This window comes from Lampetra planeri, chromosome 3, assembly GCF_965212315.1.
Source record: "Lampetra planeri chromosome 3, kcLamPlan1.2.h2, whole genome shotgun sequence".
Classification (NCBI taxonomy): Eukaryota; Metazoa; Chordata; class Hyperoartia; order Petromyzontiformes; family Petromyzontidae; genus Lampetra; species Lampetra planeri.
The window spans coordinates 29960189-30030201 of NC_136109.1; the positions used below are offsets into that span (position 1 = coordinate 29960189).

Sequence of the window (70013 nt, forward strand, 5' to 3'; positions counted from 1 at the left end):
CCCCTCACTCGCACCGACACACACATGCTACCGCACACACCAACACAACCATTCACACCCCTCACTCGCACCGACACACACATGCTACCGCACACACCACACAACCATTCGCACGCCTCACTCGCACCGACACACACATGCTACCGCACACACCACACAACCATTCACACCCCTCACTCGCACCGACACACACATGCTACCGCACACACCAACACAACCATTCACACCCCTCACTCGCACCGACACACACATGCTACCGCACACACCAACACAACCATTCACACCCCTCACTCGCACCGACACACACATGCTACCGCACACACCACACAACCATTCACACGCCTCACTCGCACCGACACACACATGCTACCGCACACACCACACAACCATTCACACCCCTCACTCGCACCGACACACACATGCTACCGCACACACCACACAACCATTCACACCCCTCACTCACACCGACACACACATGCTACCGCACACACCACACAACCATTCACACCCCTCACTCGCCCCCGAGACACGAGCGGCACGCTCGAGGCGAGCCGCGCCACGAGGCCGTCACGTGGGAGGGTGGAGGGATCCACTGCTGGCAGGAGGTCACCCACTCAGGCGCTATGGGTTGACTGACAAACCCGGCAGGGAGACTTTCACACAGATGCTCACAACCCGTCCACGGTGTGTTCTACTCCTACTGTGTTTGTCTCTGCGCCCCCATGACTTGGCATGTCTCTGCCACCATCTGTCTGTGTCTCTATGTCATTGTCCATCTGTGTTCCTGTCTCATTGACCCTTTTCCAGGCCCCGGTCGTCGTGTCTATGTTTCCATCTCCAGAAGCACGCCTTCATTGTCCATCTCTCTCTCTCCCTTTAGTTCCCTTGTCTGCATATGTTCGCCTCTGTGCTTCTGTCTCAACGTCCCTTCATGTGTATCTGCGTCTTCATGTCCACGTATCCACGTTCAAATATCTTCCATTGTTTGTGCCTCTGTCTCATTGTCTCCCGTGTCCATACCTCTCCGCTCCTGCCCACCTCTCCCCTGCCCCACGTCACCGCTACGATGGACACCTTTTGTTTGCGGCTACCTGGATCCTCCTCCACGTGTGTCTCTCGACATGTCTCCGTGTCGCAGCTCCTGCGTCACTGCCTCCCGTGTCTGTGTGCATGTCTCACGTGTCTGTGTGCATGTCTCATGTGTCTGTGTGCATGTCTCCGCGTGTCTGTGTGCATGTCTCACGTGTCTGTGTGCATGTCTCACGTGACTGTGTGCATGTCTCACGTGTCTGTGTGCATGTCTCACGTGTCTGTGTGCATGTCTCACGTGTCTGTGTGCATGTCTCACGTGTCTGTGTGCATGTCTCACGTGTCTGTGTGCATGTCTCACGTGTCTGTGTGCATGTCTCATGTGTCTGTGTGCATGTCTCCATGTCTCCGCGTGTCTGTGTGCATGTCTCACGTGTCTGTGTGCATGTCTCCATGTCTCCACGTCTCGCTCTCTCACTCTGCCTGCCTAAGCCGCTGTCCCAGCGTACGTCTGTCCCCTTGTCAGTGTCTGTCTCCCTGTCTCCTCCATGTCCCCCTGGCTACATAACCACGTCTCCCTGCCTGTGCCCATCATCCTTCGCTGTCCTCCTACAGCTCTGTCTGTCCTCCCGCACTCTCCGTCTCATCCGCCCTGTGTCTGTCCCTCTCTTGTCTGCCACTTGTCCTCTATCTTCCTGTCTCTCTGTCATCCTGTCTATCCCTCTGTGTGTGTCTCTTTTCTTGTTTATATCCCCCTGTCTCTCTGTCATCCTGTCTATCCCTCTGTGTGTGTCTCTGTTCTTGTCTCTGTCTCCCTGTCTCTCTGTCATCCTGTCTATCCCTCCGTGTGTGTGTCTCTGTTCTTGTCTCTATCCCCCTGTCTCTCTGTCATCCTGTCTATCCCTCTGTGTGTGTCTCTGTTCTTGTCTCTGTCTCCCTGTCTCTCTGTCATCCTGTCTATCCCTCTGTGTGTGTGTGTCTCTGTTCTTGTCTCTGTCTCCCTGTCTCTCTGTCATCCTGTCTATCCATCCCTCTGTGTGTGTCTCTGTTCTTGTCTCTGTCTCCCTGTCTCTCTGTCATCCTGTCTATCCATCTCTCTCTGTGTGTGTCTCTGTTCTTGTCTCTGTCCCCCTGTCTCTCTGTCATCCTGTCTATCCATCACTCTGTGTGTGTCTTTGTTCTTGTCTCTGTCTCCCTGTCTCGCTGTCATCCTGTCTATCCATCTCTCTCTGTGTGTCTCTGTTCTTGTCTCTGTCCCCCTGTCTCTCTGTCATCCTGTCTATCCATCTCTCTCTGTGTGTGTCTCTGTCTCCCTGTCTCTCTGTCATCCTGTCTATCCATCTCTCTCTGTGTGTCTCTCTGTTCTTGTCTCTGTCCCCCTGTCTCTGTCATCCTGTCTATCCATCCCTCTGTGCGTGTCTCTGTTCTTGTCTCTGTCTCCCTGTCTCTCTGTCATCCTGTCTATCCATCTCTCTCTGTGTGTGTCTCTGTTCTTGTCTCTGTCCCCCTGTCTCTCTGTCATCCTGTCTATCCATCCCTCTGTGTGTCTCTGTTCTTGTCTCTGTCTCTCTGTCATCCTGTCTATCCATCTCTCTCTGTGTGTGTCTCTGTTCTTGTCTCTGTCCCCCTGTCTCTCTGTCATCCTGTCTATCCATCCCTCTGTGTGTCTCTGTTCTTGTCTCTGTCTCCCTGTCTTTCTGTCATCCTGTCTATCCATCTCTCTCTGTGTGTGTCTCTGTTCTTGTCTCTGTCCCCCTGTCTCTCTGTCATCCTGTCTATCCATCCCTCTGTGTGTGTGTCTCTGTTCTTGTCTCTGTCTCCCTGTCTCTCTGTCATCCTGTCTATCCATCCCTCTGTGTGTGTCTCTGTTCTTGTCTCTGTCTCCCTGTCTCTCTGTCATCCTGTCTATCCATCTCTCTCTGTGTGTATCTCTGTTCTTGTCTCTGTCCCCCTGTCTCTCTGTCATCCTGTCTATCCATCCCTCTGTGTGTGTCTCTGTTCTTGTCTCTGTCTCCCTGTCTCTCTGCCATCATGTCTATCCATCCCTCTGTGTGTCTCTGTTTCTGTCTCTGTCTCCCTGTCTCTCTGTCATCCTGTCTATCCATCTCTCTCTGTGTGTGTCTCTGTTCTTGTCTCTGTCCCCCTGTCTCTCTGTCATCCTGTCTATCCATCCCTCTGTGTGTGTCTCTGTTCTTGTCTCTGTCTCCCTGTCTCTCTGTCATCCTGTCTATCCATCTCTCTCTGTGTGTGTCTCTGTTCTTGTCTCTGTCCCCCTGTCTCTCTGTCATCCTGTCTATCCATCCCTCTGTGCGTGTCTCTGTTCTTGTCTCTGTCTCCCTGTCTCTCTGTCATCCTGTCTATCCATCTCTCTCTGTGTGTGTCTCTGTTCTTGTCTCTGTCCCCCTGTCTCTCTGTCATCCTGTCTATCCATCCCTCTGTGTGTCTCTGTTCTTGTCTCAGTCTCCCTGTCTCTCTGTCATCCTGTCTATCCATCTCTCTCTGTGTGTCTCTGTTCTTGTCTCTGTCCCCCTGTCTCTCTGTCATCCTGTCTATCCATCCCTCTGTGTGTGTCTCTGTTCTTGTCTCTGTCTCCCTGTCTCTCTGTCATCCTGTCTATCCATCTCTCTCTGTGTGTCTCTGTTCTTGTCTCTGTCCCCCTGTCTCTCTGTCATCCTGTCTATCCATCCCTCTGTGTGTGTCTCTGTTCTTGTCTCTGTCTCCCTGTCTCTCTGTCATCCTGTCTATCCATCCCTCTGTGTGTGTCTCTGTTCTTGTCTCTGTCTCCCTGTCTCTCTGTCATCCTGTCTATCCATCTCTCTCTGTGTGTATCTCTGTTCTTGTCTCTGTCCCCCTGTCTCTCTGTCATCCTGTCTATCCATCCCTCTGTGTGTGTCTCTGTTCTTGTCTCTGTCTCCCTGTCTCTCTGTCATCCTGTCTATCCATCCCTCTGTGTGTCTCTGTTCTTGTCTCTGTCTCCCTGTCTCTCTGTCATCCTGTCTATCCATCTCTCTCTGTGTGTGTCTCTGTTCTTGTCTCTGTCCCCCTGTCTCTCTGTCATCCTGTCTATCCATCCCTCTGTGTGTGTCTCTGTTCTTGTCTCTGTCTCCCTGTCTCTCTGTCATCCTGTCTATCCATCTCTCTCTGTGTGTGTCTCTGTTCTTGTCTCTGTCCCCCTGTCTCTCTGTCATCCTGTCTATCCATCCCTCTGTGTGTGTCTCTGTTCTTGTCTCTGTCATCCTGTCTATCCATCCCTCTGTGTGTCTCTGTTCTTGTCTCTGTCTCCCTGTCTCTCTGTCATCCTGTCTATCCATCTCTCTCTGTGTGTGTCTCTGTTCTTGTCTCTGTCCCCCTGTCTCTGTCATCCTGTCTATCCATCCCTCTGTGTGTGTCTCTGTTCTTGTCTCTGTCTCCCTGTCTCTCTGTCATCCTGTCTATCCATCTCTCTCTGTGTGTCTCTGTTCTTGTCTCTGTCCCCCTGTCTCTCTGTCATCCTGTCTATCCATCCCTCTCTGTGTGTGTCTCTGTTCTTGTCTCTGTCCCCCTGTCTCTCTGTCATCCTGTCTATCCATCCCTCTGTGCGTGTCTCTGTTCTTGTCTCTGTCTCCCTGTCTCTCTGTCATCCTGTCTATCCATCTCTCTCTGTGTGTGTCTCTGTTCTTGTCTCTGTCCCCCTGTCTCTCTGTCATCCTGTCTATCCATCCCTCTGTGTGTCTCTGTTCTTGTCTCTGTCTCCCTGTCTCTCTGTCATCCTGTCTATCCATCTCTCTCTGTGTGTGTCTCTGTTCTTGTCTCTGTCCCCCTGTCTCTCTGTCATCCTGTCTATCCATCCCTCTGTGTGTGTCTCTGTTCTTGTCTCTGTCTCCCTGTCTCTCTGTCATCCTGTCTATCCATCTCTCTCTGTGTGTCTCTGTTCTTGTCTCTGTCCCCCTGTCTCTCTGTCATCCTGTCTATCCATCCCTCTGTGTGTGTCTCTGTTCTTGTCTCTGTCTCCCTGTCTCTCTGTCATCCTGTCTATCCATCCCTCTGTGTGTGTCTCTGTTCTTGTCTCTGTCTCCCTGTCTCTCTGTCATCCTGTCTATCCATCTCTCTCTGTGTGTATCTCTGTTCTTGTCTCTGTCCCCCTGTCTCTCTGTCATCCTGTCTATCCATCCCTCTGTGTGTGTCTCTGTTCTTGTCTCTGTCTCCCTGTCTCTCTGTCATCCTGTCTATCCATCCCTCTGTGTGTCTCTGTTCTTGTCTCTGTCTCCCTGTCTCTCTGTCATCCTGTCTATTCATCTCTCTCTGTGTGTGTCTCTGTTCTTGTCTCTGTCCCCCTGTCTCTCTGTCATCCTGTCTATCCATCCCTCTGTGTGTGTCTCTGTTCTTGTCTCTGTCTCCCTGTCTCTCTGTCATCCTGTCTATCCATCTCTCTCTGTGTGTGTCTCTGTTCTTGTCTCTGTCCCCCTGTCTCTCTGTCATCCTGTCTATCCATCCCTCTGTGTGTGTCTCTGTTCTTGTCTCTGTCTCCCTGTCTCTCTGTCATCCTGTCTATCCATCCCTCTGTGTGTCTCTGTTCTTGTCTCTGTCTCCCTGTCTCTCTGTCATCCTGTCTATCCATCTCTCTCTGTGTGTCTCTGTTCTTGTCTCTGTCCCCCTGTCTCTCTGTCATCCTGTCTATCCATCCCTCTGTGTGTGTCTCTGTTCTTGTCTCTGTCTCCCTGTCTCTCTGTCATCCTGTCTATCCATCTCTCTCTGTGTGTCTCTGTTCTTGTCTCTGTCCCCCTGTCTCTCTGTCATCCTGTCTATCCATCTCTCTATGTGTGTGTCTCTGTTCTTGTCTCTGTCCCCCTGTCTCTCTGTCATCCTGTCTATCCATCCCTCTGTGTGTGTCTCTGTTCTTGTCTCTGTCTCCCTGTCTCTCTGTCATCCTGTCTATCCATCCCTCTGTGTGTCTCTGTTCTTGTCTCTGTCTCCCTGTCTCTCTGTCATCCTGTCTATCCATCTCTCTCTGTGTGTGTCTCTGTTCTTGTCTCTGTCCCCCTGTCTCTCTGTCATCCTGTCTATCCATCCCTCTGTGTGTGTCTCTGTTCTTGTCTCTGTCTCCCTGTCTCTCTGTCATCCTGTCTATCCATCTCTCTCTGTGTGTGTCTCTGTCCTTGTCTCTGTCCCCCTGTCTCTCTGTCATCCTGTCTATCCATCCCTCTGTGTGTGTCTCTGTTCTTGTCTCTGTCTCCCTGTCTCTCTGTCATCCTGTCTATCCATCTCTCTATGTGTGTGTCTCTGTTCTTGTCTCTGTCCCCCTGTCTCTCTGTCATCCTGTCTATCCATCCCTCTGTGTGTGTCTCTGTTCTTGTCTCTGTCTCCCTGTCTCTCTGTCATCCTGTCTATCCATCCCTCTGTGTGTCTCTGTTCTTGTCTCTGTCTCCCTGTCTCTCTGTCATCCTGTCTATCCATCTCTCTCTGTGTGTGTCTCTCTTCTTGTCTCTGTCCCCCTGTCTCTCTGTCATCCTGTCTATCCATCCCTCTGTGTGTGTCTCTGTTCTTGTCTCTGTCTCCCTGTCTCTCTGTCATCCTGTCTATCCATCTCTCTCTGTGTGTGTCTCTGTTCTTGTCTCTGTCCCCCTGTCTCTCTGTCATCCTGTCTATCCATCCCTCTGTGTGTGTCTCTGTTCTTGTCTGTCTCCCTGTCTCTCTGTCATCCTGTCTATCCATCCCTCTGTGTGTCTCTGTTCTTGTCTCTGTCTCCCTGTCTCTCTGTCATCCTGTCTATCCATCTCTCTATGTGTGTGTCTCTGTTCTTGTCTCTGTCCCCCTGTCTCTCTGTCATCCTGTCTATCCATCCCTCTGTGTGTGTCTCTGTTCTTGTCTCTGTCTCCCTGTCTCTCTGTCATCCTGTCTATCCATCTCTCTCTGTGTGTGTCTCTGTTCTTGTCTCTGTCTCCCTGTCTCTCTGTCATCCTGTCTATCCATCTCTCTCTGTGTGTGTCTCTGTTCTTGTCTCTGTCCCCCTGTCTCTCTGTCATCCTGTCTATCCATCCCTCTGTGCGTGTCTCTGTTCTTGTCTCTGTCTCCCTGTCTCTCTGTCATCCTGTCTATCCATCTCTCTCTGTGTGTGTCTCTGTTCTTGTCTCTGTCCCCCTGTCTCTCTGTCATCCTGTCTATCCATCCCTCTGTGTGTCTCTGTTCTTGTCTCTGTCTCCCTGTCTCTCTGTCATCCTGTCTATCCATCTCTCTCTGTGTGTGTCTCTGTTCTTGTCTCTGTCCCCCTGTCTCTCTGTCATCCTGTCTATCCATCCCTCTGTGTGTGTCTCTGTTCTTGTCTCTGTCTCCCTGTCTCTCTGTCATCCTGTCTATCCATCTCTCTCTGTGTGTCTCTGTTCTTGTCTCTGTCCCCCTGTCTCTCTGTCATCCTGTCTATCCATCCCTCTGTGTGTGTGTCTCTGTTCTTGTCTCTGTCTCCCTGTCTCTCTGTCATCCTGTCTATCCATCCCTCTGTGTGTGTCTCTGTTCTTGTCTCTGTCTCCCTGTCTCTCTGTCATCCTGTCTATCCATCTCTCTCTGTGTGTATCTCTGTTCTTGTCTCTGTCCCCCTGTCTCTCTGTCATCCTGTCTATCCATCCCTCTGTGTGTGTCTCTGTTCTTGTCTCTGTCTCCCTGTCTCTCTGTCATCCTGTCTATCCATCCCTCTGTGTGTCTCTGTTCTTGTCTCTGTCTCCCTGTCTCTCTGTCATCCTGTCTATCCATCTCTCTCTGTGTGTGTCTCTGTTCTTGTCTCTGTCCCCCTGTCTCTCTGTCATCCTGTCTATCCATCCCTCTGTGTGTGTCTCTGTTCTTGTCTCTGTCTCCCTGTCTCTCTGTCATCCTGTCTATCCATCTCTCTCTGTGTGTGTCTCTGTTCTTGTCTCTGTCCCCCTGTCTCTCTGTCATCCTGTCTATCCATCCCTCTGTGTGTGTCTCTGTTCTTGTCTCTGTCATCCTGTCTATCCATCCCTCTGTGTGTCTCTGTTCTTGTCTCTGTCTCCCTGTCTCTCTGTCATCCTGTCTATCCATCTCTCTCTGTGTGTGTCTCTGTTCTTGTCTCTGTCCCCCTGTCTCTGTCATCCTGTCTATCCATCCCTCTGTGTGTCTCTGTTCTTGTCTCTGTCTCCCTGTCTCTCTGTCATCCTGTCTATCCATCTCTCTCTGTGTGTCTCTGTTCTTGTCTCTGTCCCCCTGTCTCTCTGTCATCCTGTCTATCCATCCCTCTCTGTGTGTGTCTCTGTTCTTGTCTCTGTCCCCCTGTCTCTCTGTCATCCTGTCTATCCATCCCTCTGTGCGTGTCTCTGTTCTTGTCTCTGTCTCCCTGTCTCTCTGTCATCCTGTCTATCCATCTCTCTCTGTGTGTGTCTCTGTTCTTGTCTCTGTCCCCCTGTCTCTCTGTCATCCTGTCTATCCATCCCTCTGTGTGTCTCTGTTCTTGTCTCTGTCTCCCTGTCTCTCTGTCATCCTGTCTATCCATCTCTCTCTGTGTGTGTCTCTGTTCTTGTCTCTGTCCCCCTGTCTCTCTGTCATACTGTCTATCCATCCCTCTGTGTGTGTCTCTGTTCTTGTCTCTGTCTCCCTGTCTCTCTGTCATCCTGTCTATCCATCTCTCTCTGTGTGTCTCTGTTCTTGTCTCTGTCCCCCTGTCTCTCTGTCATCCTGTCTATCCATCCCTCTGTGTGTGTGTCTCTGTTCTTGTCTCTGTCTCCCTGTCTCTCTGTCATCCTGTCTATCCATCCCTCTGTGTGTGTCTCTGTTCTTGTCTCTGTCTCCCTGTCTCTCTGTCATCCTGTCTATCCATCTCTCTCTGTGTGTATCTCTGTTCTTGTCTCTGTCCCCCTGTCTCTCTGTCATCCTGTCTATCCATCCCTCTGTGTGTGTCTCTGTTCTTGTCTCTGTCTCCCTGTCTCTCTGTCATCCTGTCTATCCATCCCTCTGTGTGTCTCTGTTCTTGTCTCTGTCTCCCTGTCTCTCTGTCATCCTGTCTATTCATCTCTCTCTGTGTGTGTCTCTGTTCTTGTCTCTGTCCCCCTGTCTCTCTGTCATCCTGTCTATCCATCCCTCTGTGTGTGTCTCTGTTCTTGTCTCTGTCTCCCTGTCTCTCTGTCATCCTGTCTATCCATCTCTCTCTGTGTGTGTCTCTGTTCTTGTCTCTGTCCCCCTGTCTCTCTGTCATCCTGTCTATCCATCCCTCTGTGTGTGTCTCTGTTCTTGTCTCTGTCTCCCTGTCTCTCTGTCATCCTGTCTATCCATCTCTCTCTGTGTGTCTCTGTTCTTGTCTCTGTCCCCCTGTCTCTCTGTCATCCTGTCTATCCATCCCTCTCTGTGTGTGTCTCTGTTCTTGTCTCTGTCCCCCTGTCTCTCTGTCATCCTGTCTATCCATCCCTCTGTGCGTGTCTCTGTTCTTGTCTCTGTCTCCCTGTCTCTCTGTCATCCTGTCTATCCATCTCTCTCTGTGTGTGTCTCTGTTCTTGTCTCTGTCCCCCTGTCTCTCTGTCATCCTGTCTATCCATCCCTCTGTGTGTCTCTGTTCTTGTCTCTGTCTCCCTGTCTCTCTGTCATCCTGTCTATCCATCTCTCTCTGTGTGTGTCTCTGTTCTTGTCTCTGTCCCCCTGTCTCTCTGTCATACTGTCTATCCATCCCTCTGTGTGTGTCTCTGTTCTTGTCTCTGTCTCCCTGTCTCTCTGTCATCCTGTCTATCCATCTCTCTCTGTGTGTCTCTGTTCTTGTCTCTGTCCCCCTGTCTCTCTGTCATCCTGTCTATCCATCCCTCTGTGTGTGTGTCTCTGTTCTTGTCTCTGTCTCCCTGTCTCTCTGTCATCCTGTCTATCCATCCCTCTGTGTGTGTCTCTGTTCTTGTCTCTGTCTCCCTGTCTCTCTGTCATCCTGTCTATCCATCTCTCTCTGTGTGTATCTCTGTTCTTGTCTCTGTCCCCCTGTCTCTCTGTCATCCTGTCTATCCATCCCTCTGTGTGTGTCTCTGTTCTTGTCTCTGTCTCCCTGTCTCTCTGTCATCCTGTCTATCCATCCCTCTGTGTGTCTCTGTTCTTGTCTCTGTCTCCCTGTCTCTCTGTCATCCTGTCTATTCATCTCTCTCTGTGTGTGTCTCTGTTCTTGTCTCTGTCCCCCTGTCTCTCTGTCATCCTGTCTATCCATCCCTCTGTGTGTGTCTCTGTTCTTGTCTCTGTCTCCCTGTCTCTCTGTCATCCTGTCTATCCATCTCTCTCTGTGTGTGTCTCTGTTCTTGTCTCTGTCCCCCTGTCTCTCTGTCATCCTGTCTATCCATCCCTCTGTGTGTGTCTCTGTTCTTGTCTCTGTCTCCCTGTCTCTCTGTCATCCTGTCTATCCATCCCTCTGTGTGTCTCTGTTCTTGTCTCTGTCTCCCTGTCTCTCTGTCATCCTGTCTATCCATCCCTCTGTGTGTCTCTGTTCTTGTCTCTGTCTCCCTGTCTCTCTGTCATCCTGTCTATCCATCTCTCTCTGTGTGTGTCTCTGTTCTTGTCTCTGTCCCCCTGTCTCTCTGTCATCCTGTCTATCCATCCCTCTGTGTGTGTCTCTGTTCTTGTCTCTGTCTCCCTGTCTCTCTGTCATCCTGTCTATCCATCTCTCTCTGTGTGTGTCTCTGTTCTTGTCTCTGTCCCCCTGTCTCTCTGTCATCCTGTCTATCCATCCCTCTGTGTGTGTCTCTGTTCTTGTCTCTGTCTCCCTGTCTCTCTGTCATCCTGTCTATCCATCCCTCTGTGTGTCTCTGTTCTTGTCTCTGTCTCCCTGTCTCTCTGTCATCCTGTCTATCCATCTCTCTATGTGTGTGTCTCTGTTCTTGTCTCTGTCCCCCTGTCTCTCTGTCATCCTGTCTATCCATCCCTCTGTGTGTCTCTGTTCTTGTCTCTGTCTCCCTGTCTCTCTGTCATCCTGTCTATCCATCTCTCTCTGTGTGTGTCTCTGTTCTTGTCTCTGTCCCCCTGTCTCTCTGTCATCCTGTCTATCCATCCCTCTGTGTGTGTCTCTGTTCTTGTCTCTGTCTCCCTGTCTCTCTGTCATCCTGTCTATCCATCTCTCTCTGTGTGTGTCTCTGTTCTTGTCTCTGTCCCCCTGTCTCTCTGTCATCCTGTCTATCCATCCCTCTGTGTGTGTCTCTGTTCTTGTCTCTGTCATCCTGTCTATCCATCCCTCTGTGTGTCTCTGTTCTTGTCTCTGTCTCCCTGTCTCTCTGTCATCCTGTCTATCCATCTCTCTCTGTGTGTGTCTCTGTTCTTGTCTCTGTCCCCCTGTCTCTGTCATCCTGTCTATCCATCCCTCTGTGTGTCTCTGTTCTTGTCTCTGTCTCCCTGTCTCTCTGTCATCCTGTCTATCCATCTCTCTTTGTGTGTCTCTGTTCTTGTCTCTGTCCCCCTGTCTCTCTGTCATCCTGTCTATCCATCCCTCTCTGTGTGTGTCTCTGTTCTTGTCTCTGTCCCCCTGTCTCTCTGTCATCCTGTCTATCCATCCCTCTGTGCGTGTCTCTGTTCTTGTCTCTGTCTCCCTGTCTCTCTGTCATCCTGTCTATCCATCTCTCTCTGTGTGTGTCTCTGTTCTTGTCTCTGTCCCCCTGTCTCTCTGTCATCCTGTCTATCCATCCCTCTGTGTGTCTCTGTTCTTGTCTCTGTCTCCCTGTCTCTCTGTCATCCTGTCTATCCATCTCTCTCTGTGTGTGTCTCTGTTCTTGTCTCTGTCCCCCTGTCTCTCTGTCATCCTGTCTATCCATCCCTCTGTGTGTGTCTCTGTTCTTGTCTCTGTCTCCCTGTCTCTCTGTCATCCTGTCTATCCATCTCTCTCTGTGTGTCTCTGTTCTTGTCTCTGTCCCCCTGTCTCTCTGTCATCCTGTCTATCCATCCCTCTGTGTGTGTGTCTCTGTTCTTGTCTCTGTCTCCCTGTCTCTCTGTCATCCTGTCTATCCATCCCTCTGTGTGTGTCTCTGTTCTTGTCTCTGTCTCCCTGTCTCTCTGTCATCCTGTCTATCCATCTCTCTCTGTGTGTATCTCTGTTCTTGTCTCTGTCCCCCTGTCTCTCTGTCATCCTGTCTATCCATCCCTCTGTGTGTGTCTCTGTTCTTGTCTCTGTCTCCCTGTCTCTCTGTCATCCTGTCTATCCATCCCTCTGTGTGTCTCTGTTCTTGTCTCTGTCTCCCTGTCTCTCTGTCATCCTGTCTATTCATCTCTCTCTGTGTGTGTCTCTGTTCTTGTCTCTGTCCCCCTGTCTCTCTGTCATCCTGTCTATCCATCCCTCTGTGTGTGTCTCTGTTCTTGTCTCTGTCTCCCTGTCTCTCTGTCATCCTGTCTATCCATCTCTCTCTGTGTGTGTCTCTGTTCTTGTCTCTGTCCCCCTGTCTCTCTGTCATCCTGTCTATCCATCCCTCTGTGTGTGTCTCTGTTCTTGTCTCTGTCTCCCTGTCTCTCTGTCATCCTGTCTATCCATCCCTCTGTGTGTCTCTGTTCTTGTCTCTGTCTCCCTGTCTCTCTGTCATCCTGTCTATCCATCCCTCTGTGTGTCTCTGTTCTTGTCTCTGTCTCCCTGTCTCTCTGTCATCCTGTCTATCCATCTCTCTCTCTGTGTGTCTCTGTTCTTGTCTCTGTCCCCCTGTCTCTCTGTCATCCTGTCTATCCATCCCTCTGTGTGTGTCTCTGTTCTTGTCTCTGTCTCCCTGTCTCTCTGTCATCCTGTCTATCCATCTCTCTCTGTGTGTGTCTCTGTTCTTGTCTCTGTCCCCCTGTCTCTCTGTCATCCTGTCTATCCATCCCTCTGTGTGTGTCTCTGTTCTTGTCTCTGTCTCCCTGTCTCTCTGTCATCCTGTCTATCCATCCCTCTGTGTGTCTCTGTTCTTGTCTCTGTCTCCCTGTCTCTCTGTCATCCTGTCTATCCATCTCTCTATGTGTGTGTCTCTGTTCTTGTCTCTGTCCCCCTGTCTCTCTGTCATCCTGTCTATCCATCCCTCTGTGTGTGTCTCTGTTCTTGTCTCTGTCTCCCTGTCTCTCTGTCATCCTGTCTATCCATCTCTCTCTGTGTGTGTCTCTGTTCTTGTCTCTGTCCCCCTGTCTCTCTGTCATCCTGTCTATCCATCCCTCTCTGTGTGTGTCTCTGTTCTTGTCTCTGTCCCCCTGTCTCTCTGTCATCCTGTCTATCCATCCCTCTCTGTGTGTCTCTGTTCTTGTCTCTGTCTCCCTGTCTCTCTGTCATCCTGTCTATCCATCCCTCTGTGTGTCTCTGTTCTTGTCTCTGTCTCCCTGTCTATCCATCCCTCTGTGTGTGTCTCTGTTCTTGTCTCTGTCTCCCTGTCTCTCTGTCATCCTGTCTATCCATCTCTCTCTGTGTGTGTCTCTGTTCTTGTCTCTGTCCCCCTGTCTCTCTGTCATCCTGTCTATCCATCCCTCTCTGTGTGTGTCTCTGTTCTTGTCTCTGTCCCCCTGTCTCTCTGTCATCCTGTCTATCCATCCCTCTCTGTGTGTCTCTGTTCTTGTCTCTGTCTCCCTGTCTCTCTGTCATCCTGTCTATCCATCCCTCTGTGTGTGTCTCTGTTCTTGTCTCTGTCTCCCTGTCTATCCATCTCTCTGTGTGTGTCTCTGTTCTTGTCTCCCCCTATCTCTCCACACCTCGGTATCTCCCCGTCTCTCTGTCACTCAGTCCCCTCTTCCTCCTCGTCCCTCATCATCTCGAGCCTCTCCTCCCTCTCCCCCTGTGTCCATTGTCCCCGTATTTGTGCCTCTGCCCCCATCTCCGCTGTCCTCCCGTCACCGCCTCTCTCCACCCCCATTCGGCTCCCTCGTCCATCGGCCTCCTCTTCCCCATCCCCGTCCTGTCCTCTCTCGCCCCTCCCCTCGCTTCATATTTCCCAGCTCAGACGCGCGCCGCCCAGCCCCCCCCCCTCCCGAGCATTCGGGCGCCCATTGGTCCCGCGCGCCCTCACGTGACCGCGGCGTTGCGCGCGGCCCCGCCCCCTCCCTCCAGCATAGAAATGAAGGCGTGGCCACACGCGTCACGCGGTCTCGCTTGAACCAATGGGCGCGCGCGCGGGGCCCCCCCGGGGGGTGGGCGCGCGTCCGCGCTAGGGAATCGAGCGCGCCGCCATATTGCCTCCCGCTCCGCCACCGCTGCCGCGACCAGGAGGAGGAGGGAGACGGAGGCACCACCCGCCGGGAGCGAGGAGCCGCGTCCCCCTCTCGCGTCCGTCTCCTCCTCGGCCTCGCGTCTCTGCCCGCCTCCCGGTCTCCCCGAGAGATCCGCGGCGGGAGTCCGCGAGCCCGCGGCGCGCCTCCGCCGCGCGGGTGATGCCCGTGCGGGGAGCGGCGGGGGCGATGATGGCGTGCTGCCTGAGCGAGGAGCAGAAGGAGGCCAAGCGAATCAACGCCGAGATCGAGCGGCAGCTGCGGCGGGACAAGAGGGATGCGCGCCGCGAGCTCAAGCTGCTGCTGCTCGGTGAGCGAGACGGGGGTGCGGGGAGGATGCGGGGGGGGGGTGTGGTGAGGCCGCCGCCGCCGCCCCGGGGCCCCGGGCCTCCGCGGCGGCGCTCGGATGGATTCGGCGCCCCCCCTCCCAACCCGCAGCCCCCGAGCGCAGCCTCTTGCCCCCGACGTAGCCAAAGTCCAGGGCCGGGGATTTGTTTGGCGTCGATGAGGATGTGGCCGCCATGGCCGCGCAGACCCCGGCGTGTAGCGCTTCTCAGGCGTCTGCCCCGCCCGGCCCGGGGGTTGCGGGGAGCGTCTGGGGGGGTGCCCTCTCCCCGCGTCTTGGGGCTTTCGGACCCCATTTACCATTGGCCTCCCTCTCTCTCTCTGGGTTCTCTCTCTTTGCCCGAGGTCCTGAGTTTGCCTGGATTGGTCCTCATCCCGTGTTCCGAGGCTGTCGTGCCTCGGTTCATGTCTCTGCATGGGACGTTACAGGGCAGTGTCGGGGCTTCCTCCCCGTGGGACCAGGTTTATCCTCATGAAGGACCCCGAAGCTGAGTGCGGGATTGGGGGTGTAGGGATGGGTTCGTGGCTGGGTAGCAGGCTGGTTTTGTTTGCATCTGGTTGGGTGGGTAGAGGTTGGGCTTGTTGTTTGGGTGACTGCGTGGCTCGCTTGCTTTGCGTATTGCTGTCATTGTTTAGCTGGCTGGATAATGAAACGTCTGAACGCGAATGGAAGCTAGGTGCCTGGCTAATATAATTCGTTAGATGTGTTGCTGTATGGTTGGTTGGCTCAGCAGGTAGGTGGTTGAGTGGGTTTCTGGGTGCTTCTTAGCTGGTTAGCCGGTTGGATCGTTGACTGGGTGAGTTGCGAGGTGGTTATCTGGATTGCCAGATGTGTATCAGAATATTTATACTGGAGGAATCCGATGAGTTATAAAGCTCTTTTTAATATATCCTTTAGTTGACTGGGTAGCTGGTGTGATCTATTTGGGTGACTGGTTGGGCCCCTGGCTGGCTGGGCAGGTAGGTGGCTGGATACCTGGCCTGGCTGAGCGACTGGTTGTATACCTGGCTGGGTGTCTGGATGGTTCGCTATGTAGGTGTGTGGGTGGATAGTTCGGTGTGTGGGTGGATGGTTCGGTGTGTAGGTGTGTGGGTGGATGGTTCGGTGTGTAGGTGTGTGGGTGATGGTTCGGTGTGTAGGTGTGTGGATGGATGGTTCGGTGTGTAGGTGGGTGGGTGGATGGTTCGGTGTGTAGGTGTGTGGGTGGATGGTTCTGTGTGTAGGTGCGTGGGTGGATGGTTCGGTGTGTAGGTGTGTGGGTGGATGGTTCGTTGTGTAGGTGTGTGGGTGGATGGTTCGCTGTGTAGGTGTGTGGGTGGATGGTTCGGTGTGTAGGTGGGTGGGTGGATGGTTTGGTGTGTAGGTGGGTGGGTGGGTGGATGGTTTGGTGTGTAGGTGGGTGGGTGGATGGTTCGGTGTGTAGGTGCGTGGGTGGATGGTTCGGTGTGTAGGTGCGTGGGTGGATGGTTCGGTGTGTGGGTGGATGGTTCGGTGTGTAGGTGTGTGGGTGGATGGTTCGGTGTGTAGGTGTGTGGGTGGATGGTTCGGTGTGTAGGTGCGTGGGTGGATGGTTCGGTGTGTAGGTGGGTGGGTGGATGGTTCGGTGTGTAGGTGGGTGGGTGAATGGTTCGGTGTGTAGGTGGGTGGATGGTTCTGTGTGTAGGTGTGTGGGTGGATGGTTCGGTGTGTAGGTGGGTGGGTGGATGGTTCGGTGTGTGGGTGGATGGTTCGGTGTGTAGGTGTGTGGGTGGATGGTTCGGTGTGTGGGTGGATGGTTCGGTGTGTGGGTGGATGGTTCGGTGTGTAGGTGTGTGGGTGGATAGTTCGGGGTGTGGGTGGGTGGTTGGATGGTTCGGTGTGTGGGTGGGTGGTTGGATGGTTCTGTGTGTAGGTGTGTGGGTTGATGGTTCGGTGTGTAGGTGGGTGGGTGGATGGTTTGGTGTGTGGGTGGATGGTTCGGTGTGTAGGTGTGTGGGTGGATGGTTCGGTGTGTGGGTGGATGGTTCGGTGTGTAGGTGTGTGGGTGGATTGTTCGGGGTGTGGGTGGGTGGTTGGATGGTTCGGTGTGTGGGTGGGTGGTTGGATGGTTCTGTGTGTAGGTGTGTGTGTGGATGGTTAGGTGTGTGGGTGGATGGTTCGGTGTGTAGGTGGGTGGGTGGATGGTTCGGTGTGTAGGTGGGTGGGTGGATGGTTCGGTGTGTAGGTGGGTGGGTGGATGGTTCGGTGTGTAGGTGTGTGGGTGGATGGTTCTGTGTGTAGGTGTGTGGGTGGATGGTTCTGTGTGTAGGTGTGTGGGTGGATGGTTCTGTGTGTAGGTGTGTGGGTGGATGGTTCGGTGTGTAGGTGGGTGGGTGGATGGTTCGGTGTGTAGGTGGGTGGGTGGATGGTTCGGTGTGTAGGTGGGTGGGTGGATGGTTCGGTGTGTAGGTGTGTGGGTGGATGGTTCGGTGTGTAGGTGTGTGGGTGGATGGTTCTGTGTGTAGGTGTGTGGGTGGATGGTTCGGTGTGTGGGTGGGTGGATGGTTCTGTGTGTAGGTGTGTGGGTGGATGGTTCGGTGTATAGGTGTGTGGGTGGATGGTTCGGTGTGTAGGTGTGTGGGTGGATGGTTCGGTGTGTAGGTGGGTGGGTGGATGGTTCGGTGTGTAGGTGCGTGGGTGGATGGTTCGGTGTGTAGGTGGGTGGGTGGATGGTTCGGTGTGTAGGTGCGTGGGTGGATGGTTCTGTGTGTGGGTGGATGGTTCGGTGTGTAGGTGTGTGGGTGGATGGTTCTGTGTGTAGGTGTATGGTTCGGTGTGTAGGTGCGTGGGTGGATGGTTCGCTGTGTATGAGTGGGTGGATGGTTCGGTGTGTAGGTGGGTGGGTGGATAGTTCAGTGTGTGGGTGGGTGGGGAGCTAACGTGCAGCACCTTCGCCCTCCTGCCCTCGACGGTACAAGGCACTTTGACCGTGGGCGGTACGCATCGCGTTTATTGCGAGAAGTTGTAAAGGGATGGTGGTGTCTGTGCTCCGCTTGCGCTCCAGTGCCGTGGCGTGGCTCGGTGGCGCTTTGCCCACGCCCTGTTATCGCGCTATGGCCTCGTAATCTACCCCGTGGCCCTCCACTTCGCAGAGGGTGGGTGGGGGGGGTCCTACCCTGCACCTCCATTCGACTTCGTCAAGAGTTAGTGTGGTGGGCAGTGCCCCCTCATGAACGCACGCAGGCCTGTAAATTCATTACTTCGCGTTGTGTTTGCAGCGGAGGAAGAATGCAATGGGAGGCAGCACCGTCTGCATCGTTGTATCTTTGTGTCTTTGTGGGACAGGAAAGCAGAGACACCGAAGGGAGTGGGCTGCCCGCCCGTATTTACACGCCAGCGCTCGCCGGTACAAATAGAAATCCACGCAGCTCCAACGGAAGCATTAGAATGCCAGGTCCTCCTTTTGACTGACACCACCTAGTGATTCTGGAAGCGGACACACCTGGGCGTGGTTTGTTAATATAAGGGCGATTGGTTTGCCTTTAAGAGAATTCTCACAGCCACAGTTCAAATGCTAAAGGAAAATATAGCTTGCAACGCCTGTGAAATGTGTGCAAAATTTGTGGTGGAAATGCATTGTATAAAATAGTAAGCCAAATGAGCACTTCTCAGAACACCAGACACATTTCCCGGTACTTTTCATAATGGTTCCTATTCCTATACCACAATGTTAGGCAGAGGGGAAACGGCAGTGAGAGTGATTGTCGAAGTGATGGTGAGTGTTTGTGTGAGGGTGCGATAGAGGCTGTGTTTGAGAGTGTGTGAAGTCAAGGTGAAAGAGTTTGTGTGAGTGTGTGGGTGAATGCCAGTTAACAAGGGCTGTCTGAATAGGTCTTGTACTGGGACTTGTGCATTTACATTTCCAGCACTTGCTGCTGGGAAAGATGTGGGGGGCGATCTGGGGGCAGCACCTGTGAGCGGGATGCCTTGAGCTGGACTGGCCAGTGTCCACAGGTTTTGCACAAGAAGCACTGCCGTTGCTGCTGCGTGGATTCACTCTGGGAAGGCGGGCCAAGTCTGGGTCTCTGGCCAAGGCCGTGGGGGAGGGGGGCCCCTTCCCATACAAGGCAGCCCTGTGCGCTGGATTCCTGTCGCCGGCTGTTTTTGGAGGGTTTCCCACGGCACGACGGGCCGGCGGGACGCCTCTCCTGGGTTCCTCACAATGAACTAAACTGTTCCACGGCACCACTCGCGCCCGCGTGGTCGAGGATGAGGCCCAGCACCGTAGCTCCCTCGGTTGGGGGGGGGGTATGGTACACCGTGGCCTCGCCGCACCCAGGGCCCACACCTGGACCCCACCGCGTCTCAAATTTAGCAGCAGCCACCAACTCCGCAGATTTCGTCCTACGCTGTGGTGTATCGTTGATTGCCTCTGCCTTAATTATTTGGCTGTTTTTTCTCAGTTCTATTTGCTTCGTTGCTATACTTTGTTTTCATGCTATTTTCTCTTTTTAATGACCCTGCTCACTTTTGCAAATCATGTGTCTTGAGTTCTAACCTGGTTAAACAAAATCAACTTGAATTGTGGGTGACCACTGCACCTCGTGACATGCGGGTGTGGTTTGTGTTGGTGCTGCTCTTGGTGGTATGTGCGCACATGTATGTATGTTGAAGTTCTTGGCATCGTACGTAGCCATCCATGCTAATTGCAGGTGCGGGGGAAGGTGTGTACGCCTGTATACCTGTATATGAGTACACCTGTGTGACCCGTGCAGTATTCAAGGCAGGGGTTTTGTGGCTGGTGAGATGTGCAGGGCTGAATGCTGCTCCTGCCCCTGTCTTTGTGGTTGAGCCAACCACAAGTGGTTTTGTCTTGATGTGGGGTGCCGAGGTTTCTACGGAGTGTGCTTGTATGTCTTATGGTCATGAATTTGTACAACTGTACACTTGTACATTTCGGTGTCTAAGTTATGTTCACCCATCCTGTAGTGGATTGGTTTTGGATGATGATATATGTCACTATACCTGTACGACTCTACGCTTGCTTGTACTCCAATATGAATGTACCCCTGCAAGCCTGTCACATCTGTACATGTCTGCCAAAAAGCCTGTAGACTTGTAAACCTGTGCTTGTACACCTATGCATCTCCTCCTGCAAACCTGGCCATCAGTCCGTCTGTAACCCTGTGTGGCTCTTCACCTGAATGTACACCTGTACGTACGCCCGTACACCTGTACGCGCTGACAGGAGCTTGTGCTTTCCTTACAGGCACCGGCGAGAGTGGCAAGAGCACCTTCATCAAGCAGATGCGCATCATCCACGGCTCGGGCTACACGGAGGAAGACCGGCGCGGCTTCATCAAGCTCGTCTACCAAAACATCTTCATCGCCATGCAGGCCATGTGCCGCGCCATGGAGACCCTCAAGATTCCCTACACCTACGAGTACAACAAGGTACGCCGCGCGAGGGGGCGGGGACACAAGCGTACCTGCCTTTGCATCTCTGGCGATGAGCGGCTCTGAACGTGACCTTTGCGTACGTGCTGTGTACGCACGGCACTGCTGACCCTGGTGCGCCGGTCACCTCTGAATGCCGTCGTATCGCGTGTCGGTCCGCCTTGTACCTGCGTGCGCGTTTGATGTGAAACGTCCCCGGGGCAGATAACCCCCTGCCAGCAAGGGTCATGCACTTGGGCACGCCCAGCACCTCCGGGTTAGATGTTCCTGCCGGTGTCTTCACTTGCTGCGCACGCGGCTTCACAACCCCCGCGTTTTGATGCGTCTCCCTGCGGTTCGTTTATTTTGTTGAGACGCCGGGCCCAAGCTGGCCTTCACACCCAGGGGACGCGGTGCACCGAGACGGGAAGGCTGCTTTCACCACAAGGGGCGGGGAGGGTGGGGAAGCGGTGGTGCTTATGTTGATCTTGAGCCGTTTACAGGCATCCGTGCACGCGGCTATCGATGTGTGTTTTAGCCGACGGAAGGGGGTGAGCACCGGGTCAATTGTGCCGATGGCTGCCATTGCGTAGACAGTCGGCATTCGGCCGTTGATGTATCATGCAGCTGACTGCTCACCTGATGCATGCAAACCTTTACACCTGGTAGTTTATACGTCTGTAACCTTGTATACTTGTACGTTTTCATACCTGTAAGCCTGTGTGGCTCTTCAGCTGCACGTACATATGTACATGTCGTTTGACTTTGTTGGCCCGTGCATCATCGCGCTTGAGGAGACGCTCACTGATGGCCATGCTCGCGTTTTACTGGGCACCGTAAAGGAGAGTGACTGTGCAAGGCTATCTGTGCTGCAAGGAGCCGTGTTTAGTTGGCAGAGGGATATGGTAATGGGAGCTTAATTTGCTATTTTAAGTGCAGACGGTGTTTTGTATTGAAATGCTTTTCTTTCCAAGCCCTGCCGTAGGCGGTGGGGGTTGGGGAACTCGGGTATGGCTTGCTACCTGAAAAAGATGGTAAGAATTTCATAAGAAGACCGGATAAGCAATGTACAAGTCCGGAAGAGAACATGGCAGGATTTTGTACAGCAAAAATACTTGCCCTGTATACTTACTTTTTACAGGATGGGGGAAGGCCGATTGTTGAGACGAACCCTGAAGTGGCGATGACTTCTTGAAGGCTTGGCAGCCATTGTCTCGGCAGCCATTGTCTCGGCCTGAACTCATGCTTACGTCCTCCTCCTCTGGCAGGAACATGCACAGCTGGTGAGGGAGGTGGACATCGAGAAGGTGTGCTCCTTCGATAAGCCGTATGTGGAGGCCGTGCGCTGCCTCTGGGACGACCCCGGCATCGAGGAGTGCTACGACCGCCGGCGCGAGTACCAGCTCTCCGACTCGACCAAATAGTGAGTGTCGCCGTATTTCGTTCCTGGCCGTGCCGCACCCACCGCCGCGGTTCAAAGGCCTTGGCGAGTACCACCCTGTCTTGTTTCCACAGTTACCTAAGCGCGATTGACCGCATCTCGGGGCCCAACTACTTGCCGACCCAGCAAGACGTGTTGCGTGTGCGCGTCCCCACCACCGGCATCATCGAGTATCCCTTCGACCTGGAGAATATAATCTTCAGGTAGCGAGCACTTGCTCACCACACGCTCCTCGCACACTCTCCATTCACTCACCACACGCTCCGCCCACAAGCTCACCATCATACTTACATCCACACTCGACCATGAAGGCCGACACAGCGCATGAGCACACCCACATGCTCACCCACAGACCCACGCGCACATGCCTACAGGATACTCTCCTAAAGAGATGCCTCGGCATGTATGACACTGCTGAGGCAGCTCGGCCCTACAGACCATTGTGCCGTCCACCTCCAGGAGGGATTTCCGGGAGTGGGGCTTGTGCTGGGGGCTTGTGCTGGGGGCTTGTGCTGGGGGCTTGTGCTGGGGGCTTGTGCTGGGGGCTTGTGCTGGGGGCTTGTGCTGGGGGCTTGTGCTGGGGGCTTGTGCTGGGGGCTTGTGCTGGGGGCTTGTGCTGGGGGCTTGTGCTGTGGGCTTGTGCTGGGGGGCTTGTGCTGGGGGGCTTGTGCTTGGGGTGAGCAGAGTGACGGAGCCCCCAATGTCGCATGCGTGCAGGATGGTGGATGTGGGGGGCCAGCGGTCGGAGCGCAGGAAGTGGATCCACTGCTTTGAGAACGTGACGTCCATCATGTTCCTGGTGGCACTGAGCGAGTACGACCAGGTGCTCGCCGAGTCTGACAATGAGGTGAGTAGCAGACAATGTATGTCTGTTGAACTTCGGAGGTGCTAATGGGAGGTGCGGGAAATAGTGCAGAGAGTGCGGAGGTTCGCGCTCGGCTCCGATACCTGCTCACGGCCAACATCAATGACATATCTTACCTGGTCCTGGGCCTCCCCTAGGTCGACTGAGCCTTACACGAGTACCTGGTGCAGGGTGTAAACAGCAGCAATGCGGAGACAAATGCGACCGGACGTGGTGCTTTCCACCCACCCCCTCATGCCATGCTGCTCGCTAACAGCACTTGCCCTTCTTGGATCAAACTGTCACCATCCTAGAATCTCTCCCAGATCAGGAAGAACGCTGCTGGCGAATGGATTGGAACAATGCGGATATTTATTCTGGACATCTCATCCGAGACCCAAACATCGCACCTCCTGGTTTTGACATTCCTCAAACACTGATGTAACCATAAAGTGCATCAGATGTGCACATGGAAAAATAAAGACGAGACCATGCAACCCAAACGGTGGATCATATACTGAACCACTCTAGTGTGTAGAGGAGGAATAGCAAAACGATACAAAAGCTCTCCTAAAGCCCTCGTCGTGGCCAGCAGACCTTGACATTGGATTCCAGCTTTGTATCCATGTGTGCATGTATCCATGTGTGCATGTATCCATGTGTGCATGTATCCATGTGTGCATGTATCCATGTGTGCATGTATCCATGTGTGCATGTATCCATGTGTGCATGTATCCATGTGTGCATGTATCATTTGCATGAGTGTTATTTGTGCTTCATGTGTGCTGGCGTGTAAGTGTGCATGCGTGAGCGTGCTCTTTGTGCACCTGCGTACGTGAGAGCGCGTAACCTATGCGAGAGCATCTACCTGTATGTGCACGTGTACCCATGCGTACTTGCATGTGTTCGAGCGCACACGTGGGAGGCGTGTATATTTTTGTTATTTTGGCACCGTACGTCGCTAACCATACGTAGCCAACCTTGCTTATCGGTGCGTGGGTGTCTCTCTGTGCCACAGAACCGCATGGAGGAGAGCAAGGCACTCTTCCGGACGATCATCACCTACCCGTGGTTTCACAGCTCCTCTGTCATCCTCTTCCTCAACAAGAAGGATCTGCTGGAGGAGAAGATCATGTATTCTCACCTCGTGGACTATTTCCCAGAGTTTGAAGGTGAGGCAACACACACGTGCCCGCACCCACACCAGCACACGACTGCGCTCCCGCCTGTGTGCACCACCGTGTCACGCCCCACCCCCACGTACAAAGACAAATATGCCTGGACGGCACGCACCCGCATGCATGTCCACACTCGCACGTGTTCTGGCACGCCGTGAGGGCCTACCTTCTCCCTCCCCCTGCCACCCCCCCCCCCCCCCAACTTACTTTGTCCGCAGGCCCACAGAGGGATGCGCAGGCTGCGCGCGAATTCATCCTTAAGATGTTCGTCGACCTGAACCCCGACAGTGACAAGATCATCTACTCGCACTTCACCTGCGCCACCGATACGGAGAACATCCGCTTCGTCTTCGCCGCCGTCAAGGACACCATCCTGCAGCTCAACCTCAAGGAGTACAACCTGGTGTGAGGAGGGCCCGTCGGGGGATCGGCCGGGGGAGCGGTCGGGGTGGCGCTGTGGGCGTAGCGGCAGTCGTGGGCGGGTGGGAGGGTGGGCGGGTGGGTGGGAGGGTGGGCGGGGCGCCGGTTCTGGTGGAGGTGTACCGGTCGAGCGAATGTCTGCATACGGCCATGCGTCTGCGTGGTTTTGATTCCTTCGATTTAAAATTTCGCGTTTCGCCTCCCCCCACCCGCCCATCCTCTCTGCCCCCCCCTACCCCCCTTGCATGCGTGCGTACTCGCTGCCCCCCTGCCCCCCTCCAGTGGCTGCACTCACTGGGGACCGAGCCCCGTCCCCCCACAGGTAGGCCGACCTGCGGCACGTACGGAGCCCTCCCCTTGTTGCTCGGGGGCCCCTGTGCACAGATAGAACCCCCAACACCAAGGCCTCCAGTGCCGGGGCCCCGGGAGGGACACGGCGTGCCCCACCGCCGCCTCAACGCGGCCCCGCGCGCGCGTGTGTCTGTGTGCGCGCGTGTGTGCTCGTTGTGTACGTGACATTGGGAGCATTTCCACTGCTTATGGGAGGGGCAGGGTTGTGGGGGTTGTTGGGGTATCAATCGTATACATTTGTTACAATTCTATTAAAACCGTGGCGCGCTACGTTATATTATACCGTGGTGACGTACAGTATTAACGATTTTTAGTGGGTAATTTCTACGGTGTATGTGGGTATGCACGTGTGTGCGCGCACACGTGGCTCGGCGTGAGTGCGTGCACCCGCGTCTGTTTTTCCGTGCTTGCGTATGTACCTGTGTCGGGGTGTGCGTGTGTCAACGTGAGCGTGTGTAAGCGTGGGTTGCAGGTGCGTGGCTGCTCAAGTGCGGCTGTTGGAGCTGGTGAATGTGGCTAACGTGCGGCTGTGAGAATGTGTGCACCGGTGCAAGTTCCCGTTACGGTTTGGATAATTTGTTCTGGTGACTGTGTGCGTTGCGTGTGTGTGCTCGTTGGGAGGAGAGTGCACTTGGCTTAGGGTGTGTATGCATAGCTGTGTTCATATTTGTGCACACATTGATGCGCGCACCTGCCGTGGTGCGCGCACTATTGCGTACGTGCGCGCATGTGCCGGAACGTAAGCTTCATGCGTGCTTTTGCTGGTACATAGACCATTGTGTGTGTGCGTGCACACGTGATGACATGCGTCCCAGTGCGGGCGCACACGTGTCGGAGCGTACGTACGCACGTACGCACCGACACGCATGCACCCACGTTGGGCAGACGCTGCTGCCGCCCCCAGTGTCACCTTGTCTCCATCTTGTACCCTCGCTGACAACATCGTTATTATTCTTTGTTGTTGTTGTTGATGATGAGGAGTCTTCTCTTTTTTAAAGTCATACATTTTTCGGTGTTATCCAAACACACGCAGAAAAAGAGAATGAAAAGAAATGTAAAGAAACTCATCGATGTATCCAAGCCATGCTATGTTTCCATTAATTTCAGTTATTGTTTTGGCAAGTGACGTGTACTGTTGTGAATAGCCATGCCTGGTGCGAAGGCGGTTTTTAAGTTATTTGATTGTGTTCCTCTTGACGACGAGTGGTACGAGCGGGTGAGGATTTCTCCCTCAAGGGCTAGCTGTTTGTCGAGTGGGCGCTGGGGTTGGGACGCGCGCCGCTCCACCTGCGAGGCGGTGCGGTTCAGGCCGCCGGGTGGCGAGGGGCGGCTGCGATGGCGCAGGGTGGGGGCGCAGGGTGGGGACGTGACCCGGTGTGGCGAGGGCAGCTGTGCTGCGCGGTGCTGGTGGACGCAAGCGTAGAAACTAAAGCCTCCACCGCCCCACATGCACGACCGCGCACAGCTTCACTCGAGGAAAACTAGCGTCCGATCCTTTCCATTTCTTATTTAATTGAGGTCTATTTGGGGCTCAGGATTGACGAGGATTTCATTCCCATTTTAGACATGTTTTACACTTTGTAGCGGAGGAATATCGACCTTCCTGACACCTATAAGATGTTGAGTATTTTAGAACGCCCTGCGGCGGTGTCTACGACTAACGGTTGCCACTTGTTTTTTGCGCTGAGCGGAGCGCCGCCCCCCCCCCCTCCCCGTGCCCCCCACTTTGTCCCCCGCCCTCCCCCCCCACCGCCACACGACTCGGTCCCTCTTACCCACTCCGTCCTAATCTGAGGCATCCGTAGAGAACTTGTTGTTGGTGAATAGTATCGTCTTGTTGTCAGATTGGATCGTGCCAGCTGCCGGCTCCACTGGGCGCGTGCGGAGCTGGGAGGCTCTCTCTGGTACTGCTGTAGCAGCGAGGTGGGGGGGTGGCGTCCCCCTCTCGTGCCAGCTGTCGCGTAGAGAAGGCACAGCGCCGGTCACGGTGGTAGTGGCGAAGAGAGCTGTAGTTAAACTGATTAGCAGTTCTGTAGTAAGTGGACTCGACGGTGGCTGCACGCTGTGGGGGTGCTCTCGTGAGGCGTAGTTGGGGGGAGGAGGGGGGGTTGAGCTGGGACGAAGTGGAGGCCGTAGGGAGCCCCTCTCGGAGTTTGCGCCCATCGCCGCTTACGTGTGAGTTGGCCGATTGTGACGTAATACCAGTCGGTGGTTTTGCATAATTGTTAGCAGAAGACTTTGACTTTCATTATATCAGAAAATGAGGAAGAGCCCTGAACACAGAACGTGTCGTCGTAACAATGAAGGCTTGGTCATTTGCCGAGCAGCCCGTCGTCGCCTTCACTGGCTCCCATCCAGCAGCGTGCGGAGAGGGATGTGGGCGCTGTGCGGGTCCGCCGGCTGGCCGTGGCAACCAGCCGGCGGTACCGGCGGCTTCTTTGACGGTGGTCGGTACCGGCAGTGGCGCTGTAGTTCGGTGCAGGAGGGAAAGCGGTACTGGCAGTGGTACTTACCAGCTGCAGTAATAACAGAGGTGCGGCGCCGGCCCTAGCCAAGTACCGGGGGCCAGCTGGGCCGCTTTAAGAGGCCGGGCCATTGGGAGTCATCGCAGGCCACGTGGTGTTCCGTGCGGCCAAGAGGCGCACGCGGCCCCTCTGTCTGCTGGCGGTGTCTGCGACGTGCGGTATTGTGCAGGAGTGGTTTTGTACATGGAGGTTGTGACGGCGTTCTGGCGGTTACCATCTACAGGCTCCTCGCTTTGCCGCGGCCCCACACGTGCAGCTGTTTCCGCATTTACACGTCCCCTGGTTCTAATGGGGTCACGGTTTCGGTGGGTTCCTCGTCCTCGTGGGTTGGAGGATCTGGTTCCCATGGGTTCCATATTGCGAGGGGGGCCTGGTTTTCATTTGGTCCCCGGTGTCCGATGGTTCCTGGTTTTCTCTCGTGGGTTCTCGGTCTCTCTTCGTTCACCGTCATCCCGGCGTTAGGAGGGTTGCCCGGGCGATGAGACTGGCGCGTGGCCGCTTAGATCCCACGTGAAGACGTGGCCGTCCACTGCCGACCTTTCGGAAACCGTGACCTCGTGGTGATGGTGGTGTAAATAGAGTACAATGGTAAATGCCGAGACATCACTGTATATATATCTATATATGGCAGCCATCCATATTTGCCTTGTTAATTACCAAAATTGCCAATTTTGAATGTGTTGTATTGTTAATCTGTATCTGTTATGGTAATATTGTATTGTTTCAGAAAAAAACTGATATGAAGAGCTTTTATGTTGGCGACTTTTTAGACTTGGGGTGTCCGCGGCGTCGGAGCCGAAGTGGAGGGCGGCTCCACTCGCCAGCCGCAGTCCCCCGCAGCTGTCGTCGTGGAATGCATTCCTTACTCCGAAACGTGCGCTACAGTTGGACAGACACCAGTGGTTTCACTTGTGCTTATTTTACGCTACAGGCTTAGCTTTGTTAGAGGAACAGGCCTGAGTGTGGCGATGGGTGTGGCGGTGGGGGTCGTTGGGTGGTCAGTAGTGGTGGTGGTGAGGGTGGCAGCTGGCCAGTGGCATCGTGAAAGGAAACCCACTTGGGGTGTGCTTGCGGTGACTGCAGTGGCTGCTGGTGCGTTGCCGTGCCCGACTGGGTCCTCGCAAAGTCTAATTGGAGCCACCCCAAAGCTCGGTTGACCGGCTCTGGGCGACGCGTCTCCACACGGCGAGTTCACTCGGCGTGGACGGTCTCTTGCTGTCAGAATGCGCAAGGCCGTGCGCGATGGGGGGACGACCCAGGCATGTAATCGGAAACTCTGCATCCGAAGGCACTGGGCTCCAGGACCAGAGGCCGATTGTCAAACCACCCCTAGGGGGCGCTACGTGGGGGGGTTTCCCACCTTCGGGAGGCAGGATGTAGGTGTTGCCGAGTAATCGCCCCCCTGAAAATCAAAAGTAAATTTAAGAAAAAGTTTTACGCAGCCAATATTTAGATTCGCAATAGATTTTGGCGCGAGGAGATGTAATTCTGACATGGTCTGTGTCGTTGAGACCCTTCACCTGACAGCCAAACAAATTGTATTCTCACAGAAATGTTTTGTTGCACAAATTACCCAGGTTACTCTTGTAAATAAGACTCATCCTGGTCTCATGAGTTCTCATCCGGTTACACAAACAAACTTGCCTTGACTTGAGGGGCCTCGCCGAGACTGCATGACACTAAGGGGCTCTTAGACCGGGGGCTCCAGGGAGCGCCAGGGACTGGAGGCTTCTAACTACAGCCCAGTTGCCACAAAGCCTCAAATGGCGCGTGCATCCCCGGCCCCGCGGGTCTGTTGTGATTGGTGGACGAGGGAGGAGGGGGGTGAGTTGCTGATAGGTGGGCCAAGGCGGTTGATACCGTCCCTGCTGCTGCTGCTCGGTGAGAGACACTACATAATTATTCGCCAAACCTACGTTTGAGTTTGGTGAATTGAGCTCTGCGCATATCTTCACATTAGTAGTGTACGCATACTTGAACTCGGATGAAGTGCCAAGCTTCCACGTGAGACCAAGCCGTGTTCCCGGTGGGCCGCGTGCCTCTCGCCCGGCCGTCGTGTCGTCCCGTGCACGCGTCTCCGGCCCGCCGCTCGGGTGCCGTGCATGCCACCTCGAGCGCCCCTCACGGGGGGGGGGCGGGGGCCTTACCCGAACATCTCGTGTGCAGCGGCGGCGCGGGCAAGGTGGCAGTGGGCTGGGGAGGAGGAGGGGGATGCACCAGACGAACGCCAGTGCTTGCTGCACAACTCCCGTTTCTATTTTAATTTTTTGTTTTTATTAAGTTGATGTTTCGTGACACGTGTAATTTTTCTACGTCCTGTGACTCGCCGATGGTCGATCTCTTGCATGCCGAAGCTCTGCTCGTGGTTTTGTAAGCTGTGTTTGGGGCCGCAAAGGCCGCCTTCCCCTTTATATAACTACACTCTCATAGCCCGTATTACTTACTACACTGTACAGCCACAGACATGGAATAAATGATTTGTCAGAATCTGTTGCCTTCCGGGCATGAGTGAGATCTGTTCCTGCCGTCGTGTCGCCAAGCGTCGTAACGCACAACCACGCCGGTCGCGACGCGGTGGCCTCGAGTTTCGTGTGGAAGGCGGTGGTTGTCATAACGGTGGTGTGACTGGTGGTGCTGATGAGAATGCTACGCTAAATTTAACGGAGGAGGTGTGAGAGTCTGGTGTGTGGTGCTGCAGGTTATGGCTCTTACAATGGCCGTTCTCAAAATTGTGGGCAGACACCACAGCCACTTCTCGCGGTGTTTATTCACCAACCACCGTGCAGTTACAATGGTGTTCTGTTCCAAAAATCGTAGTGTCTGCAACAATTGGTGGGAACCGCTGTCTTCGAAAAGCCACTTAATGGGCTCCCAAGCAGCACCTGCCCAACAGATGTGAGAAGCTCATCACAAGAAGGCCTTCGTGTCGTTACCATGGGAGGAGGCCGCGATTTGCTTCCAGTGTCTTCTTGTCCCGGCAGAAAACCGCTGGGGACATTCCCGGATCTCAGCAACAAGAGCTGGACGAGCGGTTCCACCAGGCCACACGTTTTGCCCCCAGTCGCCTGCGTTGCTGCTTGCGTGCACAACCCAGGAAATCCCAGTCGCCTGCGTTGCTGCTTGCGTGCACAACCCAGGAAATGCATCTTGAAGGCAGCACTTGTCTGGAAGCCGTGTTAATTGGGAAGAGACGACGCGTTTGCTAAATCCATAATTGGCGAGAGAATTTTCAAATTGGCCATGATGCCGGCACAATGCCCTACTCTTGTAACTATTTAACGTCCGCTGTAAAACAGGTTGCGCATATTAGTGTTAGTAAAGTTAATCCACCCGCAGTCATAACCAGGGTGGACCCTGGTTTTGAACCGCGATCTCTGCAAGGAGCGGCGAACGTGCGTCTGCAGGGCCGCGTCACGCTGGTGGCTGAAATCGGACGACAGCTGCCGCCCAGTGGCCTTGAGCAGCCGCACCTCGTCGTGAACACGCTGCTGGCTACAGGCGAGAGACGCGAACCTTAAACCAGTATCGCGGAGTCGCTCTCCCGTTGGAAATCAAATTGAGTAAACGTCACTACATTTTCTCTTGCCCGTGACGGTTTGATAATAAAGATCACACATCGGCGCTCCACCGCCATGGTTCCTCCTTCCCGCCTGCTCCCAGTGCCTCTCCCAGTGCCTCTCCCAGTGCCTCTCCCTCCTGGTTACGCTTTGCTCCCCCCATGGCTCCCGCTCTCTCCTGGCTCCCTCCCTGCTCCCCCTCCCCCCACCTCTATTAATAGCGGCCGCGAGGGTTGGAATGCGGCTGCGGGGAGAGGGAGGGAGCCTGGGCGGAGCGGCAAGAGCTAAAGAAGGAGCGAGACGCGGGGCAGAGGGGAGAGGGGGTAGAGGGAGAAGAGGGGAGAGAATTAGAGGGGGTAGAGGAGGTAGAGGAGGGAGAAGTAGAGGGGGTAGAGGAGGGAGAAGTAGAGGAGGTGAGAGGCGGAGGAGGACGCCGTCGCGTCGTCCTGACAGCTTCTTCCCCCTCACGTCGGGGACGCGGGACGAGCGGCTCCAGTCGTGACGACACGAGCCAGAATGGAAGAGGAGGAGGGGGGGCACCCCCTCGGCTCCTGGGGCATCCACGGCTGGAGTGACCCCAGCTCTGGCGAGGAGGTCGCTGCGGGCGAGCGGCCACGGGGAGACGATGCGGGAGACTCGTCGGGGACCCTGGTGGGAGACGAGGTCGCCTCGGACGAGGCGGAGCTCACCGCCGTCGGCAGCAGCTCGGACGGGCCCGGGACGGGCGGCCACGCGGGTCGCGGGGGGCCAGGAGGGCCCCGCACCCCCCCGGGTTGGCCCCCCTCTGGGAGTCAAACGAGAGATGAGGTGGGTGGTGAGGTGGGTGATGAGGTGGGTGGTGAGGTGGGTGGTGAGGTGGGTGATGAGGTGGGTGGTGAGGTTGGAGATGAGGTGGGTGGTGAGGTGGGTGATGAGGTGGGTGGTGAGGTGGGTGGTGAGGTGGGTGGTGAGGTGGGTGGTGAGGTGGGAGATGAGGTGGGTGGTGAGGTGGGAGATGAGGTGGGTGGTGAGGTGGGTGGTGAGGTGGGTGCTGAGGTGGGTGCTGAGGTGGGTGGTGAGGTGGGTGGTGAGGTGGGTGGTGAGGTGGGTGGTGAGGTGGGTGATGAGGTGGGTGATGAGGTGGGTGAGGCGGATAGGGGGTGGAGGGAATGAAGATGGCGAGAGGCAACAGGCTGAGGAGGCGAGTGACGAGGTGAATTTGGTGACGTAAGACGGTAAGCAGGGGAGCAGATGAGGTAAAGTGAGAATTTGAGTAACGAGGTGAGGGTCGGTGAGGTGAGTGGTAACAATGAGGGATGATACTGGAGACGAGGTGGTGTCATTGCAGTATGCCCGCGTAAGGATGGTGACGAGGCGAGTGTGCAGGTGATGGATGGGCCGTGGTTGGGCCCCACCGAGGGTCTCTGGGTGGGCCCTGTGCCGCGGGGAGCAGGTGGCGCGCGGAGGGGACCCGGGGGGCCCAGCGGGGCCGGAGCGCGGCCTCGGCCCGGAGGAGGTGCACGACGTGAAGGTAGCGCGGGGAGACATGGGGATAAAGGGAGATGTGGGGATACAGGGACACGGGGATAAAGAGAGACACGGGGAGGAAGGGAGACATGGGGATAAAGGGAGATGTAGGGATACAGGGACACGGGGATAAAGAGAGACACGGGGAGGAAGGGAGACATGGGGATAAAGGGAGACGTGCAAATACGGGGGTATGAGAAAGCAGAGTCCCAGAAACCACACGCAAGGAGCCCAGTGTGATCCCAGGATCGGCACCCCGGGGCTGACCCCCCCCCCCCCGCCTCTGGTCTCCCAGGCGGAGCTGGAGCAGCGCGTGGAGCAGCTGGCGGCGAGGGCGGCGCGGGTGGAGAGTTTCGTGGCGGAGCTGGAGGACATCTTCATCCGAGTGGAGGTGGGTGGCGTGCATGGGCTGGGGGGGGGGGCGACGAGGTGTCTGGGGGGCGCGCCTCGAGGCTCTGCTGTTAGGGTCGTTCGAGTCACGGCGATGGCCACGGCTGGAACGCGACTGGGTTGGTTCGCGGTAGGGATGTTGAACTCGTGTCGCACGTGGCCAGCCGTGTTCTTCGGAGGTGCGGGTGAAAGACAACTAAACATAAAAAGCAGCGTAAGGCACTACTACGACTACTATACTCGTATACTACGGGATTATTACAGAACACACTGTTCCTATAACCATTTGAACAGGTTGACGGCAAATGAAGGCGATATGGATGCGGCAGGCCGAGATAAATGCCGGCTGCTTCGCCTGAGATTAAATCGTGGCGACAAGCCATGCCCCGACTGCGTCCCATCGCATGGTGCGCGTCCCAATGCCCGCCCCATGGCCCATCTCTTGCCCCCCCTCCCCATGGCTCACCCCATGGCCATCATCTCACGCCCCATATCCTCCAGGACTCGTACTCGGGGCTGCAGGCAGGCGCCGACTCGCGCCTCGCGGGACTCATGGAGTCTCTGCTGGACCGCTACTCGGGGCTGGCGCGGCTCCTGGAGGAGGAGCGCCGCCTCAAGACGGAGCGCCTCTACGTGCAGCTGCTGCAGTGCGGCCGCGGCCTCGCCGCCTCGCGGGACCTCGCGGCCGCCGCGAGGCGCGCGGCGCGGCTCCGCGACCGGGTCCCCTTCCTGCTCGTGAGGGTCCCAGGGGGCGCAGGAGGGCCCTGGAGGACAGTTGGGGGGGGGGGGTGGGGGGGCACTTCGGGACCGATGGGATGAGCCGCGCGGATTGGGGAGGCCGAGATTCGTGGTCGCTGGCGCGCCGTGTGGGGTCACTGGGTCACTCGTGGAGCGGTGAACGCGGGGGGGGGGGGGAGCCTGCGCTACCCGCCTCGCCCGCCAGGGGGCGCGGCTGGCCCGCGATTGAAGCTGCTACTCGCCAAGGACAGCAGCCTCCACGCCACGCCCCTTGACACGTGAGATGTTGCTTTTGTTCACGATGTCAAATGACGATATTGATGAATGTCTTGTTTTGTTTTTCAGTCGGCGGAGGCGATAAATGACAGGTGAGGTCTGTTCCCCCTCGTCTTCCCCTACTATCTCATTCTCGCATCTCGTGTACGTGTGTGTATCTCCTGTATGTTGTACTTATGCATAATCTTTGTACTCATTTTTCTAGAACGGTTGGTTAGGTACGGTGCGAAAGAAATCCAACATAATACATTTGTATGCATCTCTCTGTGTTGCATTGCATTATATTTCAAAGTTCACGAGGTTTGTTTTCTCATTCATGTGTACCTGATGATGGTTGCTTGTGTTGCAAACGTCGTATTATATTATCATTTATTTTATTTGTACGCGACTTTACCGAAAGAACCAAAGAGTAATCCCTGCAGTCACGAAAGCTTCGAATCTAGTTTGCATCTGTAAGTTGTATGAATGCATTTCCTGTACGTCCTGTATGTTGAACTTCTTTAGCACCGTACGTAGCCAACCGCATTCCCAGCCCCTTGTCTCCCACCCTCTCCTCGTCACCTCCCACGTCTCTCCTCATCGTCTCCAACTCTCCCCTCTTCTCTTCGCCCCCCCCCCCTCGTGGCTTGGTCGGCCGTCCTGTCCTCGGCGCAGGATCGTGGAGGCGGTGGGCTCGTTCCTGGGCGTGAGCCCGCAGCCCCGCACCTCGGCCGATCTCCTCGAGTTCCGCCTCGAGTTCTCCCGCGAGCGGCGCGCGCTGCGGGCTCTCACCTGCACGGCGGGTCGGCGCCTCCACCACCTCCACCACCTCCTCCTCCACCACCTCCACCTCCTCCACCTCCTCCACCACCACCTCCACCTCACGTCTCGCGCATCATCACACACCTCGTTATACCTCCACGCCTTCTTGCACACCTCCACATCTCCTTACGCCTCAGCCAACGCACCTCGTCTACACATGCCTCCTCAAACATCATCGTCACACAACTCATCACCACACACACCGCGAAAAACATCATCGTCACGCAAATCATCACCACACACACCGCGATAAACATCATCGTCACACAACTCATCACCACACACCTCGACAAACATCGTCACACAACTCATCACCACACACACCTCGACAAACATCGTCACACAACTCATCACCACACTCCTCGACAAACATCATCGTCACACAACTCATCACCACACACCGCGATAAACATCATCGTCACACAACTCATCACCACACACCTCGACAAACATCGTCACACAACTCATCACCACACACACCTCGACAAACATCGTCACACAACTCATCACCACACTCCTCGACAAACATCATCGTCACACAACTCATCACCACACACTGCGACAAACATCATCGTCACACAACTCATCACCACACACCTCGACAAACATCATCGACACACAACTCATCACCACACACACCTCGACAAACATCGTCACACAACTCATCATCACACACACCTCGACAAACATCATCGACACACAACTCATCACCACACACACCTCGACAAACATCGTCACACAACTCATCACCACACACCTCGACAAACATCATCGACACACAACTCATCATCACACACACCTCGACAAACATCGTCACACAACTCATCATCACACACACCTCGACAAACATCGTCACACAACTCATCACCACACACACCTCGACAAACATCGTCACACAACTCATCACCACACACCTCGACAAACATCGTCACACAACTCATCACCACACTCCTCGACAAACATCATCGTCACACAACTCATCACCACACACCGCGACAAACATCATCGTCACACAACTCATCACCACACACACCGCAAAAAACATCATCGTCACACAACTCATCACCACACACACCTCGACAAACATCGTCACACAACTCATCACCACACACACCTCGACAAACATCGTCACACAACTCATCACCACACACACCGCGAAAAACATCATCGGCACACAACTCATCACCACACTCCTCGACAAACATCATCGTCACACAACTCATCACCACACTCCTCGACAAACATCATCGTCACACAACTCATCACCACACTCCTCGACAAACATCATCGTCACACAACTCATCACCACACACCTCGTCAAACATCATCGTCACACGCCTCATCACCCCATCACACCTCTTCATCCACCGGATTGTGATGAATTTAAAATTCCTCCGTTAAATGAGCCCCCCCCCACCCTGCAGCGCCCTCCGCCCCCCGCCTGGGCCCCCAAGAGGAGGGCGGGGCCACGAGTCGCAGCTTCACGGTGCGGTGGGGGGTGGGGGCGCGTGACGTCATCACCCACTTCACACTCACCTGGCGGGGGGCGGGGCCGGACTCCACAGGTAACGGCGGGGGGGGGGGGGGTCGAGGTGGGTCGCACGACTTTTTTCTCTTTGCCTCAATGCGGAACTCATGTCGGTGCCCCTGGTCACTCCTACAATGAGACTCCGCTATCCCGATCTCGAGAGCTCTCGCCGCGTTATACGGAGTGAGCCTGAGACATTCAGCCCAGGGTGAGGCGCATTGCGCACCCGTCTGACCCCCAACCCCGTGGCATGCGAGCGCAGAGCGGAGCGTGGGGGTGCGCGGCGCGTGCTGCAGCTGCGTCGTGACGGGGCTCGAGGCCAACTCGGCGCACGTGGTCCACGTGGTGGCCCACGGGCCGCACGGGGCCAGCGCCGTGAGCGAGGCGCACGTCTACCACACAGGTGCGACCCCCACGCGACTCGACACGCACGCGACTCGACACACGCGGTTTGGGCGGTAGCGCGGCGCAGTGAAGGAGCCTCCCACGGCTCCCCGTGCCCCCCGCTGTCGCCCCGTCTTGTCCCCGTGCCCCCCGCCCGTGGCTCCAGTCCCCGAGGCCCCCGAGTTCGTGGAGCGGGACTGTGCGTGGTGCCCGGATGGCGCCGCGCTCTGCTGGAAGTCTCGCGGCGTGGGATCCGTCTCCTCGTTCTCGCTCGAGTTCACGCGGCTCCACGCAGACCCCGAGGGCGGCGATGGCGAAGAGGGCAGCGGCCTCAGGTGATTGGGGGGGAGGTGGTGCGGGTGATGGGGGAGGGCCTGGGGCGCTCAGGAGAGGGATAGGATGCGGGGTCCCTCACGCCGTGCCCACCTCATGCCGCCCCCTCTGCAGGACCATCTCGGGCATCCAGGGCTGCTCGCGGCTCGTCTCGCTGCGACCCGCCCAGCGCTACCGCTTCCTCTTGCGTGCGCTCAACGCCGCGGGGCCCAGTGACACCGGCCGCGCGCTCATCATAGAGACGCGAGGTGACGGCTCACCTCGTCATGGTCACACCTCGTCATGGTCACACCTCGTCATGGTCACACCTCGTCATGGTCACACCTCGTCATCACACCTCGCCATGGTCACACCTCGCCATGGTCACACCTCGTCATCACACCTCGTCGTCACACCTCGTCATCACACCTCGTCGTCACACCTCGTCATGGTCACACCTCGTCATGATCACACCTCGTCATGGTCACACCTCGTCATGGTCACACCTCGTCATCACACCTCGTCATGGTCACACCTCGTCATGGTCACACCTCGTCATCACACCTCGTCATGACACCTCGTCATCACACCTCGTCATGGTCACACCTCGTCATGATCACACCTCGTCATGACACCTCGTCATGACACCTCGTCATGGTCACACCTCGTCATGGTCACACCTCGTCATGGTCACACCTCGTCATCACACCTCGTCATGGTCACACCTCGTCATGGTCACACACACACACCTCGTCACACGGCCTCCTCACCGTGCACCACACTGACAGGGCCTTAAATGATTGAGGACGTGACAACGCGAACATCTTGTAATATGCTGACAGAGGGACCACGTGTGAGAGCCCCGTCACTGCCTCCATCTCAATATTCTTCCTCCCTTCACTTACCCCCCTCCCATCCCAGGTGCGCACTTCACCCTTGACCCCGAGACCGCGCACCCGAGGCTTCGGGTGTCTGAGGACGGGACCCGCGTCACGTGCCCCGCGGGGGAGCCCGAGGACCCGGGGGATGCGGGGGCCCAAGAGGGCGATGGAGACCCAGAGCTGTTTGATGGGTGCGCGCGGGACTACTCTCATCGGCACCATCCCTGCCATCATCATCATCATCCTAATCACCGTCAAACTCATCATAATTACCACCACTATCATCATCATCATTGTAATTATATCCTTGCGTATGGAAATATGGTTCAGTAGCTCGATACCAATGTCGAGGCCTGCTGGCCACAATGAGAGGGCTTCTGCAGATCGAGTTCGTGTCGTTTTGCTTTTCCCCTCCTTCGTCGAAGGAGTGCAGACCACAGTGGGTTTACTCTGTGGTCCATTAGTCGGGTTGCACGGCCACAATCGCACCACTGTGGCTGTGTCTTTCATGGAGATATGTACATCGGCCTGTTGGTGTTCTGATGCGATTGATGGTCCCATCGGTGTCTTAGAAGAGGAATGTAAAAGCCAGGAGGTGGTACGATGATTGGGTCTTGAATAATGACCACCATCATTGTCATCAATGCCGTGCGTCCCTCTGTGTCGGTGCGTGCAGCTGCTGGCTGTCGGTGCTGGGTGCGTCCCCCTCACCCCCCACCTCTCGCGCCCCCCTCTACTGGGAGGTGTCTGTGGACGCGGCCTCTGGGTTTTGCGTGGGGCTTGAGAAGGAAGGGGGCTCGTGCCTCCTGCGCTACGCGGGGGAGCCCAGCAGGTACTGCGTGTGTCCTGCGAGTGCTCACGTGTGCCGGGTATACTGGATGGACCGCGTGTAGGCTACTCGGCTAAGTGTACTGTTTGAATTCTGTGTACTGTGCGTGTACACGGTGCTGGATTATCCTAGTAGCAAAAGTAGCATATGCTACGGGCCCCGCACTTTCAAGGGCCCCACGCTCAATGCTTTCAAGCTGTCAATTCCGGTTCAGTGATTCTGCACTTGCTCTATTACTATAGTACTATACCGCTTTCAACTGTTACGAACGACTTTTTAAGGTTAGCGATTTGTCGTATTACCTGGCCGTATAGCAAATTATTTTTTTAAAATTACTTTACTATGCAAGTTCAACATTTATGTGTTTTAATATTTATGGGTTTTTTTTAATTTAGGGACCCTCTAACATATGCTACAGGCCCCGCACTCGCTTCATCCGGCACTGCGTGTGCGTTGTGCACTGCGTGTGCGTTGTGCACTGCGTGTGCGTTGTGCACTGCGTGTGCGTTGTGCACTGCGTGTGCGTTGTGCACTGCGTGTGCGTTGTGCACTGCGTGTGCGTTGTGCACTGCGTGTACTGACGTGGCCGTGTGTACTGCCCCCTCCCGGGACAGGCTGGAATTGCTGGAGGAGGGAGGCCGTGTGAAGGAGCTGCTCGTGTCGCTGCTCCCCACTCGCCTGGGCATCCTCTACCGCCCCCTGCGGAGCCTCCTGAGCTTCTACGACGCCCAGCGGGGCCAGCTGCTGGCGGGGGGTCCTGTGCCGCGGGGCCCGGGCTCCGCGCGCCCCGCGCTCATCCTCGAGGGGCCCGGCAGCCTCCAGCTGCACACGCGGATCCCCGTGCCGTCATTCGCGGCGTGAGGGGGGGGGGGGTGCGATGTGATGTGGGGGGCGCCCTGCGACCCGAGTTCTATTCTCGCTCACGGCCAACACCAGTAACGATTATCTGAACCAGTTCTGGGCATCCCCTAGATCGACTTACTTGAGTACCCGGTGCAATGTGTATACATTGCTATTGGGGCAACGAAGGCGGCTGGGCGTGATGCTGACCGCCCATCCCCTCGTGTCAGTCTGCTGAAGCCGGGGGATCTTCGTGTGAATGTGCAGTGTGCGTGACGGGGTGGAGCAATGTAGGAGTTGGGATGTGCGGGCCGCAACAAGCCGCTGTGCTGCATGACTGTTGCGCGTGGGTCGACTCGCGTACACACTCGCGTACACACTCGTGTACACACTCGTGTACACACTCGCGTACACACTCGTGGTTTGATGACGCGAATTTCAATTGTCCCCGTTGCTTGGCTGAACGAGGCTGATATTATTTCTTTTGCTGCGGTGCTGTGCTCACTTACAAGGTCAGGGGGTCCTGTCGGGGCTCACCCCCCGGGTCGGGGTTAACACGCGGGGTCGCGCACGTCAGGATCACTTTAGGTCCCGGCTCAGGGCAATGGAGCTGAATAAACACACGTGGCAGGGCAGCCATCAACAGAGTCTGGCTTCTCTCTCCGGTACTCACTCGCTCACCCACCGGCGCTCAGTCGCCTCCGTGTCACTCTGCTATCGCTCCTACCAGCGTTACTCCGGATCTGGGTGAGATCCTAGTGTAATAAAGGTCGTGGAAGCGACTTCTGGAATCCGGTCTTTATTTGTCTTTCGTTCACAACACTCCTTTTCTTACTCCTTCACGCTGCTGACAGACAGCGTGAGAGGGAGAGAGAGACACGCGCGGCCACGTGGCAACCTGGACCCCGCTCCAGCGTGGCCTCACCCTCCGTTCCAGATCTGACCACGTGTTGTCCGTCTCCACCCATTTTAATACCCGGGTCACGTGGTACCTTTCCACCAATCCTGGTTAACCTCTGGAATCTTCTAAACTCCATCGTACGTTCCCAGTACCGCACCCCTGACTCGTCCCCCCATTGGCTGTGGCTAAAGCCAGCAGATCCAATCCTCTACTTACAGATGTCACCTTCCTATTACGTGAGGGCCACGCCCCTAGACTTCCCCCCATTGGCTATGGGCCAGGACCGGTAGAGCCAATCATCGTAACGAGGTGTGATCCATCAGTAGCCCGGATATATCCTCACATTACACTAGGACGGTGGTGACGGCAGCGCAGCCCCAGAAGGGGTGCAGTCGGGGCTCGAGTGTGTGCAGCGAGGTTCGTTGTTGGAGTCTTGCTTGACGGGTAGTGTGGCGCGTGCATCTGGTCCCGAATGTGGAGTTGCCTTCAATGTGCAGACGATCTGTTCGCACTGGGGGTCGCGTCGAGTGCGCATTGTGGTGTCTCCTCAGTATGTGGGTTGCGTGCGTGCGGGCACCGGTGGTGCACTGGGTAGCACAATAGGATATGCACCCGGGTGACCCGAGTTCGGTTAGCTACGGCCGAGAATGTAAGTGGTGAATGACATCTGAACCTGCCCCAGATCCTCCCTCGAACCCGCACTGCCCAGTGTGGTGAATGGTCAAACATTCCCCGTGTCTGACACAGCATGGGGAGGAGCGTGACATCCAGCAGTAGATTCACAAAGGGGATGTCCCGTACATGCATGCAGTTATCGCGCGTCGTTTGGTGAATGCAGTTGCTTTATTCGGGTCTGCATGGAACGCAAGACTCGAGGTGTCCAGACCTCTCACCTGGTTCTGATCGTCCAGGGTGGAAACGGGATAGAGACCCGAAAAGATGGGAACCATCCTGTGATACCCGCAAAGTGGTGGAGACAGCAGCGGGGGACAGGAGATTATAACCAGGAGCCTGTGTGCCCAGGATGGAGACACCGGGTGGAGAGGGGAGAGTGTCGGGGCTCACCGAGGGTGGACACAGGAGGCGCGAGACCGCTCCTCTCCTCGCTCGCTCGCTCACTCGCCTGCGCCGCGCGGGGGGGATTTCGGGGCCGCTCCGCAGTGGGATTTGGGGGGCGGGGTGAGGAGGTCTCGGGGATGAAGGGGGATTGGGGATGACGCGAGGGGAGCGCGGAGCGCGCGACTGCCGTAATCCCCGTTTAGAGAGTCATTTACAGTCGCTTACAGAGTCATTTGCGAAGCCGCATCTCGGCGCGGCGCGGGATTAGGACCGCTTGAGTCCGCGCCGCGCATTTGCATCCTAATGTCTCCCCGTGTGTTCACGAGCCGCGTGTTCACTCACGTCCGTGTCGATGGCCTCGTTGGTGTCACGTGACGGAACGCGGGGACGCGAGATCCAAGATCGAGACTCGTCTCAGACACGTGCGTGCTGGGCAGTGGGTCACTCCACGAACCCACACCACGGGCAGGCCGTGGCATCACTCTTCTATACAGCGACATCACACACACACTCACCCTCGTAACACACACACACACACCCCGTCATCACACACACACACCTACACCCCGTCATCACACACACACACCCCGTCATCACACACACACACCCCGTCATTACACACACACACACCCCGTCATCACACACACACACACCGTCATCACACACACACCTACACCCCGTCATCACACACACACCCCGTCATCACACACACACCCCGTCATCACACACACACACACCCTCGTAACACACACACACACACCCCGTCATCTCACACACACACACCCTCGTAACACACACACACACACACCCCGTCATCACACACACACACCTACACCCCGTCATCACACACACACACCTACACCCCGTCATCACACACACACACCTACACCCCGTCATCACACACACACACCTACACCCCGTCATCACACACACACACACACCCCGTCATCACACACACACACACACCCCGTCATTACACACACACACACACACCCCGTCATCACACACACACACCGTCATCACACACACACCTACACCCCGTCATCACACACACACCCCGTCATCACACACACACCCCGTCATCACACACACACCGCCATTACACACACACACCCCGTCATCACACACACACCCCGTCATCACACACACACACACCGTCATCACACACACACCTTACACCCCGTCATCACACACACCCTCGTAACACACACCTACACACCGTCATCACACACACACCTACACCCCGTCATCACACACACACACCCTCGTAACACACACACACCCCGTCATCACACACACACCTACACCCCGTCATCACACACACACCTACACCCCGTCATCACACACACACCTACACCCCGTCATCACACACACACACACCCCGTCATCACACACACACACACACCCCGTCATTATACACACACACACCCCGTCATCACACACACCTACACCCCGTCATCACACACACCCCGTCATCACACACACCTACACCCCGTCATCACACACACCTACACCCCGTCATCACACACACACCTACACCCCGTCATCACACACACACACCCCGTCATCACAGACACCTACACCCCGTCATCACACACACACCGTCATCACACACACCGTCATCACACACACACACCCCGTCATCACACACACACACACGCCGTCATCACACACACACACCGTCATCACACACACACACCCCGTCATCACACACACACACACACCGTCATCACACACACACCTACACACCGTCATCACACACACACCTACACCCCGTCATTACACACACCCCTACACCCCGTCATCACACACACCTACACCCCGTCATCACACACACACACCCCGTCATCACACACACACCGTCATCACACACACCTACACCCCGTCATCACACACACACACACCGTCATCACACACACACCTACACCCCGTCATCACACACACACACCCCGTCATCACACACACCTACACCCCGTCATCACACACACACACACCGTCATCACACACACCGTCAGCACACACACACACCTACACCCCGTCATCACACACACACACCTACACCCCGTCATCACACACACACCTACACCCCGTCATCACACACACCTACACCCCGTCATCACACACACACACACCGTCATCACACACACACACACCGTCATCACACACACACACCTACACACCGTCATCACACACACACCTACACACCGTCATCACACACACACACACCCCGTCATCACACACACACACCGTCATCACACACACACACCCCGTCATCACACACACACACCGTCATCACACACACACACGTACACCCTCTCGTCACACACACACACCTCCACCGCGCCATCACACACACACACTGTTGGGACAAATACTATCACATTTGGCCTCCTTTGTCTCCCCAGTGCTGGTGTTCACACACGCAGCGCCATTTAAACCCGAGTCGGCCGAGGGGAGACCGAGGACCGGTTCAGATACTCGGGTTCGTAGCGCGTTCATCACCTCACAACCGCTCCATCACACACACACATCTACACCCCATATCCATCACACACACACATCTACACCCCATATCCATCACACACACACACATCTACACCCCGTATCCATCACACGCCATCACCTACACGTCTCGCACATTTGCACACCCACCACAAATCCGCAATGTCCATCGCCCCTCATGCACACAGCACAGACACCAACACGCCGTCACCATCTTCGCATCGCACACGTACAACACCGTCTCCCCCGTGTCTCCCCCGCGTCTCCTCCGCTCTCTCTCTATCTCTCTTTCCGTGTCTGTCGCCCCCTGTTCGGCTCCCCATGTCCACGGCCACTAGAGGTCGCTATCGCCTCACGACTCCGCCTCTTGTCTCCATGGAGCTCCCGAGGAGCGAGCCAAGGAGCCACGTCCTGGAGTCCAACTCGAGAAAGACGCGAGGGTCGACCACCGCGACCCAGTCTCGAGGTCGAACCGCGCCTCCCCTTGTCTGCCTCGTCTCCTAGTCTCCCCTTGTCTGCCTCGTCTCCTGGTCTCCCCTTGTCTGTCTCGTCGCCTAGTCTCCCCTTGTCTGCCTCGTATCCTGGTCTCCCCTTGTCTGCCTCGTCTCCTGGTCTCCCCTTGTCTGCCTCGTCTCCTGGTCTCCCCTTGTCTGCCTCGTCTCCTGGTCTCCCCTTGTCTGCCTCGTCTCCTGGTCTCCCCTTGTCTGCCTCGTCTTCTAGTCTCCCCTTGTCTGCCTCGTCTCCTGGTCTCCCCTTGTCTGCCTCGTCTCCTGGTCTCCCCTTGTCTGCCTCGTCTCCTGGTCTCCCCTTGTCTCCACTTGTCTGCCTGGTCCCCTTGTCTGCCTCGTCTCCTGGTCTCCACTTGTCTCCACTTGTCTGCCTGGTCCCCTTGTCTGCCTCGTCTCCTGGTCTCCCCTTGTCTCCACTTGTCTGCCTGGTCCCCTTGTCTGCCTCGTCTCCTGGTCTCCCCTTGTCTCCACTTGTCTGCCTGGTCCCCTTGTCTGCCTCGTCTCCTGGTCTCCCCTTGTCTCCACTTGTCTGCCTGGTCCCCTTGTCTGCCTCGTCTCCTGGTCTCCCCTTGTCTGCACTTATCTCCCTGCCGTCGTGTCTCGCCGTCGTGTCTCTGAGCGCGCCTCATGTCGGTGCCTCGTGCTCCGGTCCCAGGCTGCGGGTTGCTGCTTGAATCCTCGGACACTGCGCTGTGGCTGAGGAGCTCCCCTGGATGTCTCCCCTCTCGGCCCAGGCCTGGACCAGGGGTGATCCCAGGGGTTGGGTCCCAGACAGCCAATGGAGTGGCCTCCACAATTCCGGCGACCCAGGGGAAGAGAAGACCTAAAAGCAGACGGTGCTGGTCAGGGCCGTTCATAGAGAGTGCGGGCCCGGGGCAAATCCTACGGTGAGCCCCCCGAAGCCGTCAAACTAAACCGGAAGCATCACGTCTGCCACCGTGACGGCGAAGCGCGGGGCCCCCAAAAGCGGCCCTCTTCGCCGTACCCCGGGGACGACTCTTGCTTGAGCAGATCTGTGGGACTCTGTGTGAGTCTATGGGCCTCTGTGTGAGTCTATGGGCCTCTGTGTGAGTCTATGGGCCTCTGTGTGAGTCTATGGGCCTCTGTGTGAGTCTACGCGTCTCTGTGTATGTCTGTGGGTCTCTGTGTGAGTGTAAGAGCAGATGGTGGGATGAGGCTGTCAGAGTAGATCTTGAAGGTCGCCGCATGTCTCGTGTACATCGTCAGCAGCAGCAGTGGGATCTGTTGGTGGGGCGAGCGCGTTGGGAGCGAGGTGGTGGTGGTGGTCGCGGTGTGACTCCCTCTGACCACGGTGAAGTCATGGTATTTGCCCCTAATCGTCACCCGTGGAATTTGCTGTGAGCCTCAGTGAATTTGCAAGTTAATCTCAGTCTCCAGCAGTCATTAGGTCCAGCGTGAGGGGGCATGGTGAGTGAGATCATGGTGAGTGAGATCATGGTGATTGAGAGTGCATGGTGAGTGAACGGCCATGGTGAGTGGTGAGTGAGAGGGCATGGTGAGTGAGATCATAGTGAGTGAGGTCATGGTGAGTGAGGTTATGGTGAGTGAGGTCATGGTGAGTGAGAGGGCATGGTGAGTGAACGGCCATGGTGAGTGGTGAGTGAGAGGGCATGGTGAATGAACGGCCATGGTGAGTGGTGAGTGAGAGGGCATGGTGAGTGAACGGCCATGGTGAGTGGTGAGTGAGAGGGCATGGTGAATGAACGGCCATGGTGAGTGGTGAGTGAGAGGGCATGGTGAGTGGGCATGGTGCGTGAGATTATGGTGAGTGAGCGAACACGGTGAGTGGTGTCATGGTGAGTTGAGGGGCATTTTCTTGGTTCTTTCGGTAAAGTCACGTAGAAGGAAAATAATAAAAATAAAACATAATAAAATAATTCTCACGACGTTTCGGCCACAACGCAAGCAGCCGTCTTCAGGTGGAGAACATGTCTGTCGAGAAGGCCTGTTCTCCACCTGAAGACGGCTGCTTGCGTTGTGGCCGAAACGTCGTGAGAATTATTTTATTATGTTTTATTTTTATTATTTTATTATTTTCCTTCTACGTGACTTTACCGAAAGAACCAAGAAGATGAATCCCTGCAGTCACGAAAGCTTTAAATCGAAATTGAGGGGCATTGGTGAGTGTTTTGTTTGCTACTTTGTGTACTGTTCAGGTTTCGACCATGCCGGTGTCCCCGCGTGTCGAATCCGCACTTCGCAGCTGGCGGTTTGCACCGACTGAACCCTCCATCCTGCAGGCGCAATGGTCGCTGTGCGAATAAGAACATCTCTCATTATAGCGGAGATCAAGTGGCGAGCCAGGTCATTACCATTGAGCGCATAGTGAGTGAGATCATCTTGGTGGTGAGGAAGCCCTGGTGAGTGAGTGAGGAAGCTGTGGTGAGTGAGTGAGTGAGAAGCTGTGGTGACTCGGTGAGTGAGGAAGCTGTGCTGAGTGAGTGAGTGAGAAGCTGTGGTGAGTGAGTGAGTGAGAAGCTGTGGTGACTGAGTGAGAAGCTGTGGTGAGTGAGTAATGAGGCCACGGTGTGATCGTGGTGAGGAGGCCACGGTAAGATCGCGATGAGGAGGCCACGGTGAGTTCGTGGTGAGTGAGGAGGCCTTGATGAGTGAGTGAGGAAGCTGTGTTGACTGAGTGAGTGAGAAGCTGTGGTGACTGAGTAAGGAGGCCACGGTGAGTTCGTGGTGAGTGAGGAGGAATGGCTGCTGCTGCTGGAGGAGGAGGAGGCTCCCGCCGTGGGGATGCCCCCCCCCGCCACCATCAGGTGGCTAATCTACTTTGTCACCACAATCAAGACAAGACAATTAGCCTTAAACAGCTGCGGCCTGGCCTTTGTGCGGAGGCGTAAAGGCACGAGGGGAGGGCAGAGTGAATATTCACACGCGGAGCCGAGAGGTCACGGGGGGGGGGGGGGGGCAAGAGGAGAGTGGTGGAGAGCGAGGAGAAAGGACCCGAAATGGCGTCCAATCAAAGGCCACTTAATCCTGCATAATGTCCGAGTCCAGAGCCTCTCAAACACAGCTCACGACGTGGGGGGAAATTGGGCCTGGGGAGCGGGGGGGGGGGCGTGAAAGTGCTCAGCCATCTTACGTGGAAATCGTTTCCGCGGGTGCCTTGCCGAGGATGTTGGCGGCCTCGCGATGATCGCCGGACCCGCGTCCGCGGAGCGCAGCGCACGACGCCTCCTCCTCCTCCGCTTTGTCACGGGAGCTGTGAGCGCTGCTGGCGCTGCCTCTACCGCCCACTAAGATCGTTGAGATCGGTCTCAGCGCGTCGGTGTGATTGACACGAGACGATGATGATGAACTCCATGGGGAGCCCCCTTGAGCCGTGCGCTTCATCATGGCGGGTGGCACAATCGTCGCACGTACTTGATGGTTCATACCAGAGGTGTGGACTCGAGTCATGTGACTTGGACTCGAGTCAGACTCGAGTCATGAATTTGATGACTTGCGACTCGACTTGGACTTGCATAACAATGACTTTGTCCCACCTATGAGATGTGGACTCGAGTCATGTGACTTGGACTCGAGTCAGACTCGAGTCATGAATTTGATGACTTGCGACTCGACTTGGACTTGCATAACAATGACTTTGTCCCACCTCTGGTTCATACACCCGCAGCATTGACGTGGGCGGCCTGCGGAATTCCGACCACGAAGCTCTTTGACATTCAGAGAAAGAATTGCTGCTGAATGTACTCTCTCTCTGTTGGAGCGGTGGCATCACCCAGCGAGATGCCTGCTCACCGCTTGTTGCAGAGATTTTCTGTTCTATCCGGCAGGCCGCACTGGTTAATACTGCGGTGTAAAATTAAAATTAAACCACGACGCGACGTCTGCGTCACTCGCAGTCGACGCCAAAGATACCGCGACGTGAGTCGAAGAAGAGTGTGTCTTGCCCTGCCAGCGCCAAATTCACCAATTTGCCAAATTTTAAAAATATCTCCGCGGTTTCCTGTTCAGGGAATGGCACCCTGGCCAAAGGGCGACTTCTCCACAGCTGTCGTTGCTGTGGCTACATCTTGTTCCCTTGCTCTGAGCTCCTGTGAGATGCTGCTGCCTTACTGTGGGTTGCTGTGCCATGAGTTTTAGTGCTATGGGTTGCTGTGGTCGCTGTGTTGCCATACGGTGGGTTTTAGTGTCATGGGTGTCTGTATGGTGGGTTGCCATGGGGTGAGTTTCTGAGCTGGGGGGGGGGGGGCTCTTCAGGCCCGTGCTATTACACGTGCAGACCATGTCCTGAGTGGACGGGTGAAATCACCCCCGCCTCTCCCCCACTTTGTATCTTCTCGTTACGGTGAAGATGGGAGCATCTGTTAGAGAGGACAGAGCACATCCCCTCTCGGGGCCGCTCCTCACTCGTCAGGGAGGCCAGGGGCAAGGGAGAGGGGGGTGGGACAGCGAGAGGGGGGGTGTGGGGGGGGGCTGCAGGGCGAGGGTTACCGCTGCGTAACGCTCCGCACGCACGCACGCAGCTCCCTTTCCTGAGACTTTCACTCGCCCTGCCTCCCACTGACCACAACAAACACGCACTCACTCCGGGGTGGCCCGGCTCTTTCTTACGCGAGTGTTCGGAGGGGGTTTGTGAGAGGCTCGGGGGTGGGCCTTGCTTTGGTGGGAAGAGGCTGGGGGGCAGCCAGTGTGTGTGGGGGGGTGGGATCGGGCCGCTTTGTTCCGGGGAGATGGAGCTGACAACAGCGCGCTTTGTGCACTCTGCGGGAAACAGCGCGGGACAAACACGTGGCTTTCAGCGCGAGTCAGGTGTGAGCCACAATCGCTCGGCGGGGGGGCGGGGGGGAGCTGGGTGGCGGGGCGAGCGGGCATCCTTTATTGGGGTCTCCCTGGTGATGGCAGTGAAATGTCTCTCTGAGAGAGATTCCGTTATATGGCTCCTGGATTTACACCTCTCACCTCGTTTGAAATCGTATTGAATGTAGTGGCTTTTCAGGGGCACGGCTATTGACACTTATTTGCGTGGTGGCGCGGGGGGCGCTTGGCTCCATGTGGAGATCCTCATGGGCACTGCCGGGAGGCCACCTCCATCAGCCAGGGCTGCCCCCCCCCCCGACCCCCTTTTGCTGGACCCCAAAAGTTTTGTGGCGAAGGTGGTGGCGGCTGTGACGACAATGTCGATGATGTTGTTGGCTGGGCGGTGGCTTATCGGGTGGAGTGAGGCGCGCGTGTCGTGGGCGGATTGTTACCGACGCACATCAAAAGCGCCGCTCCGAGCAGTCCCGCGTTTGTTTGGCACAAGATGCATAATTTAGAAGCTCGCGTCCAATTTGCACAGAACCTCTGCTCCCTTCACCTGCCTGACGGAGCCGGGGTTTGGGAGGAGAGATGGCTTTGTGGTGATGAGTAAACGCTGCGAGCGACGGAGTGACACGTGAGGAGCTGCGCTCCCCGCGGTGCGAGGCCACGCGCGCGCAGGCGGAGGGCTCCGAGTGCTCGTGGAGTCGCCGCGTTCGCGGCTTCCCCAAACCACGCGGCGGCGCGCTCCAGCCGCGTGGCACGGGGGATGTAGCAGCACCCTGTCGGTGTGCGCGCAGGTGTGGGGCAGGTGACCAGTGCAGGCCGTCCTGTTTACTATCTATCCCACACCTCCCAGTCAGCACATCGCCAGACACCAGGCCCAAGAGGCACTTGAGAAGATCAGAAGAGAATTGCTCGGTACTGATGTAATCGCAGACCAATTACCACGTGCAGTGCACAAGACCGAAGCACACGCGTGGACAGTGGACGCAATGGAAGCATTGAAGCCCTGGTATGAAACCTGTTTGCCCTGTAACCCATGCTCACTGCCATTTCCCCTCTCGAGTACTCGTGTTGATTTAAGTTAGAACATTGTGAAAATGCTGGCATGCATTATGGGTGTTGTGAATATTTCCCATGTGGCATACCATCGTATAGCGACACATTTCCACCACCGTCTTTGGATATTGCAGCAGGGACCCTAACCGCCAATCAGGGTCCTCAGGGAAGGTGACAGGGAGGTGGTGGCAGGACAAGGCCCCCCCTGGGGGGTACCTATCCCTCGCCGGAGACATCTTAGCCCCTGACCGGGGAGGTTTCGGATACGAGGTGACGATGTCGTGCCGCTCGGCAGTGGGGTCCTGAGGTATATGTGCTGCTGTTGCAGCCTCCTGCCTCCCCTCGCTGCAGCAGAGGGCGCCACGGCGACTGCTCTCTGTCTCACTCCAGCAGCAGCAGCATGCGCAGGAGAAGGAGGAAGTGGTTGAGAGGTCAGGGTCTTGATCTGTCTGAGCTCTCGCTCACCTCGACGCAGGGAGATACTTTGGGAGCCACATTTGGAGCTTTAATTCTAAAACACAGTCACTGAGCACACGCCCAAAGGCCTTACGTGTCAAGCGGCAAGCAACAAACAGCACTGCGAAAGTTATTCTAGATAAGCGAGTAATGAGTTCATGGAATTGAGCAAAGTCATTTTCAGAGCTTGAGACGAAGGGAGGGAATTCCAGAGTGCATCAGTGCGAGTGAAGCGCTGCGACCTGCAGCGTGGTGGCTGAACACAGAGTGGATGAGACGAAACAGTCAGTATCTGGAAGACCGGCTCCTCAACACGGCTGGAGGCCTCGGCGACTGCTGAGACCTCTCGGCCCAAGTGCTGCTGATTCAGGAGCCTCCACGGCGCCTCTCAAAGCTCCACTGAGCGCTCATCAGCTCGGTCTCATTCGGAATGTCCAACGGCTCCTTCACTCCAAGGAATTGGACGACACGGGATCACGGTGTGCCGGGGAAACGTAGGGCAGCACGGCATACTGACGCTACACAAGGCAATTGAATGAATCTTGAGGAAACAGAAGACAACACCATATATATTTTGATAGTCGACGTATTTTTACTTGAGACAACGCAATACCTTGACAACACATGACACCGGCGTGTTGTGAGAAGACACAAGGTGACACGTTATTGCTTGAGACAACGCAATACCTTGACAATACATGACATCGGCGTGTTGTGAGAAGACACAAGGTGACACGTTATTGCTTGAGACAACGCAAGGTGATGATGCAAACGACCACCTTCGACGACATCCAGTCTGCCTTGAGCGGTGACCTCAACACCACGGACGGGGCTACTTCCATAAATGGAGGCTCAAGCAAAACCCCCACAAAGCAACGGTCCCTGTATTCATCTCGATAACAGGAATGCAAAGACGCACTCTGAATTTTTCCTTTTGTGGCAACACTGTGCAACATGACCCCACTCTGACCTATCTAGGAGTGACTGAACCGCACGCTAACCTTCCACGACCACCTTAAAAAGGTGTAGACGCTAAGACGAAGGGGTCAACCTGGTCCAGAAACTGGCCAACAAGCTGGGGAGCGTCAGCATCGACACGACGGACATCAGCGATGCCCCCCCCCCCCCCCCCCCCTTTGTGTACTCCGTAGCCGAGTGCTGTGCAGCATCGGTATGGACCAGGAGTAGCCACACTCGACTTTGTCAACTTCTTTTCTGAACGCTGCGGTGCGGTGGGTGCCTCACGGCGACCCTCGACTTGACCCCAATGCCTTGGCTCCCCGTGCTGTCGCTCAGCGCCCCCCCCCCATCCGTTCGCCGCGACGCCGCAACCCTCTGGGAAGTCCAGCGATTCGTAGAGAATCTACGTCGCCCCATCGCCCATGATCTCAATAATAGCCCTCTACACCGCTTGATCTCACACAAGCCCTTTTGCACCCACGCGCTTAACCTTCAAAAATGCAACTTCAACCCTAATGATGCCGCTTGGAAAGCCGAATTGAGTTCACAAGAAACCACAAACACCTCTTCGTGAAAGACCCGGCAACGCAGAAGATCCCTGGCTCCGATCTTCTGCGAATCTCAAGGCCACAACCCTGAACCGCGTCCACACTCAAATCTTGGCAAATGATGCGGATACCTGAAGATGCAGAAATGGAAAATTAAAAACTTTCCAACGTATGACTTTGGTCACCCAGAACCATGGAACATAACGACGCAACGCTCAGTTTAAACATATTCAGGAGGCGTCGTCATAGCAGTAATACTCCACTGTTTCCCTTGGCACAATTACCTCGCTCAACCACCTCGATGTAGAATTGTTGTTATTGCTCCACATCAACTCGTCATCCATACGAAGGAGAAGATCCACAGCCCAGGGTGTCACGCCACGTCTGCGCCCCGCACTCGGAGAGACCCAACCAAGCGAGGCGACCACAGACACACGGAGTTCGGGATGAGAAAGACAATTAGTGGCGGGCGCGGGGGCCGTGTGGCGGCGCGCGGGACAGGTGCCGTTTAACCTCGGTAATTAGCGGGATATATGTGGGCGAGAGCGCGGTCCCACGCAGTGCCGGCCCCGTAACGAGGCGCTAACGCCGGATTTATTTCGCCACTTAATGGGCGCGTAACGAGCCGGGGTGAGCGGGGCTGAGCGGGGCCGCCGGGGTGGCCGGGGCGGGTAGCGGGGCCCGAGCCGCGATAAATCGCCGATAAAAGGAGCCCCCCGCGTAGCCCGCCCGCGCTAATTACACATTTCTGACGCAATAAACAGGGCGGCCGCAGTCGTTAGCAGTTTGTTTGTGTGTCACAGCGCGCCGCCGCGGGGCGGTTCTGATAAATATTTAATTAAGAAATTAATTGTGAGCGCCGCGCCACCACCACCTCCGCCTCCTCCTCCGCCGCCGCCGCCGCCGCGGAATGTATTCATTATTCAGGCGTCTCTCTGCCGCTCGGAGTGTGAACTTTCCTAATCCTGCCACGCAGCGGCAGATAAACGGGGCATGGCAAAGCAGGGGTGCGGATAAATGGGGCGCGTGTGTCAAGGCGGTACATCGGAGGTGGGGAACATCTCCTTACTGAGGGTGAGGTTCCAATGGTGTAAATGCTTACCCCCGAGCTCTCATACTCTGATGGTGCATTGTCTTTGAGTTGTGCGCCTTTTGCCGTCATCTGGTCCAACCCATGTGAGACTAATCTCTAAGGAAAGCTGTCTCGGGTGTGGACCAATCAACTTCAAGGACAGTACACATTATCAGAGTTATGTTTTTTGTTTGCATTATGACTGCAGGTATTGTGGTCTATGCAAGCATGACTAGTAAAAAAGGTCTCAGTTTTGTTGCCAGATAGAAGGGTAAAAAAACCAATGATCATATTTTTTACTGGCAAATGAGGTTCCAATGGTGAAATACATAGTTTAGTGATTTGCTTCTCAAGTGATTTGCTTCTCAAATGATTATTGAAGCATTGGTGCTCATCTTCTGTTTAAAGCCCTGAGCGAGTGGGTGAAGTCCATCCACATTTCGGATACAAAGGAACATTGCTTTTAGCGACCCCGGAGGTAGGGATGATGGGCTGATTCAACCCCCCCAAGCAGATTGTGAAATCGCAACTTTCCGATTGCAAGCCGCTCGCTCTGCCACTGAGGAGCCACCTGGCACTGCGAGAGGCCCTTGCAGTGAGACACGTGAATGAGCGCAGTGCTAAAATAAGGCGCCCAGTATTGCCAGGTGAGAAATTCTAGATTTGAAGCTTTCGTGACTGCAAGGATCCATACTCTTAGTTTTTTCGGTAAAGTCACGTAGGTAAAAAAATGAAATTAAAGTTCATATTAAAAATAATTTATTTATTATTACTTTATTTTTATTAATTTTAATTTATTTATTTTTACCTACGTGACTTTACCGAAAAAACTAAGAGTGCAGGTGGGAAATATTCCCCTCGAGTACCCGACGCGTGCCACAACGACGGCTCCATATCGTGTGTGGGGCCGTTTCACAGCGGCAGGCCTCCTCCTCGTGTGGCCGCGGCCGTGCGAGATCAAGTCCCGTCGTGGACATTGGGCGTGATTGGGCTCGCGGCCGTCAGCAGAATGAACGAGTCTGACCGGAGCGAGGAGACGCGTTCGTTCCGGCAGCGTCGGGGATTCGCGATGGAGGCGTCTGGCGAGACGCGTGTCGCGATGCCATCTCCGTCTCGGGGCAGCAGCTGCCACGGCCCCCAGACTCGGAGGGACATGCGCACACAGCCCGGCCACGCACGTAGCTGCTAATTAAGATTAATTAGCAAGGCGATGAGTGAACATGGTGTGGAGTCGCGCAGCACGACGACACCCTCTGCCACTGAGCAACCGCAACTCCGAGCCATGGGTGACACGAGAGAGCAAGAGTGGAGCTATCGTGCGTTCATAACACCACAGCTATCGTGGGTTCATAACACAGCTATCGTGCGTTCATAACACCACAGCTATCGTGGGTTCATAGCACAGCTATCGTGCGTTCATAACACCACAGCTATCGTGGGTTCATAACACAGCTATCGTGCGTTCATAACACCACAGCTATCGTGGGTTCATAACACAGCTATCGTGGGTTCATAACAGCTATCGTGGGTTCATAACACAGCTATCGTGGGTTCATAACACAGCTATCGTGGGTTCATAACAGCTATCGTGGGTTCATAACACAGCTATCGTGCGTTCATAACACCACAGCTATCGTGGGTTCATAACACAGCTATCGTGGGTTCATAACACAGCTATCGTGGGTTCATAACACAGCTATCGTGGGTTCATAACACAGCTATCGTGGGTTTATAACACAGCTATCGTGGGTTCATAACACAGCTATCGTGGGTTCATAACACAGCTATCGTGCGTTCATAACACCACAGCTATCGTGCGTTCATAACACCACAGCTATCGTGTGTTCATAGCACAGCTATCGTGGGTTCATAACACCACAGCTATCGTGGGTTCATAACACAGCTATCGTGGGTTCATAACACAGCTATCGTGGGTTCATAACAGCTATCGTGCGTTCATAACACAGCTATCGTGCGTTCATAACACCACAGCTATCGTGGGTTCATAACAGCTATCGTGCGTTCATAACACAGCTATCGTGCGTTCATAACACCACAGCTATCGTGCGTTCATAACACAGCTATCGTGCGTTCATAACACCACAGCTATCGTGGGTTCATAGCACAGCTATCGTGCGTTCATAACACCACAGCTATCGTGGGTTCATAACACAGCTATCGTGGGTTCATAGCACAGCTATCGTGGGTTCATAACACAGCTATCGTGGGTTCATAACACAGCTATCGTGGGTTCATAACACAGCTATCGTGGGTTCATAGCACCACAGCTATCGTGGGTTCATAGCACAGCTATCGTGCGTTCATAACACCACAGCTATCGTGGGTTCATAACACAGCTATCGTGGGTTCATAGCACAGCTATCGTGGGTTCATAACACAGCTATCGTGGGTTCATAACACAGCTATCGTGGGTTCATAGCACAGCTATCGTGGGTTCATAACACAGCTATCGTGGGTTCATAACACAGCTATCGTGGGTTCATAACACAGCTATCGTGGGTTCATAGCACAGCTATCGTGGGTTCATAACACAGCTATTGTGGGTTCATAGCACAGCTATCGTGGGTTCATAACACAGCTATCGTGGGTTCATAACACAGCTATCGTGAATTCATAGCACAGCTATCGTGTGTTCATAACACCACAGCTATCGTGGGTTCATAACACAGCTATCGTGGGTTCATAACACAGCTATCGTGGGTTCATAACACAGCTATCGTGGGTTCATAACACCACAGCTATCGTGGGTTCATAACACCACAGCTATCGTGGGTTCATAGCACAGCTATCGTGGGTTCATAACACCACAGCTATCGTGGGTTCATAGCACAGCTATCGTGGGTTCATAGCACCACAGCTATCGTGGGTTCATAGCACAGCTATCGTGGGTTCATAACACCACAGCTATCGTGGGTTCATAGCACAGCTATCGTGGGTTCATAACACCACAGCTATCGTGGGTTCATAACACAGCTATCGTGGGTTCATAACACCACAGCTATCGTGGGTTCATAACACCACAGCTATCGTGGGTTCATAGCACAGCTATCGTGGGTTCATAACACCACAGCTATCGTGGGTTCATAGCACAGTTATCGTGGGTTCATAACACCACAGCTATCGTGGGTTCATAGCACAGCTATCGTGGGTTCATAACACAGCTATCGTGGGTTCATAACACCACAGCTATCGTGGGTTCATAGCACAGCTATCGTGGGTTCATAGCACAGCTATCGTGGGTTCATAACACCACAGCTATCGTGGGTTCATAGCACAGCTATCGTGGGTTCATAACACCACAGCTATCGTGGGTTCATAGCACCACAGCTATCGTGGGTTCATAACACCACAGCTATCGTGGGTTCATAGCACAGCTATCGTGGGTTCATAACACAGCTATCGTGGGTTCATAACACCACAGCTATCGTGGGTTCATAGCACCACAGCTATCGTGGGTTCATAACACCACAGCTATCGTGGGTTCATAGCACCACAGCTATCGTGGGTTCATAACACCACAGCTATCGTGGGTTCATAGCACAGCTATCGTGGGTTCATAACAACATCATCGGCCTCTCCATGGAGAAGTTACATCGATTTTTAATTTTTTTTTTACAAATTCCATCGGCCACGAGCTCTTCTTGTAGTACACAATATCAGTAGCGTCGGTTAAATGCAAACTCTGAACCAGTTTCAACAAGCGGTGCCTCGTGGGCAGAGTGCGGCTTGGTTGAAGCAATCAATGCTGGTAACCACCGGGTTTATAGGCGAGGACCCCCTCTCTGAGATAGGGGGTCTCGCTTTGTGAAGCCGGCGTTATGTTATCAGCTTGTTGACGTTGCTGTTGGTTCAAGTCAGCAGGGTACGGGGCTTGGCATGGGCCCTGGTGCAAGAAATGAAATGGGGCCCTGCCCTGGCCATCCCCTGGCCATCCCCTGGCCATCCCCTGGCCATCCCCTGGCCATCCCCTGGCCATCCCCTGGCCATCCCCTGGCCATCCCCCTTCTTCGTATCCCGACCCTGGGGCCCCTGCGGCCTGTGGGCGCCTGCGAAGTTGCACCGCCTGTACCAACTCCGTAGCTACGCCACTGGTCCAGGTGCAACTGTGTGTGGAGTCAGGTGTCAGTACAGGTGTTTGTGCAGGTGATAACAATGGTGAAGTATGGGTGGGTGTGAGTAGTCATCGCTGTGGGTGCGAGTAAGTGTTGGTGTGAGTTTCAGTGATTTGTTGGGGTTCGTGTGAGTCGTGTTCGTGGTGTTAGCAGTAAGTGTCGTTGTGTGCATGTAGAACTGTTTTCGCATCTTACGTAGCCAACCGTGATAATCAGAGGTGTGTCAGTAGGCGAGCGATGTCAGCCAGCAGTGATGTGTATCCGTGTATACGAGTAGGCACCGGGGGGTGTTAGAACGCGTTGGCGCGGGGAGCTGGTGTGCGCGCCGCGTGTGTCAGCGCGCTGCCGGCACTGGGTTGTTATGGTCGCGCGGCTGTTGTTTAGGGGAATAATCCGGCTATGAGAGGTGGCATTAGCGGCCTCGTCACGAGGCGGCAGAGGTTAAGGTGGCCCCTGCGAGAGGCGGAATGCGATTCCCGTTACTGTTTATAATGAGATCGCGGCCGTGATGGCGAATACATTACTCGCTAAATGAGAAGCTATTGCTGACCTTGTGGGGAGTTAATGGGTAAAAGATGTGAATCGTAATAATATCGTCCACTCTGCAAGCGACAGGCGGGTATTATTGAGATGAAACTGGAAGTGAGCCCCCCCCCCCCCCCCTCGAGGATAAGATGTCCCCCCCGCTCGCCCCGCACCCCCTTTCTCCCCCGCGAGGAGGTCGCGCGGCGCACAGAGGCGCGCGACCCGACAGGTAGGTGCTGGTGCCGCGCAGAGCGACTTGCAGATGTGGCCACGGACTCTGCCCGGTGTGTGGGGTGGAGCTGGGACGTGGAGCGGGGTGAGGAGGAGGTTGACATGGCGGCGCTGGGTGTGCAGAGGTTTGCCGAGTGCAGAGGCAATCGTGATTCTTGATGCTGAACGCCGTGCGGATGGCCCCGTGGCCCAAGGGCTCCGTGCGCGCGAGTGTCTCGTATCACGATGAGCCTCCGCCCGCCTGCGTGGGTGCATAACGAATGAGTCGGTGTGCGTGGGAGGGGGCGGGCGGAGGGATGATGAATGAGCGCGGTGGCCTAGGGCCGGCCTCCCCCCTCCCCTCCTCGCCCCCCTCGCTCCCCCGCGTGTCCCCGGGTTGATCAGATAGCTGCCGCTTTGATGGCCGCCTCCTCGCTCGCTTTGTACGCAGGTGTGAGCCGGGGCCCAGGGCGGGCGAGACGCGGGGCGGGGGAGGCCGCGACGGCCCAGGGGGGGGCGGGGCTCTCGTGAGGGGCCCGCGCGGGGGGCTCGGGCAGCGGAGGTCGCGGGGGTCGCAGCCCACAGGTGGCGGGGCGCCTCAGAGCGCGCTTCGCCATCGCAGGGCGCGCTGGTTTGGTGCGTGGTTTTGTGGGTGATTGGTGGGTGGTTTTGTGAGTGGTTTTGCAGGTGATTGGTGGGTGGTTTTGTGAGTGGTTTTGTGGGTGGTTTTGTGGGTGGTTTTGTGGTGGTTTGGGGTGGGTGGTTTGTGGGTGGTTTTGTGGATGGTTTTGTGGGTGGTTTTGTAGGTGGTTTTATGGGTGGTTTTGTGGGTGGTTTTGTGGGTGTTTTGTGGGTGGTTTTGTGGGTGGTTTGTGGGTGGTTTGGGGTGGTTTTGTGGGTGGGTGGTTTGGGGTGGTTTTGTGGGTGGTTTTGTGGGTGGTTTGTGGGTGGTTTTGTGGGTGGTTTTGTAGGTGGTTTTATGGGTGGTTTTGTGGGTGGTTTTGTGGGTGTTTTGTGGGTGGTTTTGTGGGTGGTTTGTGGGTGGTTTGGGGTGGTTTTGTGGGTGGTTTTGTAGGTGGTTTTATGGGTGGTTTTGTGGGTGGTTTTGTGGGTGTTTTGTGGGTGGTTTTGTGGGTGGTTTTGTAGGTGGTTTTATGGGTGGTTTTGTGGGTGGTTTTGTGGGTGTTTTGTGGGTGGTTTTGTGGGTGGTTTGTGGGTGGTTTGGGGTGGTTTTGTGGGTGGGTGGTTTGGGGTGGTTTTGTGGGTGGTTTTGTGGGTGGTTTGTGGGTGGTTTTGTGGGTGGTTTTGTGGGTGGTTTGGGGTGGTTTGGGGTGGTTTGGGGTGGTTTGGGGTGGTTTTGTGGGTGGTTTTGTGGGTGGTTTTGTGGGTGGTTTAGGGTGGTTTTGTGGGTGGTTTTGTGGGTGGTTTGTGGGTGGTTTTGTGGGTGGGTGGTTTGGGGTGGGTGGTTTGGGGTGGTTTTGTGGGTGGTTTGGGGTGGTTTTGTGGGCGGGTGGTTTGGGGTGGGTGGTTTTGTGGTTGATTTTGTGGTGGTTTGGGGTAGTTTTGTGGGTGGTTTGGGGTGGTTTTGTGGGTTGTTTTGTGGGTGGTTTGGGGTGGTTTTGTGGGTGGTTTGTGGTTGGTTTTGTGGGTGGTTTGGGGTGGTTTGTGGGTGGTTTTGTGGGTGATTGGTGGGTGGTTTTGTGGGTGATTGGTGGGTGGGTTTGTGGGTGGTTTTGTGGGTGATTGGTGGGTGGTTTGTGGGTGGTTTTGTGGGTGATTGGTGGGTGGTTTTGTGGGTGATTGGTGGGTGGGTTTGTGGGTGGTTTTGTGGGTGATTGGTGGGTGGTTTGTGGGTGGTTTTGTGGGTGATTGGTGGGTGGTTTTGTGGGTGGTTTTGTGGGTGGCAGCGGCATGGAGGCTGCGGCGAGTGGGGCCCCTGGGTAAATTTCGGACTCGGTGCCGATAGACCACGGCACTCGGAAGACGCCGGCGTGTGTCTCTGTGTCTCGTGACAGCGTGTGGAGACGGCGGCCTATTGCCCGATGGTCGCTGCGCTCTCATGCCCACACTCATCGCCTCGCGTGTGCAGTGCATCTTGAGTGCGTGTGTGTGAGAGGTGTGAGTGTGGGCGTGTGAGCGTGTGGTGCGTGTGTGCTACGTTTTCGGTGTGTCCAGTGTGACAGTACGCTGGAGACACGCGTGTGCGTGCGTGGCGTCGAGTGGCGTGCACCACCCCATCATAGGCGCCGCTTACTAACAGCACTTGCCCCAGCACTCTTTTAAGGCTATCCGGGGCATCTTTCTCTTCGTGCGTGCGCGGCACGTCGGCGGCGCATGCGGCAGGCGGCACGGGATGAGGCCGCGGGATGCCGATCGCTCTTTTAAATGCGCCTTTATGATTCCCTATCAGCGGAGAAAATGATTCTGCAAAGTTTAATGAAGCCTTGGTGGGTGGTAAGACTCGCTATTAAACGATTACAGAAGCAAAATTAGCAGAGTTTTCACCTTGGGCTCGTAGGGAAGCTCACGTTCTTAACAAATGTCCAGGAAAATGTTGTAATAATTCGCTATAATGTAGTCCGGTAAAATGAAATGTTACATTTCCCGGTGGTGACCATCGGGAGTGAGATGCGGCCTCGCCCCTGGAGCCCCCAGGCCGCTGGGCCCGGGAGGTCGCGCGAGGAGTCGCACGGGGGGGTCAGGGCGCGAGCTCGGGTGTGTGACGCCAGCTGGCACGTGATGAATTCCCGTCCTCCGCTCCGTCGCATGCCTGCACCAGCACCCGAAACTCACATCTAAATCTCTTGCCATGACAGCGGCTGTTAGCGGCTTGGTGAGCGCGGACAAGCACGGTGACAAATCAACGACTCGCAGGGAGAGTGAGTGAGAGTGAGTGTCTGTTCCGGGAGCGGTCGTGTCGTGGTTAAGCTGCTACGCTTCAATTGCAGCAACCAGAGTTCGATTGCCTCTCGCGGTCAACACCAGTAACGATTGTCTGAACCGCTCCTGGGCCTCCTCTCGGTCGACTCAGCATGAAATTGGTACATGGTGTGGTGTGTTAAACATAAGCATTGGGGAGATAAAGGCGGTCATGCCGGCCTTCGTAGGTGCTCGCTAACAGCACTTGTCCCATCGGTCTGTTCAGGCTACATGGGGGGTCTTTGCCTTTGCCGGAGTACATGGGGCCATGCCCTCGGTGCGACACGGGATCCGTGGCGCGGCCGCCACGTATCTGTGACACAAAGGGGAGCACAAAGCCGCCGTAATTGCTCGGTGCCCCGGTGAGACTCCCTCCCTCCCCTCCCCTCAGGGCCGCGGCTCCCCCAGGAATCCGTCCTCGCGTCGCGGTGGGGTCCGGCACGGAGACCCTCACAGGCACCACAAATCACCAGCACCTGTGCCACACCGTGATTACAACCCTCGCTCGCGGCGCCCGTCGGCGCTGCGCTCACCGCGAGAGAGCGCGGGGGGCGCATCGTGTGTGCGCTTTTGGGGAGCGGTGGTACAGCGATTAGCACGCTGCACTACGAACCCGGCCACCCGAGTTCACTCACGGCCAACACCAGCGACGATTATGTTGGAGAGCCCACGTGGCATGCTGGAGAGCCCACGTGGCATGCTGGAGAGCCCACGTGGCATGCTGGAGAACCCACGTGGCATGTTGGAGAACCCACGTGGCATGTTGGAGAGCCCACGTGGCATGTTGGAAAACCCACGTGGCATGTTGGAAAACCCACGTGGCATGTTGGAGAACCCACGTGGCATGTTGGGGAACCCACGTGGCATGTTGGAGAACCCACGTGGCATGTTGGGGAACCCACGTGGCATGTTGGATAACCCACGTGGCATGTTGGAGAACCCACGTGGCATGTTGGAGAACCCACGTGGCATGTTGGGGAACCCACGTGGCATGTTGGAGAACCCACGTGGCATGTTGGAGAACCCACGTGGCATGTTGGAGAACCCACGTGGCATGCTGGAGAACCCACGTGGCATGTTAGAGAACCCACGTGGCATGTTGGAGAACCCACGTGGCATGCTGGAGAAACCCACGTGGCATGCTGGAGAACCCACCTGGCATGTTGGAGAACCCACGTGGCATGTTAGAGTGGCATGTTGGAGAACCCACGTGGCATGTTGGGGAACCCACGTGGCATGTTGGAGAACCCACGTGGCATGTTGGAGAACCCACGTGGCATGTTGGAGAACCCACGTGGCATGCTGGAGAACCCACGTGGCATGCTGGAGAACCCACGTGGCATGTTGGAGAACCCACGTGGCATGTTGGAGAACCCACGTGGCATGCTGGAGAAACCCACGTGGCATGTTGGAGAACCCACGTGGCATGCTGGAGAACCCACCTGGCATGTTGGAGAACCCACGTGGCATGTTAGAGTGGCATGTTGGAGAACCCACGTGGCATGTTGGGGAACCCACGTGGCATGTTGGAGAACCCACGTGGCATGCTGGAGAACCCACCTGGCATGTTGGAGAACCCACGTGGCATGTTAGAGTGGCATGTTGGAGAACCCACGTGGCATGGTGGAGAACCCACGTGGCATGGTGGAGAACCCACGTGGCATGTTAGAGTGGCATGTTGGAGAACCCACGTGGCATGGTGGAAACCCACCTGGCATGTTGGAGAACCCACGTGGCATGTTAGAGTGGCATGTTGGAGAACCCACGTGGCATGGTGGAGAACCCACGTGGCATGGTGGAGAACCCACGTGGCATGTTGGAGAACCCACGTGGCATGCTGGAGAACCCACGTGGCATGCTGGAGAACCCACGTGGCATGTTGGAGAACCCACGTGGCATGTTGGAGAACCCACGTGGCATGCTGGAGAACCCACGTGGCATGGTGGAGAACCCACGTGGCATGGTGGAGAACCCACGTGGCATGGTGGAGAACCCACGTGGCATGGTGGAGAACCCACGTGGCATGCTGGAGAGCCCACGTGACATGTTGGACCGAGCATCGCGCTCTCATCCCAGCGGTGGTCGCGCAGCGCGAGTTCCGTTGGCGGCGTGGACTCTGGCACTGTCACGTGGAGTGGGGGGCTTAGCCGCTCGCTTGCCGGACGCCTCGCAGGCATAAGGTGACCTCGTAAGTGTCCATGTCACGTGACCCTTTACCCCATTCGTTACCTGTTGCTACCTGGGCGGGCAGCCAGTTATTCTCGACCCCCCCCCCCCCTCCATTACACACACCTGTGCCCACCCCCCCCCCCCATTACACAAACCTGTCTAGCCCCCTCCACCCCCCCGCAGAGCCGTGGCGGTGTTACTGCTCGGAGCGCCAGCTCGTTAAGCGACGAGCTGATGAATGTTCGCCCGGACGAGCGCTAGTTAACGGCGGGTCGCAATTACACAAGTACAAGTTTGTGCGGGTGTCCTGATGGGCCCCATGTGCGTGATACGCGCTGACATTTGTTAGCGCGGGAGAGCGGCGCGCGAGAGAGGGAGGGAGGGAGAGGGCGGGCGAGAGACGGATGCGATTGGATTGCAAACAAAACGGCGGCGTGTTTGGCTGGAGCCATGTGGGGTGGAAGCGCTCTGCACGTTCTGCGGAAGAGACGTTTATGGCGGAAGGCAGCGAGTGAGGCGCTCGCTCCGTGCGCGCGCAACGATGGCGTGAGTTGTTGCTCGGGTGCAGTGATGCCCTCTGAACAAGCTGCCGGTCAGATTCACACACTCAGCCGAATTAGCAAGTTTGGTTACGTACTGTGCGAGAGAAGTTCAACATTGGCAGTGGTGCACAAACAACTCAGAACGTCCCGTGATTATACCAACACCCTGCATGTGTGTGTGGGGTCTTCAAGATAAATAATAGCCAGCGTTTTGCGCAGTGGCCCTTCTCTATAGCACATGCATGCTCTTGTATGTATTCTGAAGCGGTGTCATTGACGAATGCTTTGGAAGGTGTGTTTTTACATCCCGAACCAGTGTGGAGTGGTGTTGGCAGGTCGTTTACTCGGTAAATGGCTGGCAGCATGCTCTGCCCCTGCCCGCGTAGTCCACGAGTCGTGGCCACGAGTGGCCAGGGACTCACACACACACGCACGCACATGGGGTTTGTGTCCAGGGGATCGTGCCACACGAATGGCGGTACTGTGGCGGTTAGCGCGCTGCGCTGCGAACCTGCCAGAGACGATGATCTTAACTGGTCCTGGGCCTGCCCTAGGTCGACTCAGCCTTAAAGAAGAGGACCTGGTGCGATGTGTTAACATTGCCACTCGGGAGACAAAGGAGGCCGGGCGTGGTGCGCTTCAATAAGAGCATGGCAAGGATAGGCGCGGTGTGTATACAACGAGGCAGACGTATGTCAATCGTTATCTTTTTCATAAAGTGAGAAAAATTGACACCAGAGATTAACTTTGCTAGATTTTTTCAGTGCAAATTTAGCAATAGCATCTTGAAATTGTGTATTTTGCATCATCGTTCTCAATAGAGAGCAGTGCACGGGAAGACAAGCGGCGTTGTCCTTTTGTTGATCCGGGACAATTTTATTAATCAGCTTTAGCTTCGAAAAAGAACGCTCCCCTTCACAATTCGTACCCATGTCAAGATACATCCTCAGAGCAATGTAAACATTCGGTAAGCTGCTGATCACTTGTCAGATATTTGAGCTTTGAGCATATGTGACAATTTTGTTCTCTAAATACAAATGCAGGAACAACAGGAATTCATCAGTGAATGATTTTTCAAAAAAATAAAATCTGCTTATCTGCGTTACACAGCACGATCCCATCAAATTAGGGCACCGACTAAATAATGAACGTATCAGTAATAACATCTGTCCAGCGGCTGGACGAAGTGCCGCGTGAAACAAGCGAGTGACAGTGGTAGGAGCGGCATGGGCAGCAGCAGTGTAAACAACGCGATCTAACCCACAAACGATTCTTATGTAGAAAGTGATCACTGAAGGCCGACGAAACAGAAGTGGCTTGGGCCTACGAGAACCTGAATCCGACCCTGTATCACACGAACACCTCGTGTGTACGTACGTGCCTGTCCGTGCCAGGCGTGTGTGTGCGCGCGTGCCACCTTTCTCAGTTCGACTTCACGGCCGATCTTCTCATGAAGATGGTATGGTGTGTCGGTGTGTGTGCGCGCGCGTCTTTGTTAAGTGTCTGCTTCACGTGTGTATGTGCGCGTTCCGTGCCATCTGTGTGGATAAACGGGAGTAAGTGTATGGAGAGTGGAGCGTGGTGAGTGAGTGGTGAGTGAGTGGTGAGTGATGGGTGAGTGAGTGAGTGGTGAGTGTAGAGTATGGTGAGTGAGTGGTGAGTGAGTGAACGGTGAGTGAGTGGTGAGTGAGTGGTGAGTGTAAAGCATGGTGAGTGAGTGGTGAGTGAGTGGTGAGTGTAAAGCATGGTGAGTGAGTGGTGAGTGAGTGGTGAGTGAGTGGTGAGTGATGGGTGAGTGAGTGAGTGAGTGGTGAGTGTAGAGCATGGTGAGTGAGTGGTGAGTGAGTGAACGGTGAGTGAGTGGTGAGTGTTTGGCACTGGGCCTGCTGTCTCGCTCCCCTCAGACGCGCGCTGCGTCTGAGTGGCGGTGCGAGTCGCGACTCGCTGAGTATCGCCGCGGCACCGCGGGGGGCGCTGCGGAGGCTTAATTGAGGACGGGGTCATTAGAAGCGCCGCTTAATTAAAGCGAACACGGCGCGTGAGCCCCATTCCCCAGCGCGCACGTGCGCACGCGCGCTCCTCAACCCTAAACAAATTCTGCGGGGAAATTAAATAAATAACGATGCTCACAATAACTATAGCGGCGCTTTCCAGGCACGAGAACAAAAACATTGATGGTTGGGGAGCGTGGTGAGTGAGTGGTGATCGAGCGAGTAAGTGGGGTGCATGGGGGCTGAGTGGGGAGCCTGATGAGTGAGTGAACTGGGAACGCCGGGAGTGTGGGGGGGGAGCCTTGTGAGGAGAGGGTGGACAGCGTGGTGAGTGAATACGTGAGTGGGGAGCGCAGCGAGTGGTGAAGTCACGTTGAAGCCGTGGATGTACCGAACTCCATTTGCAATCCATTTACATAGTTGGGCCTCATTACTCTCCCCACTTTCACCACACTCCCCATGCTCCCTTGTTGCAGCGCTCTCTCACCGCACTCACCGCACCATGCTCACCGCTCGACTTTGCGCCGTGGTTTATGGCTCGGAAAGAGCGAGTCGGACTCTGCTGATTGGGCTCTTTAGCAGCCAGCCCCACGACTCCGTGTGCACAGCAGTCACTTTGTTATTCAAACTCGAGTTTTCCCAACATTTGCCTGCATGCAAAATGTAACCAGACATCATTTATTCCCATCATTATTTAATGCCGGTGGAATAGCTCGCAGGCTCCGCTCGACTCTGCTTCGGGTTTTCCGGTTGCTCGGGGGGGGGGGCTGGGTGGTGGTGGTCCCCGCTGGGAGACGGTCCCCACGTCGTCTCCTCCTCGCTCGCTCCCTCCCACTCGGCTCCCTCGCTCCCACTCGGCTCCCACCCTGCAGCGCCTCGCCGTGTTCGGCAGCTCCTGTCACGGTCACAGTAATTATGATTAATTTCACCCCCAACCGCTGCCTGCCCCCCCAACGCCCCCCACTCATTCCCTTGTTACAGCTTTCGGGTCCGCGCCGTGTTCACACGGGTACGCGTGCACGCTGAGTGTACCACGTCTTCGGATGAAGGAAACAACTTCCAAATAACAACTGGGTCAGTCGGAAACCTCTGGGGTTACCTGGCAGAGATGACGGGGGTACCGGAGTGCCGCGTCTGGATATCGTCTAAGCCACGTGTCTAACTCCGTGCCTCTGCGAGGTCTCAGTGTTGTGTCTGTGTACTGTGTCATGTCTGTGTACTGTGTGTACTCTGTGTGCTGTGTACTGTGTGCTGCGTACTGTGTGTGCTGTGTACTGTGTGTGCTGCCTGCTTGCGACTGAACGTGTGCTGTGTCTGTGTACTGTATGTGTGTTATGTCTGTATACTCTGTGTCTGTGTACTGTGTGATGTATGTGTATTGTGTGTGATGTGTACTGTGTGCTGTGTACTGTGTGTGCTGCCTGCTTGCGACTGAACGTGTGCTGTGTCTGTGTACTGTATGTGTGTTATGTCTGTATACTCTGTGTCTGTGTACTGTGTGATGTCTGTGTACTGTGTGTGCTGTGTACTGTGTGCTGTGTACTGTGTATGCTGCCTGCTTGCGACTGAACGTGTGCTGTGTCTGGGCTCTGTGTTCGCGTGCTCCCACCGAGTGGGGCTGGAGGTGGAGGCTGCCATGATTTGCTAAAGTGAGCGATTTTCCGTCGGGCATCTCAGCTAAAATATTTGTTTGCAACTCCCTGGTAGGGAATTCACGAGAGGATTAATGCGGAGTAAGGGAGCTCACATTGGGTCATAATTTAATGAAGAGTTTAAACAAATTGCTAATTATAAGTTTATCACAAGAAGTGGGTCGTACATTAGTTGTGACAATGCAGGAGGGAGCGATGAGGGGGGGGGGCGATTTGCATAACGCAGAGAACACCCCCCGGGGGTCCTCAGCCCGGAGCCCCCCCTCAGTCTGGAGCCCCCCTCCCCACTCAGCCCGGAGCCCCCCCTGAGCCCGCAGCCCCCACTCATCCTGGACCCCTCCCCACTTAGCCTAGAGCCCCCCCACCTCATCCTGGAGCCCCCCCCCCCCTCAGTCTGGAGCCCCCCCTCAGCCCGGAGCCCCCACTCATCCAGGACCCTCAGCTCCACACTTAACCATGAACTCGCATGCAGCCTGGAAGCTGTGACCCCCAGCAGAGATAGAACCTGTGCCCCCCAGTTTGTATTTCACCTGCACACCTGTACCAGGTAAAATCCAAGTATCAGTCCGACCACTAATGATGGTGTAACTGCTTTGTGTGTGGTGTGTTCGTGCTGCACGTGCTGTGTGTGCTGCTGTGTTGTGTAAGTGCTGCACGTACTGTGTGTACTGCTGTGTTGTGTAAGTGCTGCACATACTGTGTGTACTGCTGTGTTGTGTAAGAGCTGCACATACTGTGTGTACTGCTGTGTTGTGTAAGTGCTGCACGTGCTGTGTGTACTGCTGTGTTGTGTAAGTGCTGCACGTACTGTGTGTACTGCTGTGTTGTGTAAGTGCTGCACGTGCTGTGTGTACTGCTGTGTTGTGTAAGAGCTGCACGTGCTGTGTGTACTGCTGTGTTGTGTAAGAGCTGCACGCGCTGTGTGTATTGCTGTGTTGTGTAAGTGCTGCACGTGCTGTGTGTACTGCTGTGTTGTGTAAGAGCTGCACGTGCTGTGTGTACTGCTGTGTTGTGTAAGAGCTGCACGTGCTGTGTGTACTGCTGTGTTGTGTAAGTGCTGCACGTGCTGTGTGTATTGCTGTGTTGTGTAAGAGCTGCACATACTGTGTGTACTGCTGTGTTGTGTAAGAGCTGCACGTGCTGTGTGTACTGCTGTGTTGTGTAAGAGCTGCACGTGCTGTGTGTACTGCTGTGTTGTGTAAGAGCTGCACATACTGTGTGTACTGCTGTGTTGTGTAAGAGCTGCACGTGCTGTGTGTACTGCTGTGTTGTGTAAGTGCTGCACGTGCTGTGTGTGCTGCTGTGTTGTGTAAGAGCTGCACGTGCTGTGTGTACTGCTGTGTTGTGTTAGAGCTGCACGTGCTGTGTGTGCTGCTGTGTTGTGTAAGAGCTGCACGTGCTGTGTGTACTGCTGTGTTGTGTAAGTGCTGCACGTGCTGTGTGTACTGTTGTGTTGTCTAAGTGCTGCACGCGCTGTGTGTACTGCTGTGTTGTGTAAGTGCTGCACACGCTGTGTGTACTGCTGTGTTGTCTAAGTGCTGCACGCGCTGTGTGTACTGTTGTGTTGTCTAAGTGCTGCACGCGCTGTGTGTACTGCTGTGTTGTGTAAGTGCTGCACGCGCTGTGTGTACTGCTGTGTTGTGTAAGTGCTGCACGCGCTGTGTGTACTGCTGTGTTGTCTAAGTGCTGCACGCGCTGTGTGTACTGCTGTGTTGTGTAAGTGCTGCACGCGCTGTGTGTACTGCTGTGTTGTGTAAGAGCTGCACGTGCTGTGTGTACTGCTGTGTTGTGTAAGAGCTGCACGCGCTGTGTGTACTGCTGTGTTGTGTAAGAGCTGCACGTGCTGTGTGTGCTGCTGTGTTGTGTAAGTGCTGCACACGCTGTGTGTACTGTTGTGTTGTCTAAGTGCTGCACGCGCTGTGTGTATTGCTGTGTTGTCTAAGTGCTGCACGCGCTGTGTGTACTGCTGTGTTGTGTAAGAGCTGCACGCGCTGTGTGTACTGCTGTGTTGTGTAAGAGCTGCACGTGCTGTGTGTACTGCTGTGTTGTGTAAGTGCTGCACGCGCTGTGTGTACTGCTGTGTTGTGTAAGAGCTGCACGTGCTGTGTGTGCTGCTGTGTTGTGTAAGTGCTGCACACGCTGTGTGTACTGTTGTGTTGTCTAAGTGCTGCACGCGCTGTGTGTATTGCTGTGTTGTCTAAGTGCTGCACGCGCTGTGTGTATTGCTGTGTTGTGTAAGTGCTGCACGCGCTGTGTGTACTGCTGTGTTGTGTAAGTGCTGCACGCGCTGTGTGTACTGCTGTGTTGTGTAAGAGCTGCACGTGCTGTGTGTGCTGCTGTGTTGTGTAAGTGCTGCACGCGCTGTGTGTACTGTTGTGTTGTCTAAGTGCTGCACGCGCTGTGTGTACTGTTGTGTTGTCTAAGTGCTGCACGCGCTGTGTGTACTGCTGTGTTGTGTAAGTGCTGCACGCGCTGTGTGTACTGCTGTGTTGTGTAAGAGCTGCACGCGCTGTGTGTACTGCTGTGTTGTGTAAGTGCTGCACGCGCTGTGTGTACTGCTGTGTTGTGTAAGAGCTGCACGTGCTGTGTGTGCTGCTGTGTTGTGTAAGTGCTGCACGCGCTGTGTGTACTGTTGTGTTGTCTAAGTGCTGCACGCGCTGTGTGTACTGTTGTGTTGTCTAAGTGCTGCACGCGCTGTGTGTACTGCTGTGTTGTGTAAGAGCTGCACGCGCTGTGTGTACTGCTGTGTTGTGTAAGAGCTGCACGCGCTGTGTGTACTGCTGTGTTGTGTAAGTGCTGCACGCGCTGTGTGTACTGCTGTGTTGTGTAAGAGCTGCACGTGCTGTGTGTGCTGCTGTGTTGTGTAAGTGCTGCACGCGCTGTGTGTACTGTTGTGTTGTCTAAGTGCTGCACGCGCTGTGTGTACTGTTGTGTTGTCTAAGTGCTGCACGCGATGTGTGTATTGCTGTGTTGTGTAAGTGCTGCACGCGCTGTGTGTACTGCTGTGTTGTGTAAGAGCTGCACGCGCTGTGTGTACTGCTGTGTTGTGTAAGTGCTGCACGCGCTGTGTGTACTGCTGTGTTGTGTAAGTGCTGCACGCGCTGTGTGTACTGCTGTGTTGTGTAAGTGCTGCACGCGCTGTGTGTACTGCTGTGTTGTGTAAGAGCTGCACGCGCTGTGTGTACTGCTGTGTTGTGTAAGTGCTGCACGCGCTGTGTGTACTGCTGTGTTGTGTAAGAGCTGCACGTGCTGTGTGTGCTGCTGTGTTGTGTAAGTGCTGCACGCGCTGTGTGTACTGTTGTGTTGTCTAAGTGCTGCAC

The 70013-nt window shown here is 55.4% G+C and overlaps 2 protein-coding genes across 2 annotated transcripts; both read left to right on the forward strand.

Annotated features, from left to right (window-relative positions):
- Window positions 1-14100: 14100 nt before the first annotated feature.
- On the forward strand, window positions 14101-23848 carry LOC144717259 (guanine nucleotide-binding protein G(q) subunit alpha). Its single transcript, XM_078592669.1, has 7 exons — window positions 14101-14479; window positions 19743-19927; window positions 21178-21332; window positions 21425-21553; window positions 22068-22197; window positions 23213-23366; window positions 23591-23848. Exons 1-7 carry the CDS (start codon window positions 14332-14334, stop codon window positions 23779-23781), a joined length of 1092 nt encoding a protein of 363 aa, XP_078448795.1. The 5' UTR covers window positions 14101-14331; the 3' UTR covers window positions 23782-23848.
- A 6770-nt stretch (window positions 23849-30618) lies between these two features.
- LOC144717257 (fibronectin type III and SPRY domain-containing protein 2-like) lies at window positions 30619-39501 on the forward strand. Its single transcript, XM_078592667.1, has 13 exons — window positions 30619-31032; window positions 31658-31735; window positions 32027-32122; window positions 32623-32856; window positions 33205-33227; window positions 33790-33917; window positions 35361-35501; window positions 35727-35867; window positions 36015-36183; window positions 36296-36429; window positions 37082-37232; window positions 37718-37873; window positions 38485-39501. Exons 1-13 carry the CDS (start codon window positions 30742-30744, stop codon window positions 38729-38731), a joined length of 1989 nt encoding a protein of 662 aa, XP_078448793.1. The 5' UTR covers window positions 30619-30741; the 3' UTR covers window positions 38732-39501.
- Window positions 39502-70013: the final 30512 nt, after the last annotated feature.

Excerpts from the sequence above, each read along its gene's own strand:
- LOC144717259 (XM_078592669.1), top strand. The coding sequence starts at position 14,332 with ATGCCCGTGCGGGGAGCGGCGGGGGCGATGATGGCGTGCTGCCTGAGC. Across the intron at positions 21,554-22,067 it reads CTGGAGAATATAATCTTCAG|GATGGTGGATGTGGGGGGCC; the intron begins GTAGCGAGCACT and ends GCATGCGTGCAG. Across the intron at positions 22,198-23,212 it reads TCGCCGAGTCTGACAATGAG|AACCGCATGGAGGAGAGCAA; the intron begins GTGAGTAGCAGA and ends TCTGTGCCACAG.
- LOC144717257 (XM_078592667.1), top strand. The coding sequence starts at position 30,742 with ATGGAAGAGGAGGAGGGGGGGCACCCCCTCGGCTCCTGGGGCATCCAC. Across the intron at positions 32,857-33,204 it reads ACCGGGTCCCCTTCCTGCTC|TCGGCGGAGGCGATAAATGA; the intron begins GTGAGGGTCCCA and ends TTTGTTTTTCAG. Across the intron at positions 36,184-36,295 it reads GAAGAGGGCAGCGGCCTCAG|GACCATCTCGGGCATCCAGG; the intron begins GTGATTGGGGGG and ends CCCCCTCTGCAG.